Source organism: Nicotiana tabacum, chromosome 17 (assembly GCF_000715075.1).
Source record: "Nicotiana tabacum cultivar K326 chromosome 17, ASM71507v2, whole genome shotgun sequence".
NCBI lineage: Eukaryota > Viridiplantae > Streptophyta > Magnoliopsida > Solanales > Solanaceae > Nicotiana > Nicotiana tabacum.
In genome coordinates, this window is record NC_134096.1 from 93,505,026 (window position 1) to 93,577,114 (window position 72,089).

At 38.7% G+C, this 72,089-nt stretch overlaps 2 protein-coding genes and 1 non-coding gene across 3 annotated transcripts; all 3 read left to right on the forward strand.

The window, feature by feature from the left end:
- Positions 1 to 14,003: 14,003 nt before the first annotated feature.
- Positions 14,004 to 19,858, forward strand: LOC107768281 (monodehydroascorbate reductase 4, peroxisomal-like). The gene is made up of 7 exons (XM_016587396.2): positions 14,004 to 14,262; positions 15,200 to 15,251; positions 15,859 to 15,939; positions 16,901 to 17,019; positions 17,707 to 17,926; positions 18,466 to 18,584; positions 18,944 to 19,858. Exons 1-7 carry the CDS (start codon positions 14,143 to 14,145, stop codon positions 19,679 to 19,681), a joined length of 1,449 nt encoding a protein of 482 aa, XP_016442882.1. The 5' UTR covers positions 14,004 to 14,142; the 3' UTR covers positions 19,682 to 19,858.
- A 423-nt stretch (positions 19,859 to 20,281) lies between these two features.
- TRNAP-UGG (transfer RNA proline (anticodon UGG)) lies at positions 20,282 to 20,353 on the forward strand. Its single transcript has one exon. It is a non-coding gene; the product is annotated as a tRNA-Pro (tRNA).
- Positions 20,354 to 20,959: 606 nt separating this feature from the next.
- Positions 20,960 to 21,732, forward strand: LOC107768292 (50S ribosomal protein L12, chloroplastic). Its single transcript, NM_001425767.1, has one exon. It carries the CDS (start codon positions 21,022 to 21,024, stop codon positions 21,580 to 21,582), a length of 561 nt encoding a protein of 186 aa, NP_001412696.1. The 5' UTR covers positions 20,960 to 21,021; the 3' UTR covers positions 21,583 to 21,732.
- Positions 21,733 to 72,089: the final 50,357 nt, after the last annotated feature.

A 72,089-nucleotide genomic window follows, 5' to 3' on the forward strand; every position in this document is an offset into this window, starting at 1 on the left:
TGAATTTCTCGTTGTCCGGCATGTCCGCAGCAGGCACTGGAGGTTCTTCACCAGTGAATTTCTGCATACCAAGTGTGGTAAGACAGAAGAACACCCTTTGCTGCCATCCTTTGAAGTTGGCTCCGAAAAATTTCCCCGATTTCTCTGCCGGTGGAACAGCAGTCCGGCTTGACGAGGCTATCATCGTTACCGCAATAGTCGCAGAAGAATTTTCGTTATCAATTGCCATTTCTCACTGTAAACAACAGAAGAGTTCAATTAATGACAAAATCAGAACAGTACACAATACTGTTATTAACAAAAAAAAAAGTATGTATAAAAACTGAAGTTTTTATATAGAACGATTTAACTCACCAGTGTATAGGTACCAAAACTCTGATGAACTGCGAACCACTCAATGGTCGTAAAACACACTGGAAAATATTGTGCAGAAGAAGAAGAAGAAGAAGCTCAGAAAATTTCGTAAGGAAAGATTCTGGGATTCAAACTCTATTTATAGAGTTGATGACAATGTTTCTGAAAAGGTTTGCAACCTTTCAGAAACAGCCATGGCTGTTGAAAAGGGGTGTTTGAAATATTGCGGGAAAAATATATAGAAAACGGGCCTGACCGAACCGGGTCGCGGGTCATAGGTTATTCCGGATTGAATTTTTCGTTAATTATTTAATTAATTAATTAATTAATTGAAAGGAATTTTGTCCAAAAAGATTAATCAATAAATCTTTGACCGAATCCGAAGCCGAAGCCGAGCGAGCGACGACGGCGCGAGGCTTGCCTTTTTCTTAACTCTTTAAGAGCTAGAAGAAGAGCAATTATATATATACCCATCAAAAGCCTTTTCTTCCTCCAATATGGGACAATGTCCCTTTCCCAAGGGAAACTCAAATATTTCATTTTTCCTCCATTTCTCATTCACCCTCTTTAAGTTACACAAGCTTAAAATCCCAACAACTGGTTAGTTTCTTAAACGACGCATTACTATCCCTTGACGTGCTAATTGTTTGTTAGAATAGAGTAGTTGTCTTCTTTAGTTTTTGTCTCTCTTTGCTTTCCTTTGCGTTTTGTTCGCATTCGGTTATGCTGAGTGTCGTGCAGCATTCCTTTAAAATGCATATCAAGATAAAATGTCCAGGTACGTCTCTTAATCACCGTATGTGCTGCCATCTCTACCTTTGATTGAGTTCTGTGGTATATTTAAAAAACGACCTTAGAAACTACTACTAATTAAGAACACAGATGTGAGTGTTAGTCTGTATTTGCCTGTATTCTATTTGTGATATTCATCTCCTAAATGATTTTTTAAAGCTCATCTCGTTATCATATTTAGGATTAAAAGATCACATCAATAAGAGTGATACCACCTGATTTGTTAATACTCCACATTTAGTGAATTTGTTCACAAACTTTTCCTAAAGAATCATGAATAATATCGTTATGTTTTCATGATCTCTACTGCTAAGCGTGTGTCACATAGAAGCCATGCTTTTAGGATACATTAATTTATCTTTCATAAGTAAGAGGCTGATACATGCCTATGAACCTTTGTCTATTTGACCATCATGTCTTAAAAGTTTAGGCTACATTTTGTCCCACTCTAAAGCTAATAGAATTCCAAATCAGTTTTCTAATTTCTCACCAATGTGCTGGATCGTGTTTTCTTTGGCTAGTTGGGAGGTTCGTGTGTCTCTTTATTTGTTTCAGATCAGATTGGAGAAATGCTATATATGATTATTTGAGCCATAATAGTGAGTTCCGCGAGAGGGTAAGAACGTGAGAAATGTCACTAGTCGTTCAAGTTGGAGTGAAGCCCATTTGATAGCTTATTTTCTCTTTTGTAATTCATATCTCTGATATGTAATTTGTAAAGATTTTATATACAGTAGAATGGGGCAATTGGAGAAGGGAATTAATTACTAGTATGTTCTAATTATTGGTTTATGCCTGGTTGTGTGCTAAATGTCGTGTGTCAAGGATTTAACTATTAGTATTTTGAGTTTTTGTCGTTTCTGGAAAACTAAGTTTTTTTTAGCTAAATAACTTTTATATGCTATTTCGCACAAATATGAAGTTTATATATCCAAATGTGAGTCTCCATTTTTTACCTATTATTTTGAAACGAAGTCTGCATATGTTCTCTTTGTACTTTGAATTTCTTTCTCATTTTTCGGTCTTTCTATAAAAGGAGAACAATCTTTTAAATAAGCTATTAGTTGATTTAACATAACTATCGTTTCCTGTTTGCCTAATCTTTATGGGTTTAGTGAAATACTTTAGTCCATTTTTCGCTCTCATTTTCTACAACTACCTTTGTACTTTAGCACGTACATTAACAATTACTTAATTAATTCGGAGGCCAACATGAGCCCTTACTTGTCTTATGTGTTATTTGTGTAAGTTCCAATATACTCCTTTTATGTGACGCTAATAAGAATGAAAATAGAAACCTGAGATTTTTCTTAAGTCTAAAACCATCCCTTTAGAATAGTGTCCAAAGCCTCCTGGACTATAAGAAGGGGCGGGTAGTCTTAAATTAAAACGTAATTTAGAATGATTAGTGCGCTCTTAGGCTAACAACTTAAAGATAGTAATGAGGGTAGCGGACATGATACACAAATTGCCCGAATAGCCATTGCACTTTTGGCTATAAAAGTCTTAGCAGATTTTGCACGGGAGTTGATCCATCAGGCTTAAAAATTTAGGTCCCTCTTTTATGTAATTAAGTAGGTTTTTTTACGATTTATAATTCTTACATTTTTCCGTTACTAATTTTAATTAATTGCTTTGACCACTTAGGATTAATTCACAACTCAGCAACCTACACCTTAGTTTATAATCCCACATAGTCTAGAATTCGATCGAAAACCACAATTGTGGACCTCGAAGAGTGCCTAACACCTTCTCTTCGAGGTAATTTAAACTCTTACCCGATCTTTGATGATGTAGACTAGTTAAATCAAATTTATTTGCAAATAGGTGCCCTAATGCACCCTAAATCGTTAGATGGCGACTCTTCTCTTTTAATACCCATTTAAAAGAGTTGTCACATGTCGAAACTCACTTTCGTGAGAAAATGGGGCGCGACAAAATGGCGACTCTGCTGGGGACACTTAGGTTCTTACCATAACGGATTTTATTTCTATGTGGGATTTTTATATGATTTCATTTCTTTTTAGATCAAATTTTTATTTCCTTTTGTTTGATTTACTTTCTTATTTTATTTGTTTACCTTTATATGTGTCTCATAATTTTACTGTTTTATTTGTGGCTTTCTTTGTATACCCCCTTCTTCATTCCCTTGGTTGTTTATTTTTCATAAATGTCTTTATGTAAATTTAGTTATTTTTTTCACTATTTGTTTAATTTATATAATGATTTTATTTTTACTTACTTTCGTATATATCTTTGTTTACTTGGTGATTATATTTACTTTTCATGTACATCCTCTTCTTCTTTCCCTGAATTGTTTATATTTCAATTACTATTTATTTTTTCCTTTCGTACACATCCTCTTTTCCTTAGCTATGTACATCCTCCTTCCATTATTTGTTTACTTTGAAGCATGCTTTGTTTTCATGTACATCCTCTCCCTCCTTCCCTTATTTTTTTTTTTTAAATGCTTTGTTTTGCTGTCCATGCATATCCTACTCCCTTCCCTTTATTTGTTAGATTGCATATCTACTTATTTTCTTTACTTTTATTAGTTAATATGTTTTAACCATCTCTCTTATTTATTTGTTTAATTTTTGTTGATCGCATTTAATATACATTTATCGCTTTCTTTAATTTACGCATTCTTTTATCGTTTTATTTCAAATTGACTCCATGCCTACTATTTTCAACTATATTTGCTATATGTGGTAGCTTTGATAACTGTCATCTCGTTCATATTTTCTCCACTTGGAAATCTTTTACACTAGCACACTTGTAGCGGTTGCGTGTTTTCACGGCCGTGCACTCTCAAAATTTCTTTTAAGGGAAAATTCTGTGGGTAGGTCGGTCAACGGTGCGCCGACGGTCACAGGCTTTCCACTCCCAAGTTGTCCACTTGGGGGAACATTTGGTCTAGACAACTTACTCTTGTTCCATAGAGCCCAACCTGATATGATTTTATTTAGAGAAATCATGTTTTCTATAAACCTAGGTCAACTTAATATCCTTGGTATATTAAGTCCGATAGTATGACGATGCCCGAGTCAAAAGGGGTCTACGACCTTGGAACGACGTCATCATAATTTATTTGTATTTTTGATGAATGGACGTGCCAATATGCTGACTATTGTCTCTCAATTAATTAAATCTAGGAGGGGCAAGACTAACTCATTCAAAATATCTTCGTCTCTTGTACCATCCCCATAACGACTTATTTGTACATTTATATGTGTATTGTTTTCTTTGTTACATGTCTATATTCTCTTAAAATCACTCCACGCTTAACACGATCAATTCTAAGATATTTCTTAGACTTCTATTCTTAGGCTCAAATCATGAGAATCTTGGGTCTGAACAAACTATCTTCCCATCTCAGGGGCATAACCTCCTACTTTGCCCAAAGGGAGTATTTCATCCATTGATTACATAACATGACTGATCTATCATTATTATTGGTCATAGTTAATAGCTTAGTTTCTTCTCAAATGATGTTTCATCTCAACTTTTTTCATATGGGTATAACTTTTTTAAAATAAGATATTTTACCCTTCAATTATCGCTACCCTTATTCAACTCGGTTCAGATCATGCTTAGGGCTATCGTCTAATTAATATCATTTCTTTTCATATCCCCAACTTATAAAATACTCTAGCCTTATAAAGCCTTCTTAACTTTGGTTCTTCCGACTTTTTTCCAAATTTGCATAAATATTCTATTTCAAAAATAGGATACTTCTCTTATTAATGGAATTAATCTCCGCCCTATCAGAGTAATTCAACTCTATCTTCTAGTCAAATGCAACCTAATCTTATTCAGACATTATGGTCTTGTTTCTTGCACATCATGTACCTTATTCTTTTTACATCCAAGACATAACATTTGAAATCCAAGTAGGTTGGACTTTTGCATTTGCTTTCGGCACTTCGTTTGCTAAAACTCTAAGATATTCGCATGAGTCCTAGATCATCGAGATTAATCTCTGCGCATGTGATGAATCATAGAGACCTTTTCGAGAACTGCAGTCTCAATGGTCAATACCACCGAAGCGATACGTATTACTCTACCAATCTCCACCCACCCACCCATGATACTCTTCTAAAATTGTCATGTCTAAGCTTGATCTTGTAGCCACACTCTATCGTTTTGGAGCATTAACTGGAACTTCAATAAAGGTCTATCCGATAATATAAATCTTGCACTCTCAAGCGATTCTATAAGCTTCAAATACAAGTTATATTTTTTATCCGAATTCTGTTTAAATAGTCTATGTAGGTAACCCATTATTGGGTTCAATCTCATTATAACAAAAACTCCATTTCCCTCCAAAGACAAAACTGGGGCAAAAAATTTTGTGTTTCCTCAAAATTTAGGATTGTATCATCAGAGTCTTTGAAAAAAAATGATAGGTACAACAACTTCAAGTATTCTCACCAAACATATGTTGCAAAGCACGAAAATCACCACCTGTAAAGGGATATACACCGAGTCTTCATCTTCATAAGGCTAAGGATTGCTTTCTCTCATTTATGTAAGGCTAACCACTACCTTCCTCTACTTGCATAAGGCTGAACACTGCCTTCTCATCATTTGCATAAGGTTAAGCTCGACCTCCATACTTGCATAAGGCTAAGCACTGCCTTACTATACTTGCATGAGACTAAACACTGCCTTCTCATTATTTGCATGAGGTTAAGCTCTGCCTCCGTCCTTCCATAAGGCTAAACGTTGCCTTCATTTCATCTAACACTGCCTTTATTACTGCATAAGGCTAAACATTATTTTTATTGCTTGCATAAGGCTAACCACTGCCTTCATTTCTTGCATAAGGCCAAACATTGCCTTCATCCTTGCATAAGGTTAAACACTGCCTTCATCCTTGTATAAGTTAAACACTACCTTCTTCCTTGCATAAGGCTAAATATTGTCTTCATCATTGCACAAGGCTCAACATTGCCTCACATCATTTGCATGGTTGAAAGATCACCATATTCTACATATGCATGGCTGAAAGATCGCCTCATACTGCATTTGCATGGCAGAAAAGTTGCCCCATACTGCATCTGCATGGCTGAAAGATCGCCTCATACTGCATTGCATGGCTGAAAGATCGGCTCATACTGCATTGCATGACTGAAAGATCGCCTCAAACTGCATTGCATGGCTGAAAGATCGCCTTATACTGCATCTGCATAGCTAAAATATCGCCCCATACTGCATTGCATGGCTGAAAGATTGCCCCATACTGCATTGCATGGCTGAAACATTACCCTATACTGCATTGCATGGCTGAACAATCGCCCCATACTGCATTGCATGGCTGAAAGATTGCCTCATACTGCATCTGCATGGCTGAAAGATCACCTCATACTGCATTGCATGGCTGAAAGATCGCCTCATACTGCATTGCATGGCTGAAAGATCGCCCCATACTGTATTTCATGGCTGAATGATCGCCACATACTACATCTGTATGGCTGAATGATCGCCACATACTGCATCCACATGGGCTGAAAGATCGCCTCATATTGCATTTCATGGGCTGAAAGATCGCCACATACTGCATCCGTATGGGCTGAAAGATCGCCTCATATTGCATTTCATGGGCTGAAAGATCGCCAAATTATCCAAAGGTGTCATAGTCTAAAGGCACCATTTTCATGGACGAGGACACCATTTCATGGACGAGGGCACCATTTCATGGCCTGAGAATCTCTTACTTTACGCTCCATGGCCCAAGACATCATATTCCAAGGACATCATTTTCATCGTTCGAAGGCACCTTTCCGAATTTGCACATCATTATTCAAAGGCGTCATAGTTAAAAGGCATCATCTTCATGGCCTAAGAACACCATTTCATGGCCTGAGAATCTCTTACTTTACGCTCCATGGCCCAAGACATCATATTCCAAGGACATCATTCTCATCGTTCGAAGGCACCTTTCATGGTCTAAAAGGGAATTTGCACCATGTTTAAATATTTTCAGTAAATTACATTCATCGTATTAATTCTTACATATGCTTACATACTAATTATTTATAGCAATACTTGAAGTTTGCAAGTACAAGGCACGAAGAATCACAACAAGTCCTTGTTATCAAACTGGGGCAATTTTCGCATCCAGTATCTCTGTATTTTCGATTTTTGCTCAATCCAATGTCGTCGCAACTTGAGACTGGAGTAATTTCTAGAATTACCATCTTCTTTAAGTAGTAAGTGCGCCTTTATCCTCTTTATAATATTAGTTTTCACCACTTACTTCTCTTTCCTCAATATTTGCAACCATCTCTACCTTACTTTGAATCACATTAATGCCCAATTTTATTTTCACCTTACACACTCCTATACTTATACGATCATAATATCCAGTATGATCATAATTCAATACCGGGGCAAATTTTTAGGGATTCATATCCTTGCCTAATCTAGACCTACACATGGCCTGATTCTCGTAAAACCCGAGATATGTAGGCAACTCAAAAATCAGAGTTCGGCCACAATATTTTACAAAATTCTTATTCTCTTTTGCTCTTACACAACTATCTCATCAGTCGGACAAAATTGGCTACTACGTCAATTTCTTTGCCCGACAATTCTTTCATCATTCTCGGGCAAAGAGAGGCAACTGTTGACACCCAATTTTGTCCATCCTTACAACATATTATTCTAATGAACTACTATTTTATTTAAGAGTCATAACACTATTTATAACATTTTTGTGTATTATTACAAGCACTACAACTTTATTATTATTATTATTATTATTATTATTATTATTATTATTATTATTATTATTACTTTTACTATTTTTACATTTTATTTAAAAAATATAAAATATTTACGAATTATTTTCTAGCTTGTTCAAATATTTATACAAAATAGTATTTGTTTTCCAACTTCTTGTATCTTATTTTTTATTTACTAATTACCATTCCTAATTACTTTATTACTATGGTATTCTAATTTAATAGTAGCTCAATTATCAACCTTACATCTAACCCAAAATTCCCTAAGCCTACCACACTCTAATAGACTAAATTTCAGCAAATTAATCTTAAAAACCTTTTTCTAAGTTTTCTTTGCCAGAACCTTTTCAAAAATTTCCCAACGAAATCTTCCGTCAAATTCGTCTCCTTCAAATCTCGCCAACGTCTATCTCCCCCATTATTTTTACTTTAATTCTTTACATAATAGTTTCTTTCCTTAAATCTTACTATTATTTATTTCCTTTTCCTATTTTTCTCTTTAGTTCAATTGTCCCTCTTCTGTAAGATTTTTACTCCTTATTTTTCAATTGCCATGGCAGATTCTTATACAAGATTTTCCCAAATCTTGCTCTAATTTATTTTTACCATTTTTAGCTACTCTCATGCACCTTCCCATGGATTCAACTAGATTCATCCCCTTCTTTTAGCAAAATCAATCTCCATTGATTTCTCTGTGGGAATTTCAAATGAAATCATACACCTTGATGCACTATAAATACTTTGCATCTTGAGCTTATGGGGACGGGGGATCACGATTTTCACTACTCCTATAGCAATTTTCCGCTTTTACTAATCCTCTGCTTTGCCGGCTACAAGCCAAGGCAAAGCTTAATTCCTTATATACACTTGACATATTCACTACTCGGAACTCTTGATATTTGTGTGATCTTGAAGTGTCGAGATTCCGATATCGATTTTATTATTGTTGTTGTGCGAGTTTTCGCATATATTGCTGCACACTTTGGAGAATATTTGGGTTATTTATTGCTGTCCACGCTCGAAATTCTGATTTTTCTAATCTTTTATTATCAATTCTGCTCTGCACAACTGGTTAGTTTCTTAAACGATGCATTACCATCCCTTGACGTGCTAATTGTTTGTTAGAATAGAGTAGTTGTCTTCTTTAGTTTTTGTCTCTCTTTGCTTTCCTTTGCGTTTTGTTCGCACTTGGTTATGCTGAATGTCGTGCAGCATTCCTTTAAAATGCATACCAAGATAAAATGTCCAGGTACGTCTCTTAATTACCGTATGTGCTGCCATCTCTACCTTTGATTGAGTTCTGTGGTATATTTAAAAAACGACCTTAGAAACTACTACTAATTAAGAACACAGATGTGAGTGTTAGTCTGTATTTGCCTGTATTCTATTTGTGATATTCATCTCCTAAATGATTTTTTAAAGCTCATCTCGTTATCATATTTAGGATTAAAAGATCACATCAATAAGAGTGATACCACCTGATTTGTTAATACTCCACATTTAGTGAATTTGTTCACAAACTTTTCCTAAAGAATCATGAATAATATCGTTATATTTTCATGATCTCTACTGCTAAGCGTGTGTCACATAGAAACCATGCTTTTAGGATTCATTAATTTATCTTTCATAAGTAAGAGGCTGATACATGCCTATGAACCTTTGTCTAGTTGACCATCATGTCTTAAAAGTTTAGGCTACATTTTGTCCCACTCTAAAGCTAATAGAATTCCAAATCAGTTTTCTAATTTCTCGCCAATGTGCTGGATCGTGTTTTCTTTGGCTAGTTGGGAGGTTCGTGTGTCTCTTTATTTGTTTCAGATCAGATTGGAGAAATGCTATATATGATTATTTGAGCCATAATAGTGAGTTTCGCGAGAGGATAAGAACGTGAGAAATGTCACTAGTCGTTCAAGTTGGAGTGAAGCCCATTTGATAGCTTATTTTCTCTTTTGTAATTCATCCTATCTGATATGTAATTTGTAAAGACTTTATATACAGTAGAATGGGGCAATTGGAGAAGGGAATTAATTACTAGTATGTTCTAATTATTGGTTTATGCCTGGTTTTTGCCGTTTCTGGAAAACTAAGTTTTTTTTAGCTAAATAACTTTTATATGCTATTTCGCACAAATATGAAGTTTATATATCCAAATGCGAGTCTCCATTTTTTACCTATTATTTTGAAACGAAGTCTGCATATGTTCTCTTTGTACTTTGAATTTCTTTCTCATTTTTCGGTCTTTCTATAAAAGGAGAACAATCTTTTAAATAAGCTATTAGTTGATTTAACATAACTATCGTTTCCTGTTTGCCTAATCTTTATGGGTTTAGTGAAATACTTTAGTCCATTTTTCGCTCTCATTTTCTACAACTACCTTTGTACTTTAGCACGTACATTAACAATTACTTAATTAATTCGGAGGCTAACATCAGCTCTTACTTGCCTTATGTGTTGCTTGTGTAAATTTCAATGTGCTCCTTTGATGTGACGCTAATAAGAATGAAAATAGAAACTTGCGATTTTTCTTAAGTCTAAAACCATCCCTTTAGAATAGTGTCCAAAGCCTCCTGGACTATAAGAAGGGGCGGGTAGTCTTAAATTAAGACGTAATTTAGAATTGATTAGTGCGCTCTTAGGCTAACAACTTAAAGATAGTAATGAGGGTAGCGGACATGATACACAAATTGCCCGAATAGCCATTGCACTTTTGGCTATAAAAGTCTTAGCTGACTTTGCACGGGAGTTGATCCATCAGGCTTAAAAATTTAGGTCCCTCTTTTATGTAAGTAGGTTTTTTTACGATTTACAATTCTTACATTTTTCCGTTACTAGTTTTAATTATTTGCTTTGACCACTTAGGATTAATTCATAACTCAGCAACCTACAACTTAGTTTAACCCAATAATCCCACATAGTCTAGAATTCGGCCGGGAACCATAATTATGGACCTCGAAGAGTGCCTAACACCTTCTCTTCGAGGTAATTTGAACCCTTACCCGATCTTTGATGATGTAGACTAGTTAAATCAGATTTATTTGCAAATAGGTGCCCTAACGCACCCTAAATCGTTAGGTGTCGACTCTTCTCTTTTAATACCCATTTAAAAGAGTTGTCATATATCGAAACTCACTTTCGTGAGAAAATGTGGCGCGACAATTGCTACATGTTTATTTGACTTATGTGTCTTAATTGCTACTTGACATTTAACATATTAAATATTAAATTGGCTATCTTTCTCCCTGATTTCCACAATTTATTGCTACTTGTCATTACTTGTTTTCTGAATAAATCATAATAATTGTATGCTTTGTTGCCTAATAATTTTTTTATTAAATGTGGTATTTATTAGAGTATTTTTACATTTAAGAGTTGTTAAGTTTATATTATTGGAGTGAGTTGCATGCCACAACGGATTTTATTTTAAGTTTATATTGTTGGAGCGGGTTACACGCCGCAACGGAATTTATTCGAAAGATTATATTGTTGGACCGGGTTGCACGCCGCAACGGATTTTATGTTAAGTTTATATTGTTGCAGCGGGTTGCACGCCGCAACAAAAATAAATTGAAGGATTATGACTGTTGAATTGACTTCAATTATTGATATGATTTACCTGTCTTAACTTTATTCCTGTTATTATTATTATTATTATTATTATTATTATTATTATTATTATTATTATTATTATTATTATTATTATTATTATTATTATTATTATTATTGTTGTTGTTGTTGTTGTTGTTGTTGTTGTTGTTGTTGTTGTTGTTGTTGTTTCACTACTTCGTCGAGGTTAGGCTCGACACTTACAAAGTACATGGGGTCGGTTGTACTCATACTATACTCTGCACTTCTTGTGCAGATACCGGAGTTGGTCCCAGTGACGTACTGTAGATTTGCTCGGATTCAACTATCAGATGAGACTTGAGGTATAGTTGCACAACGTTCGCAACTCTGAAGTCCCATTCCACTTTATTTTACCTGTGTGCTTTCTCTCAGATAGCTTTATTTTTATTCAGACCCTTGTTTGTATTACTCTAGAAGCTCGTGCACTTGTGACTTCAGTTCTGGGATGGCATTTAGACATCGTTATCATTTTGGTTTGCTTACTTTAATTCAGACATTATTCCAGTTGTTTGGTTTCTTTACTATTTAATTAAGATGAATTGTTAAAAATGGTTAAAATTTATTCTAACGTTGGTTTGCCTAACAAGTGAAATGTTAGGTACCATCGCGGTCCCGAAGGTGGAAATTTCGGGTCGTGACACTAATTTTAAAGCTACCACTTGGCTTAAGTAGATGACATATATATAGTATTGCATAAAATGAAATAACTAGTTGTTGAGGTCCAATAAATCCGGGACCTAGCTAGTATTTTTAAAAACAATTTACATGTATAGTCACCTTTAAAAATAATAACCGAAAAGTATATAATTTTTATATATTACTAATATATATAATGTATATAAAATATATTTTTTATACATAATTAATATATTTTTTTTGTATATTTAACTAATAATTATAATTATTTTCGATCGACCGGCCAAATATGTTAAAAGCCTTTTTTTAAATTTCCTGTAGGGGAATATCAGCTGGATCGAATCGAAAATTTTCGCTCAACAGCAAACGGGTAACGCGATCTTTGCAAAACCGCCACCTCAGAGTCAACTTAATCCATCAACCTTCCTTCACGCACCCCTATGCAAAAAGATCATATCTTACTCAACGTGTATTACTATTACTGCTTTTTGTCTCCTTCAGTGGGTCCCGCTACATAGCTTCTCTACAAGTAATGTCCTAAAAATCACCTATCAAACCAGAAGAAGAAAACTTTAAAATCTGAATAATAATAAAGGAATAATTGCATTTTTATCCTTCAATTTATTAGTAACTTTTTATTTTGGTCCTTATAATATTTTACGAAGCATATTTAATCTTGGTTTAATTAAAATGTGTGTTTTTAGTCTCATACCTAACATATTACAATAACAACCCAGTAAAATCCCATAAGTGAGTTCTGGGGAGGGTAGTGTGTACGCAGATCTTACCCCTATCCGATGGATAGAGAGGTTGTTTCCGAAAGACCCTCGGCTCAAGACGACGAAAACAAACATTATATCAATACCATCAACAGAAAAATCAAGAAATAATTACAGCAACATAAAAATCAGAAAATAAATAAAAAGCAATAACAATAACTAGTAAATAAAGCCCATTACAATGAAAACGGAGAATAGTGTGAACACAACATTAACCACTAGCAGTCGGAGACACAACCCTATCAGACTAGCCTCAACCACCTCCTAACTTGCATCCCTAATGCGCGACCTCCACACCTTCCTATCAAGGGCCGTGTCGTCGAAAATCTGAAGCCACGCCATGTCCTGTCTAATCACCTCTCCCCAATACTTCTTAGACCGCCCTTTACCTCTTCTCGTACCCGCCCAAACCAACCGCTCTTACTTCTTAACTAGGGCATCCAGACTTGTCCTCCGTACGTGCCCGAACCATTTAAACCTCGCTTCCTGCATCTTTGCATCCATATGAGCCACACCTACTTGCTAATACCTAACATATTGTATTAGATTATTTTAGATCTATATTACCCTAAAATATAAAGTAACAATACAAACTCAAAATAATACACATATAGTTAAATAATTTAACAATTAATAGTATGTTAATTTTGTCAAGATTCACAAGAAGAAGGTTAAAAGTACACCTACCAATTAAATTTAGGGAATATGACATTGTGTACACTTATATATATATATATATATATATATATATATATATATATATATATATATATATATATATATATATATATATATATATATACATTTTGTATGTTATATACAAAAATTATATAAATTTTATACACTTTTTCAACTATCCATAATTTCTGGCGCGGGCTAAAAGTGAAAAAATCTCATTAATTTAAGGTTGATGTGATTTTACTTAATATGATAAGGATCAAATCAAAACTTGTTATTATGTCAGGGTATAAAAGTGCATACTATCCAAATTTGAAGGGCCTTTGATGTGGTACAAACTACAAAGGAAGGATTTAAGACATTACTTATCAAAAAGGGTAAAATGGTAAAAGGAGCAATAGAATTGGCACAGCGCCACAGCCCCACGTTAATTGAATTATCCTGTAATCTCTTTTTTTAAGGCTAAGGAAAATAGGAAATAGGCCTTTGGGTTGTGTTTGGTCCTTAGAATTCGTACGAAAAATTGGGAAATGGGAAGGGCGTTTGTGTATGTAATATTGGGTGGTGGAGTTGCAGCTGGTTACGCAGCTCATGAATTTGTTAAACGAGGTGTCTCTCATGGTGAACTCTGCATCATCTCTGAAGAACCTGTAATTTCTACTTTTTTCACTTTCTTCATTCATTTTCTTCAGTTCTATTTTATTATTATTATTATCTTGTTTTGACTGTTAAATGTTAAAATTGGCTACTTTTTCTTATTCAAGCTCAGTTTTAGTTCCAATTTATTTGCAGTATTTTAAAAAATTTAACTTTTTTTTGTCTTCTTCTTCTGAATTGTGACCAATTTGTGTTATTTTCCATATCTGAGCTGAATAATGTTGATGGAAATTATATGTTTGCAGTAGCTAATATTTTGGTCTAGAATAACTGATGACATAGAATATACCTGAGGATACTTAAAAATAGTATCTTTGGTTAGAATTTTCATTAATTCTAACTTTTGGGTTATAAGGAGATGTGAATAACAAGTATTTTTCCCAAGCCTCTGTTTATTAGCTTTTAGAAAATTTTAGGAGGAAGGGGGTGGCTATTTGATTTGCTAGGGGGAATAGCGAAAAGCTGTTCTGATTCCAATAACAATGTCACATGATAAAAATGCTAACAATGTGTGGATCTGCTATTGACTTTTTTAGTACACGGTGCATACTGCCTACTTGAAGCTATGCCGGAATGATTATCTCTTTATTCTGTTCCTCCCTCTCCTCGTTCCCCTTTTTTCAAGGATTCATTCTGTAGGAGCAAAACATGCATATAAATAAGCTATTTATTGTTCTAATTCCATATTCTGTTGTCCCCATCCAATTTAATGTCATTAGACAAAACGAAGACCATTGCTTCGAGTGATCTGCCCCTTTCATTTATCATGAAATCTTACCTTCCGTGATTAAACAAAATAAGACCAAAATTGATCAGATGCTTCCTTATGGAGACAATCATTCAATGGATGGTAACACATTATGGCTCTCTCTTGTTGGAGCTTCCATATTTTTCCTACGTCATCTTCTAAACTTCTGCTGCTTTTTTCAGGTTGCTCCTTATGAACGACCTGCATTAAGCAAGGGTTATTTACTACCAGAAGGTACATCTTAGTCACCTCATCTCTGTTCAGATTTTATCTTAAATTTCTTCCAAGCTGATGATCATGCTTTCTCTAGATTCAAAGAAAAGTTTGCTTGTGCATTCTGTCTTTGATTTTGGCAACATCCTCCAATCATTAGTAGTGGGAATCCTCCCTGGATCTAGCTACTGTTAAGCTAGACATGATACCACGGGAAATTGGTGTATTCAAGAGTTTGTGGTGGGGAGGATGGTAAGAGTTGGGAGGATTTCCTGAAGGAAACATGAAATGCACATTTATTACGGCAAATAGCACGGTTCACATTTAATACAGTTAATAGCATGTAGCCATCTTTTCCAATATTTTGAAGCTCCTTGTTTGCAATTTTCATTTAGCAGTTTTATGTTTCTTTGACTCCTATCTTGCTGGGTGTTATCATGGACATCTTGTTATATTGGAAGCATGTAAGATTAATTGTAGTGTCCTGATTACACTAGTTACAAACGAACTGGTGCTATCTTTACAGTCACTTAACCTGTTATTTGGATGAGTTGTTTCTGCAGTTTCTTTTTTTCTCTTCTCTCCTATATGCTTTTGTTTATACTTGTTGAGATTTTATTCTATGCAGATCCTGCACGTCTGCCTGCTTTTCATTGTTGTGTCGGTACGAATGAGGAAAGGTTGACCCCGAAGTGGTACAAGGAACATGGTAATTTTTTAAGATCTTTTGCTGCCTTAACTTTTAATATTAATGTTTTAGTAGGCATCTATACATCATCAATTTGAATTTATGGTGTCATAGATATGTGTAAAAGTGTCCAAAGTGATCACATCCCATTGCAGCTACTGACTGCCTTGAGCTTATAAAGGGCTATTGAATTACTTGCATAGAGCTATAGAATCACACTACGTGTTATTCTATTGTAGTTAATGTAGCAGCATAACTTTGTTATTGGTGTTTGGTTAAGGGTCGAAATCCCCAGAAGCGTTCACATAACTTTGATTACTTGCCCATGCAACTCATCTAAAAAAATGTGATAAGGATCACAAACTAAGAGCTTAAGCAGACTGTACCAACTAGTTTAACTCATCAGATGTGGATGTCTTCAGAGCTACGTTTGATGTTTTTTAGGACTTCCTATTTAGAGGATTTCCGTTTCGTACAGATGATGTGATTAGTGATTTGTCTTTGCATTCAGAAGTTCATCTTTGCATGGCGTAGTGGAAACCTTGTTATATAAGAAGAACATGAACTATTTCCTGATAAACTGGAATAAATGGTGGAACCAAGAGAGTTGAAATATCTCAATATATTTTATCTTTACCACACGCTTTGAAAGATTAGAATCAGGGCAGAAGATTTTGGGAGTGACATTCTTGCTTTTCTAGAGCTGAAATTAGTCTGCTTTTACAGCAGCAATACTGATTTTGAGGCACTAAAAAAAAGCTTCAATAACTGTAAACATCACGAGGCTGTAAATCTGTTTTCATGGAATGCTCTAGCTTCGGATGGCAATGAGGAAAAAACTGCTGGCAACTGGTGTCAGTGATTAGAATATGTAATTATTTTAAGCTATTACTTTTAGTTCTAATGATAATTTTCAGTGCGAAGGAATGGGGATATCTTCCTTAGGATATTGATAACTCGTTCATTGTGCTATTCCCTTTAGGCATTGAATTGGTCCTTGGAACTCGTGTAAAATCAGCTGACGTGAGACGGAAGACACTGTTGACTGCAACTGGTGAGACCATAACCTACAAGATTCTCATAGTGGCAACTGGTGCTCGGGTATCTAATTTATCCTTGGTCTTTTCTATTGTAGCACCATATTTTGTTGTATATTATCATGCATTAAAGTATTGGAGCAGTGTGATCTTCTGATGGAGTGAACAAGGACTAGTAGCTTGTTTTAAGTGATTTGTAGAGAGGTCAGTGAATTTGACCAAACGTGACAGACAATTATGCTGCACTTATATCAAAAGAATAATGAAAATTCTGCTTTATAGCAATACCTTGCTTCTGCATTATCTTGTGCATGTGATTTTAAAAGTAAACATATACAAGCAAACATATTATTTGGTACATCAGCCTCTGGAGGTACATTCTTTTTCTTCGCGTCTTGAGAAGAATGTCAAGAATCAGTAGCATGAAATTTGAATACAACATTTTGATATGTGTCCTGTGCCTCCACTCTGTTGCAGAAACTAGGTGTCAGGCTTCTTAGCATAGATGTTAGGCTTCATGGACATTCAGATGTGTAGATTTCTTTTAGTTCAGCATTGAGAGTTTGAAACAGAATTGGATTAATGAGTGAGCTTTGGAGGTTCATGCCAAAGGCTTTCTTTGGTATGGACAAAGTTCAACCTCGAAGACCAAGTCCCTAGCGGACAATGAAGGAAGAAATATATAAAGGCTCTGACTTTTCTTATCAAAAAAAAAAAAAGGCTCTGACTTTTTGTTGGCATGTACTGTTAGGCTTTGAAGCTTGAAGAGTTTGGAGTGAGTGGATCAGATGCTGATGGTGTATGTTATTTACGAGATTTGGCTGATGCAAACAGGCTGGTTAATGTGATGCAATCCAGCAGTGGTGGGAATGCTGTTGTAATTGGTGGTGGCTACATAGGAATGGAATGTGCTGCTTCTTTGGTGATCAGCAACATAAATGTTACCATGGTCTTTCCAGAAGCACATTGTAGTAAGTATTCTTTTGTGAAGATGGAAAACTTTCTTCTCTGTTTCTTACTCGAGTTTCTTTATGTTGCTTGTAAATGATATCAGACGTCAAAACTGCTTTTTCCCTCTCCTAAGAATAATTCATTAGTATAACTTTATTTTTGATAAGGAACATTAGTATAATTTTATTAGTTGCATTTCATCCAGAAAGTAGAAATGGCTATTTTAAATCTATCACGCGTCGTACTCTCCAAACCATGCTATTAGTAGATAAAGAAACAGTGATCCCAGTAATCAATAAATGATTTAAAGATGTGAAAATTGTACAAAATGTGGGACTTCCACCCACATATTTCCTCAAAACATGAAATCAGATATTGAGAGCTTATGTTTTCTTTCTCGTAATTCTTAAATCCTAAGGTCCACCAGTAAGTTATAGTTATAAACCACAAATGTGCATCCATTTTGCTATTCTATCTTAAGTTCATCAGCAGCAAACTGGTGTTTTTTCTATTATTTATGTAAAGCGTTTGATTTTCGTTCCTTTTCTTTTATTGCTAGTGGCCCGCCTATTTACTCCTAAGATTGCAAGTTACTACGAAGAATTTTACAAGTCAAAAGGAGTTCAGTTTGTCAAGGGAACGGTCTTGACATCATTTGATTTTGACTCTGATCAGAAGGTAAAGCCTGTTGCTTGCTTTACTTAGTCGGTGTTTGTTTGAAAAGCTTTCCGAGTAAGTGTTTGTTGGACCTGCTTTGGCATTTACTTATTTTTGAAGATTTCCAACCTCAATTTGACTAGTTACTTTGTTAATGCAAACTCAGTTTATTAGTTCTTGAAAAAAGTTTTTGTTTGATCCTCTTTTGCAAAATATAAGGTTAAACTTCTACTGAAGATTTCCAAACTCAGTCTGACTAGTCACTTTGTTAAGCTGGAACAAACATTCATCAACGTTGACCAGCTGTTGCATTTCCCAATTATATATATCACTGAAGTTATACTGAGCATGATGCTTAAATGCGTGAACTTGTTATGCAGGTCACTGCAGTGAATCTGAGAGATGGAACCAAGCTACCTGCTGACATGGTCATAGTTGGCATCGGAATCCGACCAAATACCAGCCTTTTTGAAGGGCAACTTACTCTCGAGAAAGGAGGGATAAAAGTCAATGGCCGAATGCAATCAAGCAACAGCTCAGTCTATGCTGTTGGGGATGTTGCTACTTTTCCTGTCAAAATTTTCAGTGAAACACGGAGACTTGAGCATGTTGATTCTGCAAGGAAGGCGGCAAGGCATGCAGTAGCTGCTATCATAGAACCAGAGAAAACAACCGAGTTTGACTACTTGCCATTCTTTTACTCCAGAGTGTTTACACTCTCTTGGCAGTTCTATGGAGACAATACTGGTGATGTAGTCCATTTTGGAGATTTCTCTGGAAATCGCTTCGGGGCATACTGGGTGAACAAGGGTCAAGTTGTTGGGTCTTTTCTAGAGGGTGGAACGAAAGAGGAGTATGAGGCTATTGCAAAGATCACAAGGCTCAAACCAGCAATTGAGGACTTGGCTGATCTTGAAAAACAAGGGTTAGGATTTGCTTTGACATTGAGTCGTATACCAGAGCCATCGGAGGAGGCTGTTGTTGTCAGCAGTGGTTCGGGTTCCACTCTTGTAATGGAGAAACCTTTACATGCTTGGCATGCAACAGCTGGAGTCATATTGGCTGCATCAATTGCTGCATTTGCATACTGGTATGGTCGGAGGCGTAGAAGGTGGTAAATGTCTTGTTCAAGAAGCATTTCCAGCGTGGAAGATTTTTACACGATGATTCCAGCTTTGTTGTATCATTTTAGCTTAGAGAATTCGAAATACTTAGCCTGAGAATGGCTTCAATACCGATCTTACAAACATGTATTCTGTCTTTACAGTATATATTAATACACATTTTCTCCTCAATTTCTCATCATGCTCTGTTGTGTTCATATTGCTTATGTTTAACAGTGGTACAGATAATAGGAGAAAAAGACTGTTAATGGTAGATGCTGTTGGAGAATTGGAACTTCCATTAGAAACTTACTCCATGAATTCATGCATCTTTTTTGAAGGCTACATATCAGGCATTTTGAATGCTAAATATCATGCTTAAAAGGTACATTCAAGTTTGAAGACAAAAATACTTAAACGTGTAATTCTCATCATGTTGTAACCTCGTTTTGAATACAATGCTATTCGCAAAATGGCAGATGTTTCCATCTAAAATAATGGACGAATTTTGGTAAAAGTAATATAGTGAGGTTACTAAAAATGAGAATTTAATCTAATGAACAATTTGTACTTCATTTACTCTTTATATTAACTTAGTACACGAATCCCAAAGCAGGGCATTTGGTCTAGTGGTATGATTCTCGCTTTGGGTGCGAGAGGTCCCGAGTTCGATTCTCGGAATGCCCCTTATTTTATATTATTTTTCTTTACAGAACCTCCATGTGAATCAGAAAAGTTAAAAGATAATTTGTGTAAGAGAAAAGAAACATTGTAACAAGATTGCATTAATCAAACATAATCATTTTAACAAGCATCCAAATGGCCAAGGATCATCAATTAGTTAACAAACGATTGATGTTTAAGTGAAAAGAAGGCTAATGAACTAGGAGTTTACTTGTACACTTGGGTTCTTGCGACATACTTCTCATTTAATAGGTGCATTCCGTCATAAATTTTATATATGAGAGTTTTTAATTAGTAAACTCTTAATTTAGGATTTAACTAGCGTCCAACTTTAGAAGTAATTCACCACAAAGCTTGTTATACTCCCCTCTTGTTCAAGATTAGAAAAAGATAATCTTTTCAGCATATTCATTTAAATCTTCATCTAAATTGTCTCTCTATATGAAAAAAAATATTGGCCCAAAATATATGTATTTAATTTCTTTTTGAAAATTTCTTTATAAATTTATTTGAATAATAATTGGGACCCAAAAAAAAAAAAAAAAGAACCATGAGAGGAGCTATAAATAACCTTATCAACACAATTTTCAATCCCCTTATCCCGTTTTCTCTCATTTGCTGTATCACACTCTCTTCTCCTCTCCTCTCATTCTCTTCAACTCTCTGCTACAATGGCTTCCACTTTATCCACAATTACTCTTCGCTCTCCTTCTCCTTCTACCGCTTCCTCAACACACGCCTCAATTCCATTCCCCAAAAAAGCCCTAGAATTCCCCATTCGCACTCCCAAACTCCACCACCGCCGAGCCACTTTCCTCCGCCCTCTCGCCGCCGTTGAAGCACCTGAGAAGGTAGTCCAGCTCGGAGATGAAATCTCCAATTTAACTCTCGCTGACGCTCAGAAACTCGTCGAGTACCTTCAGGATAAGCTTGGTGTTACCGCCGCATCCTTCGCTCCGGCCGCCGTCGCCGCCGCTCCTGGCGCCGCCGCCGAAGCTCCTGCTGTGGTGGAGGAGAAGACTGAATTTGACGTTGTTATTGACGAAGTTCCGAGTAATGCGAGAATTGCTACGATTAAGGCTGTTAGGGCTTTAACTAGTTTGGCTTTGAAAGAGGCAAAGGAATTGATTGAAGGATTGCCTAAGAAATTTAAGGAAGGTGTGTCTAAGGATGAGGCTGAAGATGCTAAGAAACAGCTTGAAGAAGCTGGTGCTAAAGTTTCTATTGCTTAACTTGAATTTGTGGTAAATGTTTAATTCTTATTTTGTTTTTGATTATCTTGGGAAAATTGTTGTACTTTTTTGTGTTTTTGTAAGAGAATTCAGTTGTTAGATATAGTTTCTTCCCAATTTTCTAAAATCAAGATTTTTTACTCGTATTTGCTTATGGTTCTGCTAACAGTGGCCTATGGAGCTTTGGTGTTGTGGGTTCAATTGAACTCAATGTTTTCAATAAGAAGCATAGATATATATGTGAAAAGTCACAATATTTCAACAAATATTAGATTCTGAACCATAGTTTCAAAGTACAATGAGTTATGACAGATTAAACTAATTAAGTTTAAATTCAGAATCCGTTTCTGATATCGTTAGTGTCTATTTTTGCTTTCTTTCTTTTCATTTCATGCAGAACTAGTATCTATGTACAATTGCTTCACATAAATCCATGTCTGTAAGTTCATTAGATGTTCCCTGTTTAGCTTCTGCTTATTTCTTTTTCCAAATTTAGAAGGGGAAAAGATTGCTAGATAATGTTAGTCAGTAATATAACCAATTGAGCTCACTCTATGCTTGAATTTTGTTCCAAGAAAAATTGGTTCTTTATGTTGGCCAATCTCAAGAAGATGCAACTCCATTGTATTCCTTCCCTTCGTTTAAGCTGTTTAACTGAGTTTAATTATGTGAGTTAGGTTCTCTCATTTTGGTTTCTGGCTGTCAAAATAAGTTGATTGTATGAAATGCATTAACTGTTGAATGGTTTTAGGCCAAATACATAGACAACCCATTCAAACTTGGTACCATTTTCCCTTCTGGCACTCTATCTCAACCTTGTTCCATTTTGGCACTTCAACTCTATTTCTTATGTGTTCTTTTAACACAAAAGCTGAACCCAGTGCAAAAAATATAGTGCGTGTGTATACACAAATCTGAGGTGTAATAAATATCCAATTAAATGTTGTCACCTATTTTTTTCATCCATGTCAAATGAGTCAATACTAAAATACCCGAAACCGTCTGTATTTGGGTAAAATTAAGGTCCCGCTTCTTATTTTCTCACTTATCTTGTCCAAAGCGAGCGGTCATGTAAACCCTTTGTCTATTCGGCTCTTTCCTTTAATAAGAACAATCTAAATGTGACACTTTCACGACGAAATACCGAGAATTTTTGATACGTCAGTCCCCCAGGAAATTAAGCCAATGATCGACTGTCCCTGCCCATTCTAACGGGGCATTCTATTCCTTCAAGTCCCACAGCTCTAAATGTGCCTATTCCTTCGACACCTTTCCATGTAAACAAGGGAAAAATGGCTTATTCCGCATCAACCTAAGTGTCGTAATAATACCCTAAGCTCCTTCCCAAATACCTAATCGCACATGGTGAAGACGAGAATCCCATATTCATCAACTATTTCTTATATTCATCAACATTCGAGACTGATTTGAAGAGTAGTTTTGATTGTTGTCGGCCTTAGAAGTAACTACTGTTTATTAACGTGGTTCTTGTACTGATAAGTTTCGATTTGTCCATAATTCTCTTTGAGACATGGATTCACTTCAATCTTAGATGAAATAAACCCACAAAAAAAGTTAATCGGAACAACAAAATTGCAAAAGCTTGAAGCTTGGAACTTTGAGAATGAAGATGAGGCAACAGTAAATGGGGAAGGAAATAATAAAGATGAAAGGCAGAATAGCGTAATAGACACTCATACTTGCATCGTTTTGACATCCCGGTCCTCATACTTTACGAGTTTTCTTCTAGACACCTCCACGTGATCAAAACTAATTTTTTAAACCCCTCTGACCGTTGACCGAACTTGTGTGGCTTTGATATGTCTGAGATGGACAAATTGCGTGTAATTCACGAGTGCAAAGAGAGTGATACTACAAATTTTGATTATTATAAAAGGATTAAAATTTAAAAAATTGAAAAGAAATACAGTTATAAAATTAATCAAAAATAAATTTTGAAAACCCAATCTCCTCCCCCTCCCCCATTTTCTGCTCTTCCTCAGTTTCTCCCCTCCTCCATGTCGTTCCAAACACCTTGTCCCCCTCCCTCTTTTTTCCTCGACACCACCGAAAACAATGGCTAAGGCTTCAAAATTTCAAAATCAGATAGAAATATATTAACTTTCTATGTTTTTAATAAAATAACCTTTTATTTATTCTTTCATTTTCTATATGATTTGGGGTTTTCCTTTTTCATTTTAACAAGGGATGAAGATGAGATGGGGTATTTTATGGTGATTCCCACTGGTGAATTTTAGAGGAAGGTGGTGGCTACCAATTATTTAGTTACAACAACAACAACATACCCAGTATTATCCCACATCATGGGGTGTGGGGAGGGTAGTGTGTACGCAGACCTTACCCCTACCTTGTGAGGATAGGGATGTTGTTTCCAATAGACCTCGACTCAAGAAAGCATAAGCACCACATTAATAAAAATATAGACAAGAAAGGACAGTACCAAAAAGTCATATATAACCAGAATAAAAACAACAAGATAGTAAGGTGATCAACAATAAAAGAAAACAACAAAAATCTACTACTAACAGAAAGCGAGACTGCGTGCCAATACTACTGTTATGAACACTCTAGACTACCTACTCTACTACCCTAATCCTCGACCTCCATACTTTTCTATCAAGGGTCATGTCCTCGGTCAGCTGAAGTTGCGCCATGTCTTGCCTAATCACCTCTCCCCACCTCTTCTTTGGCCTACCTCTACCTCTCCGTAGGCCCTCCAATGTCAACCTCTGACACCTCCTCACCGGGGCGTCTGTGCTCCTCCTCCTCACATGACCAAACCACCTAAGCCGCGCTTCCCGCATCTTGTCCTCAATAGGGGCCACGCCCACCTTGTCACGAATAACCTCATTTCTGATCCTATCTAACCTGGTGTGACCGCACATCCATCTAAATATCCTCATCTCTGCTACCTTCATCTTCTGGACATGAGCGATCTTGACTGGCCAACACTTAGCCCCATACAACATCGTTGGTCTGACCACCACTCTATAGAACTTAACCTTATATTTCGGTGACACCTTCTTGTCACACAAAACACCGAAAGTGAGTCTCCATTTCATCTCTCCCCCTCCAATACGATGTGTGACATCTTCATCAATCTCCCTATCCCCTTGAATAATCGACCCAAGGTACATAAAACTCCCTCTCCTAGGGATGACCTGTGAGTCCAGCCTCACCTCCCCTTCCCCCTCTTGAGTCTCGCAACTGAACTTACACTCCAAGTATTCTGTCTTGGTCCTTCTCAACTTGAAACCTTTAGATTCCAAGGTCTGTCTCCATACCTCTAATTGCGCATTTACACAGTCTCGCGTCTCGTCAATCAATATAATATCATATGCAAATAGCATGCACCACGACACCTCTCCTTGGATGTGGTGCGTCAGTACGTCCATCACTAGAGCAAACAAAAAAGAGCTGAGTGCCGACCCCTTATGTGTAATGACCCAACAAGTCATTTTGACTTTTAGAATCCCATTTCTCTATTTACTGCTTAATTTATGCTTTATAATTATTATGTGACTGACCGGGGTGGTTAGTTTGGGTCTGGTGAGTTTTTTTTTTTTTAGAATGGATTGGAACACTTAGTTCCAAAGTTTAAAACTTAAGTTGAAAGGTTGGCTGGATGTCGACCTATGCGTAAACGACCCCAGATTAAAATTTTGATGATTCCAACAGCTCCGTATGGTAATTTTGGACTTAGGAGCGTGTTCGAAATTTTATTTGGAAGTCCGTAGTGAAATTAGGCTGGAAATGGCTAAAACAGAAATTTAAGTTTGAAAGTTTAACCGAGGAGTTGACTTTTTGATATCGAGGTCGGAATCCAGTTCCGAAAATTCTCATAGCTTCGTTATGTCATTTATGACTTGTGTGCAAAATTTAAGGTCAATCGGACTTGATTTGATAGGTTTCGGCATCGAATGTACAAGTTGGGAATTTTAAGTTTCATTAAGCTTGAATTGGAGTATGATTCGTGGTTTTAGCGTTGTTTGATGTGATTTGAGGTTTCGACTAAGTTCCTTAAAAAGCTACAAGCTGAATTTCCCTTATTTTGAAAAGAATCAAGAAAGAGATATGATTTTAATAATAAATTTATAATTGACCGCGTCGCAAGTATGATCCGCGAGCGGGGCGATTTATTAAATTTATGTTTGACTGCGTCGCATGTATGATTCGTGAGCGCGGTATTTCCTACTACTCTTATGGGATCGGTCCGTTCGCCTCGGCAGGATTTATGTACCACACTCTCATGGGAGCGGGCCGTTCGCCTCGGCAGGTTAATAGATGCATCTATGGTTCGCACCGTTCGACCCTCGGCAGTGCACAATTTACTTTTATGTTGGATTGGGCCGTACGCCTCGACATTTCCTATATATATTATCCTCATGGAATCGTGCGTAATATTTGGCAAGAGGCCAGTGGTTCTGAGGTTTTTCCCTGATTTGAATTATGACAACCTGTTTTGATGAGATCCACTATCTCTATATATATGCTCCGAATACGGAGGGAACTTGCTAGTTGAGAGCTTGAGTAAATTTGTAAAGAGGGGAATTATACCACGTATTTTATACATGTTTATTTCATACATTTACTCGGTTTCATATTTATTCACTTCTTTACTGTACCTGATATTATTGGACCACTAGTAAGTGTCCGAGTCGACCTCTCGTCACTACTTCTTCGAGGTTAGGTGGGATACTTACTGGGTACCCGTTGATTTACGTACTCATACTATACTTGCTGCACATTTTGTTGTGTAGGCACATATATATTATTGGCCTTGTGGGCTCAACGACGTGGTTGATACGAGGACTTAGGTGAGCAGCATTTTGTGAGACGATTCGCAGCCAGCAGAGTCTCCTTCAGAGTATTGTATTTTCTTTTCTGTCCAAATTTGTATTCCGGACAATTATTGTATTTTATTTTATCCCCTAGTAATTGTGACACCAGGTTTTGGGATTGATTATGGGCATTCAGTATTGAAATTGATAAAAATATTATTATTTATTCTGAAAAATCTCATCCTTTACTATTTATTTTGAAGGAAAATATGATTTCAAAAATATTAAAGATGATGACCAAATTTAGTATTTATTGTTGGCTTGCCTGACAGTGGTGTCCGGCGCCATCACGACCTTAATAGATTTTGGTTCGTGACAACATGGTGTCGGAGCACTAGGTTCACATAGGTCTCACGAGTCATGAGCGAGTCTAGTAGAGTCTTGCGGATCGGTATGGAGACGTATGTGCTTATCTTCGAGAGGCTACAAGACTGTTAGGAGCACTTCCCTTCTTGATTCCTCATCGTGCGGTTCGATTCCTTTGAGGCCTATGCCTTTATTCCCTTCCTATCCAGTCTTATGCGACGTGAAACACTTGTTATAAATTGGAAATCGAGGAATTTTAATGGTACTACAAATGTGGTGCAGGATGTTTCTCCCTGCGTATTTGATTGGGCTATTGTCATCGCCTTGCGGAAGGTCGTTCTGTCGTTGCAGCTCAGTATCAGTATTACCTAAGGTTTTTGAGGTTTGACACTGATTGTTGTGACGATTCATGCGTTGCTATCGCACCATATTCGTGTAATGGTAGGATGCTTGTCTACGCGTCGAGGCAGTGAATGACTGGGAAGGAGGTTTACTCAGTGCATGATTCAGAGATCCAGTATTTTATTTCCGGCGAAGGAAAGGCAATTCGACTATGAATGTTCAGGTTTGGGTTGACGGAGTAACGAGACTTGGAATATTCGAGTGTGGTGGAATTTTCATCTGTCGTGTGGTGTCGTCGCCCTTGATTGAATCTGTTAAGTTCGCCGGTGTTATGGTCTTTTTCAATTCGCCTTTGGGGACAGAGTATTATGAACTAGTGCCAGGGAAGCGGCTGTCAGAGGTCGCAGTGTGCAGTGGTTCAGGATCGAATCGGTATTCCTGGTATTGATGGCTCGAGAAAGATGATTTCTGGAAAGGTTTAAAGTTGGTAGCGATCTATCGGTTCAAGTGCTACAGAGTTAGATTTTTTATATAAGGCAACAACTAGGCAGCGAAGGATGAGGAAGGACATGTGGGAGGTGTCTTGCAGTGGTTAAAATTCTAGAAGGCCAGGTGTGAGAAACAAAAGTCGAGTAGTTTCTTAAAGAAGAGAGGGTTTGACCAAAGTGGGAGAGTGGCAGGGTATCATATAGGTTTTGCGGTAGGATGACTACACACCCTGAGAAAAGTTTAGAGTGATTTGGGGTTTAGGGTGGACAGTGACGGGGTCTACAGACTCAATTTGGAATATTGGCTATTAGACGGCGGGAGATTTGATGCAACAGAGATGAGTTGCTTGTTATGAAGAAGGATACAACATGACTCTGGGTTGAAATGTATTATCGCATCTTTAGTTGATGTCCATGAGGTGTGAACGGACTTGTTCAGCTGATGAATGAGCACGGGCTCAGGGTGGGTTACTGATTTTGTAGTAGTTTTACCCAGTACAACGACGTTAGGAGATGTCGGCATGTAATTTCCACAGGTGGGTTATCTCCTGTGAGCATGTTAGCGGTCGCGTGGTTGACGAATCTCTGCGAAGAATTCTACTGGTTATCCGGCAAGAGGTCAAATATGTGAATGTGGTTAGTGATTCAGAGTGTTCATGAAAGGTCAAATGGAAGGATTTCGAGGAATTTGGCAAGTTGGTTGTGCAAGATCGGTTCAACGGTGAAGAAAGAATCTTGGCGGGTTCTAGAGTTATGCAATGGTAGCTTCAAGCTAAGTGGGAGAGTTCCACCGCCTACAGTTGGATTGCATGGTCGTATATTTGTGAGATTTCTGGCTATCGGTATATTGGTGGATATTACGACTAAGAAAGAGGGTCATCAATGGTGATTTGGGAAAAGAATTTGAGGAATGTGTGCTATAATTGGCCTTATCGCTTCGTGTTCAGGCTTTGGAAAGACTCAGGATTTATGCTTCGTGTAGAGGCGAGTTACAAAGAAGATAATTTGACCGAGTGCTTCTTGAGAGGGTGTTCATGTGCTAGTGGAGCCTGGGAATTTGATTATATTCGGGACCAAGTCAGAGTGGGTGACTCTCAACAACGGTCCTAGTGGATTCAAAAGTTAAAGTGTTGTGCCTAAGAATTTCGAGTCCGTAGTATGGTTAAGTATTGAGCAGTTGCAGCGGATTATAAAAGTGGCTTGGAGTGTTCTATGTTATCTTCGGTATGCGGTATAACAATGGTAGAACGGGAGAAAATAACTTCGGAATCGTAAAGGAAATATCATAATGGGTGTACCAGTTAAAAATGCGGATGTGCGCACAAGGAGGGTGTGAGATGGTTCGTGGGTTTTGGGGACAATGTGGTCTCATAAGATGGGGTCACTCAGGATGAGTGCGGATTGAGTTCGTTATATTGATAAAAGAGCTACTGTTATTTCTAAGGAAGATCCAGAGTAAATTAGGAGAAGTTGGGTTTGGTTAGCAATGGTTGAATCGGCATAGTGATGGCATGATCAGCCCCTTCAGTGTGTTGGGGTATTCATGTGATTTGTGACGGTACGTGCGAGGTTTGACGATCGCCATAACTGATCTTATTTGGAGGCTTTCGAGTCTTATGGCCTGTTATGTACAGATGGATCCCGAAAGGATTATGGTGGTTTAAACCACTACTTGAGGTTTGTATTTTCTGTGGTCATGGGAATTTGGCTGCGTGTTGCAATGGTTCTCTTGAAATGAGCTAAGTAAAATGTTTCTATATGATGAAGTGTTTACCCTATTAGTGGTTCCGGAGTTATGATGAAATTCTTGTACTCTTGCGCATTGGCATGACTAAGTGCAGTGATCGGCATGGGATTCGGAAATTGAGGATCAAGGTTACAGTTTGGTGTCGACAAGAATGTCAAGAGCTCGGATGAGCGGGAAAGGATTCAAATGGTTAGAGTAAGCAGGTATTGTTTTTAGCGTCACCTGAGATCGGTGTCTTGTGTAAGAGGCTTTGAGTAGTGATTTCGGATTTTTGATTTGCTTTACAGCATTTGTGCAGCCGGTGGTATGGATGTGCAAACTTGTTATCTGGTGCGGAAGGTCGTGGGAGCACGTCCCACAGGAAGATTGTATAAGTGCGACATGTAGTCACTTGATTGATCGAAGATTGGAACCAAGTATGGAGATTGCGGTACTATTGTTCATGTGAGAATTTATGCCTGGAGGGCGCTCGGTTCATTTGGTTGTGGACTATGGAGGTTTGTTCCGGATATGATGGTTGTTCTTGTGTGTTTTGGGGAAAAGGGTTATTATGAACCCTTGAAAGGTTATTAGACTAGTACGGTGCGATCCGAATTGGCTTGAGGTCAGTGGGTGGATCTAGATATGAATGTGGGCTCTATGTCGGGCCGGAGGTGTTCATTTTAGCATAGCTCTCCTTGTGGAGGAGTATTCAGACATTGGATGTTATTTCGTCGTCGGCTACTTCATGTAATACTATATTGTGCTGTGTGAGTTATGAAATGGCTTGTTAATTTCCTATGTGTTGAGGTTCCGTGTAGCGATGGTGTTATGTGAGCGGGATGGCTCTCGAGATTCAGATAATATATCGCACCTTAGTTGTGCTTGGGTTTTGTAGCGTATGATGCTGTCTGTCCTCCCAGGGATGGTATTATGCACTTAGCATGCTTGTGGCCGATATTCGGGTATTTTGTGGTAATGAGCATTCTAGCTCAGTAGGTATTTCCTTATGGATTTTATTTGTGGATTGTGTGGCACGCCACCACTGGTATGTTGTTTGGATCGGGTTGCACGCTGCAACAGTGTGATGTTGAGTACAGTCCCCTATAGCTATTTTTGTGTGTGTTTTGTTTTCCATTTTATGAGGAAGGTTCATGACACCTTTTCGGTTGTCTAAATTAGTTACGCGGGTTGAGTAGTCCCTTCCAGAGTTCGTTTTCCTTATGTATCACGTTCGAGTTTGTAGCTTATTGGCACATTGTGGCATCATATGCGACTTTTGGCAGTGCCTGAGGTGGCTTATTGCCTGGGCAACTTATACTGGGTGAGACGCAATTTTTGGATCTGGGATCAATGAGATCGAATTATATGAAGCATATTAAAGAGCAAACACCATTATTCGGTTCATAATGGGGTGATGATTCTAGTCAAGAGGAGATTCAATGATTTGTTGACTTGGCAGTTGGTTATGAATTTCTACACGTCTCTTCCGTCGTGGAGGTATTGCAAGAGTTGGAACCAGACTTATATATGTCATGAGGTACATGGTGAACATCAGATTCGAGGAATTTTGGCTATTGTTATCAGAGGATGTTATTATGGTCATGTGAATTATGCGGTGCATGGTGTGAATTCAGCAAAGATATGCAGTCATGTTTTGGTACATCGTGTGGTGATTGATACAGTGATCGTATGTTGGAAACAGGCCTAGCAGAAGATTCCGGATGTTGGAATTTGGTTCTAAGGCTAGTTTGACTAAACACAAGGGGAATCTTCAGATTTGCTCGAGCCAGTGTGCTCAACTGAGTTGTGGTAGCACGGGTAGGTGCACGAGGTGTTAAGCAGTTATTTCAGACAACTCCAGAGCAGTTCTTAGCACGTTCGAGGACGAACGTATGTTTAAGTGGGAGAGAATGTAATGACCCGACCGGTCGTTTTGAGTTCTAGCGCATCGTTCAGCGGTTTGGGACCATGAGCAGCTTCACTTCAGGTATTATGACTTGTACGCGTGGTTGGAATTGAAATTTCGGAAGTTCAGAGTTGATTTGGAAAGAAGATTCTCATTTCGAAAGCTTTAAATTGGAAGAAATGACTAAAATTGGATTTTAGAGTAAACGGCCTCGGAATCGGGATTTGAAGGTTCCAGCAGGTTCGTATGATGATTTCGGACTTGGGCGTATGCCAGGATCGGGTTTTGGATGACCTGGGAGCGTTTCGGCGCCTATCGTGGAAGTTGGCATTTTAGAAGAACTTCATAAATTGGGTTGAAGTGCATTTCAATGTTATCAATGTCCATTTGGGATTTTCGAGTCTGGGAATAGCTCCATATAGTGATTCTAGTATTGGGACCGCGTCCGAAAGTGAATTCGGAGGTCCGTAGGTCATTTTGGGGCCATTTGGCGAAAGTTAGAAATTTGAAGGTTTTTGAGAAGTTTGACCGGAAGTGGACTTTTTGATATCGGGGTCGGAATCCGATTCCAAAAGTTGGAGTAGGTCCGTAATGTCAAATGTGACTTATGTGCAAAATTTGATGTCAATCGGACGTGATTTGATAGGTTTCGGCATCGATTGTAGAAGTTAAAATTTCAAAGTTCATTAAGTTTGAATTGGGGTGCGATTCATTATTTTGATGTCATTTGATGTGATTTGAAGGCTCGACTAAGTTCGTAATGTGTTTTGGAACGTGTTGGCATAATTGGTTGAGGTCCCGAGGGCCTCGGGTGTGTTTCGGGTTGGTTTCGGGTCAATTTTCCCATGTTTTTCTGCTGATGATGCTTGTTCTGGTATCCTTCATCGCCAACGCGGGGAGGAGATCGCGTTCGCGAATAAGGATTTGGGGGCTGGAGGAATTACGCATCGCGAACGCGAGGTGTAGGCTACAAACATGGTGAGGTTGACTGAGTAAACTACGCGAATACGAAGGGGCAATCGCAAACGCGTAGAAGAAATGATGAGCTGGGCCTAAGGCCATTTGGCCTACGCGAACGCGAACACGAACGCGAACGCGAACGCGAACGCGAGGGGTATGGGCAGCTGGCCTTCGCGAACGCGACCGGTATGACGCGAACGCGAAGAGGAAATTTTGGTCAGGAACCTTTGGCCTTCGCGAACGCGATCCTTTGGTCACGAAAGCGAAGAAGAGCGGACATGGGCTGGGCAGAATATTTTTAAGCGGGGTTTGAGTTCATTTCACCCATTTTTCACACGACCTGGGGCGATATTTGGAGCTTTTGAAGAGGGGATTTCATCATCAAGCATGAGGTACGTGATTTCTACTAGTTGTGAGTTACATACAAGGATTATACACAGATTTAGATATGAAATATTTGTAGAAAGTTGGGATTTTGAAGAAAAATCTAGAAATTGATATTCTTGTATTTTGATCACGAAATTGGGTATGGAATTGGAAATAAATTATATATTTGAGTTCGTGGGGTTATGGGTAAAGTTTATCTTCGAAAAGTTTCGGAATCCAGACACGTGGGCCCGAGGGTGATCTTATCAACTTTTCGAACGGAGTTGGAAATTGTTATAAAATGATTAATTATGAGTATTAGAGTATATTGTGATTCGGTTGCGTCATATTTGACTAGTTTTGGAGCAACAGACTTCAATTTGAGTTGTTGGAGCGGCTTTGGAGCCGGTTATGGAATTTCGAAGCGAGGTAAGTCTCCTTTCTAACCTCGTAAGAGAGAATTAACCCCCTAGGTGAACTAAATTATTGTGTGCTTCTATGTGTGGGGGCTACGTACACATGAGATGACGTGAGTCCGTACATAGCTACTAGCTATGCCTACGTCCGGATAGTTTTAGGCTCATATCATGCCTTATTGATATTGTTATCGATTTATGTTTATTGTTTGCCTTGAGAGGGAGCAAGATTGAGTCTGCTTATTAAATGTTTCAAAAGGAGTCAAAATTGAAGAACTTAGGATTTAAAAGGTTTCATTTGAACTTCGAGATTTCGAAAAGAATTGAGGAGTATTATAATAGCTGAAGAAATCTATGTGTAACCGCGTCGCATGTATGTTTTGCGAGCGGGGTAATTTTCTTAAAAATCTACAAGCTGAATTTCCCTTATTTTGAAAAAAATCAAGAAAGAAATATGATTTTAATAATAAATTTATATTTGACCGCGTCTCAAGTATGATCCACGAGCGGGGTGATTCCTTAAATTTATGTTTGACCGCGCCGCATGTATGATTCGCGAGCAGAGTATTACCTACTACTCTTATGGGATCGGGCCGTTCGCCTTGGCAGGATTTATGTATCACACTCTCATAGGAGCGGGCCGTTCGCCTCGGCAGGTTAATAGATGCATCTATGGTTCGTGCCGTTCGACCCTTGGCAGTGCACAATTTACTTTTATGTTGGATCGGGCCGTACGCCTCGACATTTCTTATATGTATTATCCTCATGGAATCGTGCGTAATATTTGGCAAGAGGCCAGTGTATCTGAGCTTTTTTCCTGATTTGAATTATGACAACCTCTTTGATGAGATCCACTATCTCTCTCTCTATATATATATGCTCCGGTTACGGAGGGAACTTGCTAGTTGAGAGCTTGAGTAAATTTGTAAAGAGGGGAATTATACCACGTATTTTATACATGTTTATTTCATACATTTACTCGGTTTCATATTTATTCACTTCTTTACTGTACCTGATATTATTGGACCACTAGTAAGTATCCGAGTCGACCCCTCGTCACTACTTCTTCGAGGTTAGGCGGGATACTTACTGAGTATACGTTAATTTACTTACTCATACTATACTTGCTGCACATTTTGTTGTGCAGGCACATATATATTATTGGCCTTGTGGGCGCAGTGGCGTGGTTGATACAGGGACTTAGGTGAGCTGCATTTTGTGAGACGATTCGCAGCCAGCAGAGTCTCCCTCAAAGTATTGTATTTTCTTTTCTGTCCAAATTTGTATTCCGGACAGTTATTATATTTTACTTTATCCCCTAGTAAATGCTCATGCACTTGTGAAACCGGATTTTGGGATTGATTATGGGCATTCAATATTGAAATTGATAAAAATATTATTATTTATTCTAAAAAATCTCATCCTTTACTATTTAATTTGAAGGAAAATATGATTTCAAAAATATTAAAGATGATGACCAAATCTAGTATTTATTGTTGGCTTGCCTGACAGTGGAGTCCAGCGCCATCACGACCTTAATGGATTTTGGGTCGTGACAGATTCAGTGCATGTAGTTCGGGAGTTCTCCGATGTATTTCCTTCAGATCTTCCAGGTATGCCACCAGATCATGATATTGATTTCTGTATTGACTTGGTTCCAGATACCCAGCATATATCTATCCCACCGTATCGCATGGCTCCGAAAGAATTGAAAGAATTGAAAGAACAACTTGAAGAGTTACTAGCCAAAGGGTTCGTTAGACCGAGTGTATCGCCTTGGGGTGCACCGGTATTATTTGTGAAGAAGAAGGATGGTATTTTGCGGATATGTATCGATTATCGACAATTGAACAAAGTCACTATTAAGAACAAGTACCCGTTGTCACGTATTGATGATCTATTTGACCAGTTGCAGGGTGCTAGGGTGTTCTCTAAGATCGACTTGAGGTCGGGGTACCATCAGTTGAAGATTCGGGATTCGGATGTTCCGAAGACTACTTTCCGGACTAGATATGGTCATTATGCGTTTCTGGTGATATCCTTCGGTTTGACTAATGCCCAGATAGCATTTATGGATATGATAAACAGGGTATTCAAGCCATATATTGACTCATTTGTCATTGTCTTCATTGATGTCATTTTGATCTACTCACGCAGTAAGGAGGAGCACGAGCATCATATGAAAGTAATGCTTCAGACGCTGCGGGAACAAAAGCTATATGCTAAGTTCTCTAAATGTGAGTTTTGGCTAGATTATGTAGCATTTTAGGGGCATATTGTATCGGGCGAGGGTATTAAAGTTGATCCCAAAAAGGTCAAGGTAGTTCAGAATTGGCATCGTCCCACTTCGGCGACTGAGATCGAGAGTTTTCTAGGTTTAGCAGGTTATTATCGTCGATTCGTGGAGAGATTTTCATCTATTGCAGCACCTTTGACCAAATTAACCCAGAAGGGTGCTCCGATTCGATGGTCCGATGATTGTGAGGTGAGCTTTCAGAAGCTCAAGACAGCATTGACTACAACACCAATGTTAGTGTTGCCTTTCGGTTCGGGGATGTATACAGTGTATTGTGACGCTTCACACGTTGGCTTGGGTTGTGTATTGATGCAGGAAGGGCGAGTTATTGCATATTCTTCACGTCACCTGAAGTCTCACGAGAAGAATTATCCAGTGCATGATTTGGAGTTAGCTGCGATTGTTCACGCTCTTAAGATTTGGAGGCATTATCTTTATGGGGTGTCTTTTGAGATTTACACTGATCATCACAGCTTGCAGCATTTGTTCAAGCAGAGGGACCTAAATTTGAGGCAACACAGATGGCTTGAGTTACTAAAAGATTATGATGTTACTATCCTGTATCATCCGAGAAAAGCAAATGTAGTTGCAGACGCCTTGAGTAGAAAGGCGGAGAGTATGGGTAGTTTGGTTTTCATTTCAGCAGAGGAGAGGCCATTAGCTTTGGATATTCAATCCTTGGCTAACTGACTTGTGAGATTGGACATTTCAGAGCCCAGTCGAGTTCTTGCATGTGTTGTAGCTCAGTCTTCACTATTTGAGCAGATCAAGGCTCGCCAGTTTGATGACCCGCACTTATTAGTTCTTCGAGAAACGGTACTACGAGGTAGTGCCAAAGAGGTTACTATAGGCGGAGATGGAGTTCTGCGACTCCAGGATCGTCTATGTATTCCTAATATGGATGGACTGAGGGAAAAGATCTTGGAGGAGTCACACAGTTCTCGGTATTCTATTCATCCAGGTGCTACGAAGATGCATCGTGATCTGAGGCAGCATTATTGGTGGCGACGAATGAAAAAGGACATAGTTGAGTATGTAGCTAGGTGTCTAAATTTCCAGCAAGTTAAATATGAGCTCCAAAGGCCAGGTGGCCTACTTCAGCTGATGACTGTACCAGAGTGGAAATGGGAATGCATTACTATGGAATTTGTAGTTGGGTTGCCGCAGACCTTGCGGAAGTTTGATACAGTTTGGGTCATTATCGATAGGTTGACCAAGTCGGCACGCTTTATTCCGATTGTGACTACGTATACTTCAGAAACGTTGGCCCAGATTTATATTCAGGAGATAGTTCGGTTGCACGGTGTGCCAATTTCCATCATATCAGATAGAGGCCCTAAGTTTACTTCACATTTCTAGAAAGCAGTACAGAGTGAATTGGGGACCCGTGTAAGGCTCAGCACAGCCTTTCATCCGCAAACCGAAGGGCAGTCAGAGCGGACAGTCCAGATTCTAGAGGACATGCTCAGGGCGTGTGTGATTGATTTTGGAGGTCGGTGGGATCATTTCTTGCCTTTGGCCGAGTTTGCTTATAACAAAAGTTACCAATCCAGCATCGAGATGGCTCCATTTGAGGTTTTATATGGTCGGCGATGTCGTTCGCCCATCGGATGGTTTGAGCCCGGTGAGGCTAAGTTATATGGTACTGATTTGGTGAAAGATGCCTTGGAAAAGGTAAAGTTAATTCAGGAGCGACTTCGTACAGCATAGTCCAGACAGAAGAGTTATGCGGATCAGAAAGCACGTGATTTAACGTTTATGGTGGGTGAGAAAGTTCTCTTGAAGATTTCGCCGATGAAGGGAATCATAAGATTCGGGAAGAAGGGCAAGTTGAGCCCAAGGTATATAGGCCCATTTGAGGTGTTGAGATGAGTTGGGAAGGTTTCTTACGAGCTTGCTTTGCCTCCCATCTATCGGGAGTTCATCCGGTTTTCCATGTATCTATGCTCCGGAAGTATCATGACGAACTCTCACATGTGTTAGACTTCAGTACAGTTCAGCTAGATAAAAGCTTGGGTTATGAAGAGGAGCCAGTTGCCATTATTGATAGACAGGTTCGCCAGTTGAGGTCCAAGAAGATATCTACAGTAAAAGTCCAGTGGAGGGGCCAACCAGTTGAGGAAGCGACTTGGGAGGCCGAGGAAGACATGCAGAGCAGATATCCACGCTTATTTAGCACCCCAGGTACAATTCTAAACCCGTTCGAGGACGAACGTTTGTTTAAGAGGTGGAGAATGTAATGACCCAACATGTCATTTTGACTTTTAGAATCCCGTTCTCCCATTTACTGCTCAATTTATACTTTATAATTATTATGTGACTGACCGGGGTGGTTAGTTCGGGTCCGGTGAATTTTTTTTAGAATGGATTGGAACACTTAGTTCCAAAGTTTAAAACTTTAGTTGAAAGGTTGGTTGGATGTCCAACTATACGTAAATGACCCTGGATTAGAATTTTGATGATTCCAACAGCTCCGTATGGTGATTTTGGACTTACGAGAGTGTTCGGAATTTTATTTAGAAGTCCGTAGTGAAATTAGGTTGGAAATGGCTAAAACAAGAATTTAAGTTTGGAAGATTGACCGGGGAGTTGACTTTTTGATATCGGGGTCGGAATCCAGTTTCGAAAATTCTCATAGCTCCGTTATGTCATTTATGACTTGTGTGCAAAATTTGAGGTCAATCATACTTGATTTGATAGGTTTCGGTATCGAATGTAGAAGTTGGAAATTTTAAGTTTCATTAAGCTTGAATTGGAGTATGATTCGTGGTTTTAGCATTGTTTGATGTGTTTTGAGGTTTCGACTAAGTTCGTATGATGTTATAGGACTTGTTGGTATATTTGATTGAGGTCCCGAGGGACTCAGGTGAGTTTCAGAGGGCTAACAGATCATTTTTGGCCTTTGGGAGATAGCTGATAGCTGCTGGTGTTTTTCTTCTAGTTTCCTTATACGCGATCGCATAAGTTCATTCGCGATCGCGTAAGCTAATTTGGGGCAGAGGTGACTTTGTTCTATGCGATCGCGTGAGATGGTTTGCGATCGTGTAGGCTTGTTAGAGGCAGTGATGATTTTGTTCTTCGCGATCGCGTGAAGAGAGTCGCGATCGCGTAGCTATGGGAGTTTGTTATTTGCGAACATGTGAAGAAGGTCGCGTTCGCGTAGAGGTAGTGGAGCAGAAGTGGAGGCCACGCGTTTGTGCTTCGCGATCGCATGGATGAGTTCGCGATCACGTAGGCCTGTGAGTTTGAGCTTCGCAATCGCGTGGACAAGTCCGCGATCGCGTAGGGCAAATTTAGGCAGTGGGAGAATATTTCATCGCGATCGCGTGGACAAGTCCGCGATCGCGTAGAGCAAATGACTGGGCAGATAGTTTAAGTTCTAAAATGGGACGAATTTACATTTTTACCGATTTGGAGCTCGGATTGAGGCGAGTTTTGGGAGATTTTTAGAGAAAATAACGGGGTAAGTGTTCTTAACTCAATATTGGTTAAATTACCCGAATCCATCACTGTTTTTATCATTTAATTGGTGAATTAAGTTGGAAAAGTTTGAAAACTCTCTTGGATAAATTTGATGATTTGAGGGCCGAATTGTTATCGGAATTTAGTAATTTTGGTATGGGTAGACTCGTGGTTGAGCGTGCGTTCATATTTTGTAACTTTTACCGAATTCCGAGCCGTGGGCCCCACGGTTAATTTTTGAGTTAATTTGGGATTTTTATTGAAAAATATAGTATTTTCTTATGAAATTGATTCCTATAATTTTGGTGACTGTATCGAATTATTCTGGCTAGATTCGAGCCATTCAGAGTTGGATAATCAAGAAAAAGGCCTACTAGTGGATTAAATTGGAGCAAGTCGAGGTAAGTCTCATTTTTAACCTTGTAAGGGGGAATTTATCTCATAGGTGATTTAAATTAATAATTGTTGCTAATTGTGGGGTCTACGTATGCACGAGGTGACGAGAGTCCGTGCGTAGCTACTATTTGTGCTAAAGTCCGGGTAGTTTAGGACTCAAATCATGAATTATGTGTGTTAATTGTATTCTTTATTTAATTAATGTATTTGAACTATATTGTGAATTGCTAGGGAAGATAGTAAAAGATTGAAATCTCATATACTTGAATTTTTTTATAAATTAATTAATTGTTAAAAGAAATTATACATCGTCTTGTATTAATCTTATTATATATATATATATATATATATATATATATATATATATATATATATATCCTCATTCCGGAGGTACATAAGAAAATGTCCTCCTTTCTTGTGGAGCAGGCCGAACGCCTCGGCAGTATAAATGCATCTATGGATCGCGCCGCACGTCCCTCAGCAGTGTACACGACACTCTGGATCGGGCCGTACGACCTCGACAGAAATCGTGCCTAATAATAATAATTATACGATACCTTGATATTTTAATTGCAGCTTGTGAAGTTAAATAAATTGGAAATTGTCGCATTTGAAGGAATTTAATTATTTCTGCTGGTTAAAGAAGATTATTGTTAATTCTATAAATCATGTTGCTTTAAATATTTCTATTTTTTTATATTTATTATTATTGACCCTTAGTAAGTGTCAAAGTCGACCTCTCGTCACTACCTCTTCGAGATTAGGCTTAATACTTACTGGGTACATGTTGTTTACGTACTCATACTACACTTGCTGTACTCTTTGTGCAGGAACTGAGATAGGTGCTATAGTTGGACCTATCGGCGCGCACCCATGTTATCCAGAGGTTTAGTGGTGAGCTGCCTTTCTGAGTCGTTCTGCAGCAACTAGTGCCTCTTCTTGAAATTTTATCCTATCTATTTTATTTCAGACAATATTTAGAATTTTTGTATAATCTACTAGATGCTCATACACTTGTGACACCAGGTCTTGACACATACTAGTAGAATTTTTTGGGATATAATTATTTTTTTGGTTATTTTAATTTACTAGATCTTTTCATATTATCTTAATTCTTGCATGTAAAGAGAGTTTAATTACTCGGTAATTTTTCAAAGAGTAGAATATATGTTTAAATCACTAGTTGGCTTACCTAGCTGTAATGTTGGGCACCATCATGACCTATAGGTGAAATTGGATCGTGACATTATGTAACCCCATCATAATCGGAAAATGGTCCGAGTCCCCACCCACTGTCCTCACTCAGGTCTTTACTCCATCATACATGTCCTTAATCAACCTAATGTAAGCAATATGTACACCTCTAGCCTCCAAACATCTCCACAAAACCTCCCTCGGAACATTATCGTACGACTTTTCTAAGTCGATGAATACCATATGCAAGTCCTTCTTTCTCTCCCTATACTACTCCATCAATCTCCTAACAAGGTGGATGGCTTCTGTAGTCGAACTCCCTGGCGTAAACCCAAACTGGTTCTCATAAATAGACACACTCCTCTTCAACCTTAGCTCTACCACTCGCTCCCAGACTTTCATAGTATGGCTAAGCAACTTGATACCCCGATAGTTATTGCAATTTTGGATATCACCCTTGTTCTTGTATACAGGAACCATCGTGCTCCTCCTCTACTCTTCGGGCATCTTCTTCATTCTAAAAATGACATTAAATATCCTAGTGAGTCACTCCAAGCCTACCTTGCCCGCACTCTTCCAAAGCTCCACCGGAATTTCATCCGGCCCGGTCGCTTTGCCCCTGCTCATCTTACGCATAGCCCCCTCAACTTCATCAACTCTAATCTGCCTACAATACCCAAAGTCACAACGACTCGGGGAGAGTTCCAAATCACCCTGTACAATGCTCTTGTCCCCCTCCTCATTCAAGAGACTATGGAAGTAGGTCTGCCATCTCCGACAAATAAGCCCCTCATCCAACAAAACTCTACCTTCTTCGTCCTTGATGCACTTCACTTGGTTCAAGTCACGAGCCTTCATTTCTTGCGCCTTGGCTAACCTGAACAACCTCTTATCCCCATCTCGGCTCTCGAGTTCCTAATACCAATGACTAAAAGCTGCAGTCTTGGCCGCCGTACAGTGAAGTAAAAGTTTTTCGGCGGCTAATATTTTTTTATGTGGTTACCAGCGGTAACATTGGGGAGAAGTTAATGGGTGAGGGTGTACTTATGGATGAAGAAGGGTTCTGCCTGATGAGATATGGAAGGGTGATCTTTAGTGGGGGTTATGGAGTGGTTCACGGTAGTGAGATAAGGATTGAGCTATGGAATGGTTCTTGTTGGTAAAGGAGTCATTTGGGATTTTTCTTCTTTTCTCTACAAGAAAATACTTGCTGAGAAAATAAATGATGTGGCATAGTCTTTTTCTGAGGTGGCTGCTGATGTGTTATCCACTCAGCGCGATTGAGGTACACACTCGGTTAGAGGTGTTTAAAGGATTGACTTTGATCAAGTGGAGGTGCCTAGATGAAAACTCGTAAAGTATGAGGACCAGAATGTCAAAACGGTCCAAGTATGAGTGTCTATTAGGGTATTCTGTCAAGATGAAATAATGGGGAAGGAAGTTGGGGGATTAAATATGTGGCCAACAATAATTTTATTGACGTTGGAGAAGGAGTTTTTGCCAAAACAAAGCTGCCTCACGCGCCTACCAGGTGAGGCAACTCACACTATGTGACTAGTCAGCTTTTGTGTTAAAGTGACACATAAGAAATAGGATTGGAGTGTCAAAATGGAACAAGGTTGAGATAGAATACCAAAATAGAAAATAGTGCCAAGTTAAATGGGCTGTCTATGTATTTGGCCAAGATTTTATCCATGTTTACTTCTGTAACGGATGGAATGACTAAGCATAGTGACTAGTAAGACTACTAACAAAGAAGTAATAAAATTAGAGTATGGTTCACAAAACATTTGACTTTCACTTCTTAGAGCTAAATTATCATTATTGGTACAACACTAGGTGTAAGTACATTTTTCTATGTTGCTTTCACATCGCATCTTAGCTTTCCTTTCCTTGATGTTTCTGGACTTGCTTTCTCTTGTGAAACCAAGTTAGCATTTGGACATGAATTTGGAAGAAAAATAATAATATTTGAAGTTAAGTTGAAAGGGTAATTAAAAGTTGTCCATATTGTGTTTGGATATGAAATACACAATTAAAGTTTTGTGAGTGAAAACTTGCAAAACTCCTAAAATTTGTTTTTCAAACATTTTATTAAGTCGAAAAATGGGATCAATTTGATAAACAACCACTTATTTGAAATAATCTCCAAGTATTTTTCCAATATTTTGAAAAAATTATGTATGTCCGAGTGGGTAAAGGTTATAAGGTACTCATTCAAAGATCACAAGATCAAAAATCAGAATTTATCCATATTTTATGAAACTAGTATCTATAAACGTGCGCTGCATGTTAATTGTAACGACCCGGCCGATCGTTTTGAGAGTTAGAGCCCCGAACCCCTATTAACTGCTTTTCCCATATCTATTTCTGCTATTGTGACTTGCCGGGATGATTGGTTTTGAGTTTCGGAGTGTTTTGGGATTCTTAGTCTCTAAATGAGAGCTTAAGCCTTAGGATTTGGATCATAGTCGAAACTATATGAAGACAACTCTGGAATAGAATTCTATCGGTTCCATTAGCTCAGTTAGGTGATTTTGGGTTTAGGGGCGTGCCCAGATTGTCTTTTGGAGGTCCGTAGCTCATTTAGGCTTGAAATAGCGAAAGTTACACTTTTGGAGTTTTGGGCCGATAGTGGAATTTTTGATATCGGGGTCATTTTCTGATTCCGGAAGTTGGAGTAGGTCCGTAATGTTGATTATGACTTGTGCGCAAAATTTGAGGTCAATCGGACGTGATTTGATAGGTTTCGGCATTGGTTGTAGAATTTTGAAGTTTCAAGTTCTTTAAGTTTGAATTGGAGGGTGATTCATGATTTTAGCGTTGTTTGATGTGATTTGAGAGCTCGACTAAGTTCGTATGGTATTTTAGGATTTGGTATGTTTGGTCGAGGTTCCAGAGGCCTCGGATGTGTTTCGGATAGTCAATGGGTCATTTTTTGGACTTAGAGAAGTAGCAGATTTCTGGTGTTTTATTGCAGAAAAATCCTTCATCGCGTTCGTGAGAGGTGCCTCGTGCTCGCGTAGAGAATCTGGGAAAGGAAGCTAAGTTGTTCTTCGCATTCACGATGTTGTTCCTGTGTTTGCAAAGGTGTGGGACCTTAAGCCTACGCGTTCGCGATATGGTCCTCGTGTTCGCGAAGAGGAACGAGGCATAGGAAGCTTCGGGCATTAAGCCTACGCATTCGCGAAGAGGTTCCCGCGTTCGTGAAGGGTCCGTCAGTGGAAGGTACACGTTCGCGAGAGTCCCCTTGCATTCGCGAATGAGGAATTTTGGGCCAGTGGAAGATTGTTCATCGCATTCACGATCGTGATGTTGCATTCGCGAAGAAGAACGCACCTGGGCAGAATTTAAGGTTCAAAAATGAGGGTTGAGTTCATAACATAAAAATTTGATTGAGAGCTCGGTAGAAGGCAAAATTTGGAGAGATTTTCGAAGGAAGTTTTTGGGTAATGATTCCTAACTCCTTTATGGTTATATTCCACTAATCTATGGTTGATTTCATCATTTAATTTCGGATTTTGGGGTTGAAATTGAGCAAAGATTTGAAGAACTTCTTCAACAAATATTTCAAGTTTTGAAAGGGGATTTGTGGTCGGATTTGAGAAATTTTTATATGGTTAGACTCGTCAGTGAATAGGTGTTCGTATTTTGTGACTGTTACCCGATTCTGAGATGTGGGCCCTACAAGCGATTTTTGAGTTATTTTCAGAATTTTTGTTAATGTATTGATTTCATTAATTAGATGAGTCTATCATGGTTGTATTTATGATATGTTATTGCTTTTGGCTAGATTTGGGCCATTCGGATCCGGATATTCGTGGGAAAGGCATTGTGACCGATTGATTCAACTTCGTTCGAGGTAAGTGGCTTGCCTAACCTTGTGTTGGGGACTTTTCCCTTAGGATGTTTGATATAAATTGATGTGTGGGCGCCGTGTGCGTGAGGTGACGAGTATATACACAGGCTATTATTGTAAAAACCCCGTCTTTCCTTTCTAAATCATAAACCGTTTTCCCTTATTAAATTGTACTAATACGTTTAATAGTTTAGCTTAGATTAGAGAAGCATGCTTACATGTTTTAACTGCCTATTTGTCATTCTGCGTGCCATGCTTAGTTAAGTCCCTACTTTCCTTATCTGTGTTCTGTATAAATGTATAACTCGATGCCTTACCTGCCATTTCATCTTGCGTTGCATATTTAAATTGGGACTACAGACGTATTCCGGGAGATCCCCCTGTCTTGCATATTTATTTTGGGACTACGGACATATTCTGGGAGATCCCCCAACACTGCATATTTACTTTGGGACTACAGACGTATTCCGGGAGATCCCCCAGCACTGTATATTTACTTTGTGACTACAGACGTATTCCGAGAGATCCTTCTGTACTGCATATTCATTTGGAACTACGGGACTGTATCCCGGGAGAGTTCCCATTGTGTTTACCTTGTTCTGAGCCGAGGGCTCCTTTAACTGTTAAATTTTCGAGAATTTCTTTAACTGTGTTACTGTAAATTTTATTTATGTCTTTTATTGTTTAATTTATTATATTTACTCCGGTAGGGCCTTGACTGACCTCGTCACTATTCGACCGAGATTAGGCTTGGCACTTACTGTGTACCGTTGTGGTGTACTCATGCTACTCTCTGCACATGTTTTTTTTCGTGTGCAGATCCATGTGCATCTTATCAGCCGTTTATCAGCCGCACTATCAGTGAGCCGGGACAGTTTTGGAGACTTCAAGGTATATCTGCCGCGTCCGCAGACCTCGGAGTCCTCTTCTACTCTTTTCCATGTCCATTACCTTCTGTATTTTTCCTTGTTAGACTCCGATGTATAGAGACACTAGATCTTTCCTTCTATAGTTTGTGATTCACGATGTTTCGGGTTTTTGGGATTTGTTGTGTATTTTTGAAAGTTGGTTAAATTTATATTTTTATTTCATTATTCCGCAAAATGTTAGGCTTACCTAGTTGTAGAGACTAGGTGCCGCCACAACGTCACACAGAGGGGAAATTGGGTCGTGACAAGTTGGTATCAGAGCTCTAGGTTCATAGGTGTCGTGATTCACAAATCGGTTTATTAGAGTCTCGCCGATCGGTGCGAAGACATCCGTACTTATATTCGGGAGGCTATGTAACTGTTAAGAAGAATCATATTTCTTTGATCTCCTTGTCGTGCGAGTTATTGATATAAAAAAATTCTAAAATTCTATTATATTCTTTCTCACAGATGGTGAGGACCCGTACCGGGAAGACCGACGATCAGGCAACCGAGCCCCCTGTCAGAGCTGTCAGAGGCCGGGGTCGGGGTAGAGGATGACCACGCGGTGCAGCCTGAGCACCTGCGAGAGCTGTCACAGATGGTGAGGACCAGTACCGGGAAGACCGACGATCAGGCAACCGAGCCCCCTGTCAGAGCTGTCAGAGGCCGGGGTCGGGGTAGAGGATGACCACGCGGTGCAGCCCGAGCACCTGCGAGAGCTGCGTCAGAGGAGCCCCCAACAGCTCTAGCTGGAGGGCCAGCACCGGAGATCCCTATTGCTACTCCAGCCCTCCAGGAGACTTTAGCTCAGTTCATGAACATGTTCTGCACTCTGGCTCAGGCTGGACTATTTCCGATAGCTCCCGCTACATCTCAGGCCGGGGGAGGGGCACAGACTCCCGCAGCCCGCACTCCTGAGCAGAGGGTCCAGGTTGATCAGGCCCCAGAGTATATTCCTATGCCTCCAGTGGCTTCGGTTCAGCATAAGACCAGGGTAGTTGCTTCTGAGGCAGAGCAGCTCAAACTTGAGAGGTACAAGAAGTACTACCACCCACCTACTTTCAACGGACTAGCTTCAGATGATGCTATGGGTTTTCTTGAGGAGTGTCATCGTATTCTTCGCACTATGGGCATTGTGGAGACGAGTGCGGTTTCTTTCACTGCTTTCCAGCTGAGGGGGGCGACATATCAGTGGCGGTATGCCTATGAGCTAAGTAGTCTGGACGAGGCAGCCTCACTCACTTGGACTTAGTTTTCTGTGATGTTGTTGCGTGAGTATGTTCCTCAGAGCCTCAGGGATGCTTGGCGCACAGAGTTTGAGCAGCTGCGTCAGGGTGCTATGACTATGTCGGAGTATGCAGTCTGTTTCAGTGAGTTAGCTCGCCATGCACCGGCTCTGGTTGCTACAGTTAGAGAGAGGGTTCATCGCTTCATTGAGGGACTCCACCCCAGTATTTGGACCAGTATGGCCAGGGAGTTGGAGATGGACATCACTTATCAACAGGCAATGTGCATTGCCAGGAGAGTGGAGAGCATATTCGCTCGGGACAGAGAGGAGAGAAAGGCCAAGAGGTCTCGAGAGATTGGTCATTATTCAGGAGCTCGTGCACTAGCAGCATGCTATGGTAGGGGTTTTATGAGTCGCCCTATTCATTCAGCTCTTTTAGCAGCCAGCAGTGTTCCAGCTCCTCCTAGACCTCAGGAGCCCTATCATGCACCGCCAGTATCCAGTATGCCTCCTACTCGAGGTGCTATTACCGGCCAGTCCAGCAAGCCAGGTCCGAGTCAGTCTCAGCCGCCGCGTCCTCCAAGGGGTTGTTTTGAGTGTGGTGACACTCGTCACATGGTTGGAGATTGCCCCAGAGCCCGAGGGGGGGGTGCACCTCCATAGGCTTTTCAGCATCCACGTGCTCCACTAGGTCCTCCGGCCATTCTTCCAGCCTCAGCTGCTACCCCACCTCCTCATCCAGCTCAAGGTGGAGGTCGGGGAGGTCGAGGTCGCCCTAGAGGGGGAGGCCAGGCCAGATACTATGCCCTTCCAGCCCGTTCAGAGGCCGTTGCTTCAGATTCAGTCATCACAGGTATCGTCCCTGTCTGTCATAGGGATGCATCAGTATTATTTGACCCAGGTTCTACGTATTCATATGTGTCTTCTTATTTTGCTCCATATTTGGGGATATCTCGGGATTCTTTGAGTTTCCCTGTTTATGTATCTACTCCCGTGGGAGATTCTCTCATTGTGGACCAAATATATCAGTCGTGTTTGATTGCTCTTAGTGGTTTTGAGACCAGAGCCGATTTGTTATTACTCAGTATGGTATATGCCAGGCTTGCTAAGATTAGAGTGGAGAGGTACCTTAGAGTATACTCCCCGCAGTGTCATTCCATTTCTTAAGGCTCAACGAATGGTTGAGAAGGGGTGTGATGCGTATTTGGCTTATGTAAGATATGTCAGTATTGATACCCCTACAGTTGAGTCAGTTCCAGTAGTGAGGGATTTCCCTGATATGTTTCCCGCTGATCTTCCGGGTATGCCGCCCGATAGAGATATTGATTTCGGTATTAATTTATTGCCGGGCACTCAGCCCATATCTATTCCTCCTTACCGTATGGCTCCTCCTAAGTTGAAGGAATTGAAGGAGCAGTTGCAGGAGTTTCTTGATAAGGGTTTCATCAGGCCCAGTGTATCACCTTGGGGTGCTCCAGTCTTATTTGTGAAGAAGAATGATGGTTCTATGTGTATGTGTATTGATTATCGGCAGTTGAACAAGGTTACAGTGAAGAGCAGGTATCCTTTGCCTCGCATCGATGATTTATTTGATCCGTTACAGGGTGCCAGGGTGTTTTCCAAGATTGACTTGCGTTCAGGTTATCATCAGTTGAAGATTAGGGAGCCGGATATCCCGAAGACTACTTTCAGGACCAGATATGGTCACTATGAGTATCTTGTCATGTCATTTGGGCTGACCAATGCCCCAGCAGCCTTTATGCAATTGATGCACAGTGTGTTCCGACCTTATCTTGATTCCTTCGTCATTGTATTTATTGATGACATCCTGGTATATTCCCGGTTTCGGGAAGATCATGAGCAGCACCTAAGGACCGTGCTTCGGACTTTGAGGGAGAAGAGGTTGTATGCAAAATGTTCTAAGTGTGAATTCTGGCTTGATTCAGTGGCATTATTGGGCCACATAGTGTTTTGTGATGGGATCAAGGTAGATCCGAAGAAGGTGGAGGCAGTGCAGAGTTGTCCTAGATCGTCATCAGCTACGGAGATCCGTAGTTTCCTTGGTTTGGCGGGGTATTACCATCGCTTTGTGGAGGGATTTTTATCTATTGCAGCACCTATGACCAGGCTGACCCAGAAGGGTGCTCCATTCAGGTGGACCGAGGAGTGTGAGGAGAGCTTTCAGAAGCTCAAGACAGCTTTGACTACAGCCCCAGTATTAGTATTGCCAATAGGTTCGGGGTCCTCCACTGTCTATTGTAATGTATCACGGATTGGTTTCGGCGCGGTGTTAATGCAGGATGGTAGGGTGATTGCCTACGCGTCCAGACTACTGAAGGTGCACAAAAAGAACTATCCTGTCCACGACCTTGAGTTAGCAGCTATTGTTCATACCTTGAAGATATGGTGACATTATTTGTACGGTGTTCCTTATGAGATTTACACCGATCATCGGAGTTTGCAGCATCTGTTTAAGCAGAAATATCTTAACTTACGTCAGAGGAGGTGGTTGGAGCTGCTTAAGGATTATGATATCACTATTTTGTTCCACCCTGGGAAAGATAATGTGGTGGCCGATGCTTTGATTCGCCGGGCAGAGAGTTTGGGGAGTTTGGCATATATTCCGGTAGCTGAGAGGCCCTTAGCCTTGGATGTTCAAGACTTAGCCATCCAGTTCGTGAGATTGGATATTTCAGAGCCTAGCCGGGTATTAGCTTGTGTGGTTTCTCGGTCTTCTCTTTATGACCATATCAGGGAACGCCAGTATGATGATCCCCATCTTCTAATTCTTCAGGACAGGGTTCGGCGAGGTGATGCCAAAGATGTGACTATTGGTGATGATGGTGTGATGAGGATGCAGGGCAGGATCTGTGTGCCCAATATAGATGGGCTTCGGGAGTTGATTATCGAGGAGGCCCATAGCTCGCGGTACTCCATTCATCCCGGTGCCGCGAAGATGTACCAGGATTTGAGACAACACTACTGGTGGAGGAGGATGAAGAAGAATATAGTTGGGTTTGTGGCCAAGTGTCTTAACTGTCAGCAAGTCAAATATGAGCACTAGAGGCCGGGTGGATTACTTCAGAGGTTAGAGATCCCAGAGTGAAAGTGGGAGCGGATCACCATGGACTTTGTAGTTGGACTTCCACAGACTTTGAGAAAGTTCGATGTTATTTGGGTGATCATGGATCGGCTGACCAAGTCAGCTAATTTTATTCCAGTGTTAACCACTTATTCTTCTGAGAGGTCGGCTGAGATTTATATTAGAGAGATTGTCCACCTTCATGGTATTCCAGTATCCATCATTTCAGACAGAGGTACACAGTTCACATCACGGGTTTGGAGAGTTGTACAGCAGGAGTTGGGTACTAGGGTGGAGCTGAGCACAACCTTTCACCCTCAGACGGACGGGTAGTCCGAGCGCACGATTCAGATTCTTGAGGATATGCTCCGTGCCTGTGTGATGGAGTTCAGAGGGTCATGGGCCGCACTATCAGTGAACCGGGACAGTTTTTCAGACTTCAAGGTATATCTGCCGCGTCCGCAGACCTCGGAGTCTCCTTCTACTCTTTCCCATGTCCATTACCTTCTGTATTTTTCCTTGTTAGACTCCGATGTATAGAGACACTAGATCTTTCCTTCTGTAGTTTGTGATTCACGATGTTCCGGGTTTTTGGATTTGTTGTGTATTTTTGAATAGTTGGTTAAATTTATATTTTTATTTCATTATTCCGCAAAATGTTAGGCTTACCTAGTTGTATAGACTAGGTGCTGTCACGACGTCACACGAATGGGAAATTGGGTCGTGACATTAATAATGACACATGATGGTTTAAATATTTAATTTATATGAAAGAATAATAAATTTAATTATTGAGAGAAATTTTATATATGATACTACAACAATCATCTAAATGCCGATAAATATTGTTACATTAGCATACTACGTGAATTCAAAATGAAAGGATATCATCAAAACTTACATAAATGATCAATTTTAGTCATATTAAGTAGATAATTATATATTTTAGTTTAAAGGTATCTAATGCGATGGTATCTTACCGAATACTTCTTTATAGACGGTATTATTTTGTATATGTTTCTTTCTAATGCTTTGGTTACTCTGCCATAACCAGAGTTCTTGTTGTCAATAGTGATATCTCTCTTGAAGTGCAACATATAGTTATTCTTGTAAGAAAATATTGTGGTAAATATAGTTCAATATTTAGGATGTTTGTCCTTGTGCTTTATTTATTATAACTACAAAATATAAACATATTAAAAATTATTTTCACACACATTTAAAAGGATATTCTTTAATTTCGAAAGACGAAAGTTGAATTCAGGGATAAACACATACTTAAAAGCATATTGACCAGTATCATAAGTTCTGCATGTATGACGTTATTGTCAAAACTTCTATATACCATATGTGTACTATTACATAAGCTATTCAGCGGATCTAAGTTTTCAGTAGCATGACATACATATTTTTCTTCAAAATCAACCTATATGCAATGGAAGATCAATTTTAACTTAGTCTATTATATATATGGTGACACTAACATACGTAAGAAATAATGAACTTGACAACAAACATGTACGATAGAAGACCATTTGGTATTAAAGTATTTAAGTTTATGCTGAGTCAAAACTAAAAAATATTTTGTTTTTATCATGAAACTTAGCAATAAACCTTTTATTTAGTTGATCAACATATTCATTTCTGCTAGCTAAGATAGCTCTTTAATTTCTATCATGTAATTTACACAAATTGCGTTTTAATCTAATGATGAATATATATATTTTTCTTATTAAGTGCACTACTATTACCATTAGGGTTGATAACCAAGTGTTCTAGAAGAACCGAACCATCTTTTATTGGATGCTCTTCTTCGTTTCCGACACGAAGCAAGAAGTCACTGAATGTTGGATCTGTTATTACTTTTATATTTCTTGTCATTTGAATATTTTTCATTTGAGGCCATAAGTATAATTTTGGCAAGCTAGCTTTTACAGTTTTTGCTTTGGTCAATTTGGGAACTACTGATCGTACTTGACAGAAATCACCTCCCAAACTGTTACCTTTCCCCCAAACTGTTCATCGATATCCAATATATTTCTAAAACTCTAGGCGATTGTTTCGATCGTTTGATGCTTAGCCAAACGCGCTTCATCCCATATTATCACTTTTGGTTTCCTTATAAATTTAGCACTATTGCTCTGATTTGATATATTTGTGATGGTCATCTCAGTTATTTGAAGAGGTATATCAAATCTAAAGTGAGTTGTACGACCTCATAATAAAATCGCTGCTGGTACACCACTTGTTCTTATTGCTAACAATATCATGCCTCTTGATCTGACATTTGCAAGTAATGCATGATCTAGGAATACTATTTCGATTCCGCCGGAGGCATCTACAAAGGATAATCCCGCTATACCAGAGTCAATTTTTATAATATATTCTTGAAAGCTTATTCTTATTCAGGATTTAGCTTTAATTGTGCTTCCTCAAATACTTGTATGGCCTTCTTAATATTATACTAATATTTTTTACTTTTTGATCTATTTTTTTAAATCTCTAACACTCTTTTATGGAATAAATTTATGTACATTAAGATTTTTTTTAACTTGAATTTTGGTTTTACTCATATGATGAATTTAAAAAATAATAATTGGATTCTCTTGCTAAATATAATTGAAAGATTTATTTGGTTTTAACATAAAATATAATTTATTTTATATTGATTTAGATTCTTAATATTAGTTCTATCTCATATTTGAATATTTAACCGTGATTATAATTTTATCCACTATAAATTTTATTTTTAAAGAGTAAAAAGATCAATGATATTCCAAATTTAGATCTTTAGGTTTGCAAAATCACTAATGATATTGACTCTTACCAACCTTTTTCTTTTTTTTCCTCACACATTTATATTCTTAAAAAAAAATTTAGTTGTTCTTTAATAACTGGGTATATTTTTCTATATTACACGAAAAATTAATAATTAAAAAATATTATTTGAGTAGGAAAGCAGTTCAAATATAATATACTAAAAATATATTATCGTGGGAATTATTTTTTCAATTTCAACGCTTTATGCAGTCCGTTTATTTTATTTTGGTATTGAATATTATAGAGAGGTAATGTACTACCAATATGGTGGATTCTTATGAAATTGATTTTTTTAAACCTCCCTACATATTTTTAATAATAATTCAATATACAATACTGTATTAATTTTAAAATATTAAATATTAAAAGAATTAACATAGAAGTTATTATAGTCCAAAAAAAAAATTATTACAGCTATGTCCTTTCCCCATGAGTTCTTCTGTTTAATATTTTAGAGCTATTTTGGTTGTAACGACCCGACTTGTCGTTTTAAGAATTAACGCCCCGTTCAGCGACTTAAGGTCTCGAGCAATTTTGTAATAAGTATTATGACCCGCGGGTGTGGTCGAGTTTGATTTTTCAGAAGATTCGGAATTAATTAAAAGAAACAATCCTTAATTAGAAGCTTAAATGGAAAGAGTTGACCAGAGAGTTGACTTTTGAGCAAACGACTCCAGAATAAAATTTTGATGATGTCAATAACTCCGTATGGTAATTTTGTACTTAGGAGCATGTCCGAAAAATTATTTGGAGGTCCGTAGTGGAATTAGGCTTGAAATGCCGAAAGTTAAATTTTTGGGAAGTTTGAAAGGGGGTTGACTTTTTGATATCGAGGTCGGAATCCAATTTTGCAAATTGGAATAGGTCCGTTATATCATTTATGACTTGTGTGTAAAATGTGAAGTCATTCTGAATTGATTTGATATGTTTCGGTACAAGATATAGAATTTAAAAGTTCAAAGTTCATAGATTTTGATTTGAGGTGCGATTCTTGGTTTTGATGTTTTTGATGTGGTTTGAAGCCTCGACTAAGTTCGTATTGTATTTTGGGACATGTTGGTATAATTGGTTAAGGTCCCGAGGGCCTCGGGTGGATTTCGGAAGGTAAATGGAATGGATTTCGGACAAAGAGGATTGCTGGAAATATCTGTTGCTGAGCTCTTCTGTTCGCCAGAAATTTCTGGTACGTGGAGCCAACTTCGGAAGCTTATATCTCGCAATTTATAAGGAATCTGAAAATATTTAAAACGTCAAAGTTGTAGCCCTTTGATTCTAATTTCCATAAAGTTAAACCATTAAATATTTGGATATTTGTACAGAAAGTTATGATGGATTGAATGAAGGCTAGTAGAGCAGTTTCGCCAGAAAGTTTGCCAGAAATTTCTAATGCATGGAGCCGACTGTGGAAGCTTATATCTCGCAATTCATAAGTAATCGGAAAATTATCAAAACATGAAAGTTGTATTCTTTTAATTCTAGTTTCCAGAAAATTAAATCATTTATTATTTGGATATTTGTACAGAAAGTTATGATGGATTGAATGAAGGCTAGTAGAGCCGTTTCGCCAGAAATTTCTGATGCGTGGAGCTGACTTTGAAAGCTATATCTCGCAATTCATAAGGAATCAGAATATTATCAAAACATAAAAGTTATAGTCTTTTGATTCTAGTTTCCAGAAAGTTAAACCATTCATCATTTGGACATTTTTACATAAAGTTATGATTGATTGAATGAAGGCTGGTGCAAGCAAGTTATGGTGTGGACTTTTAGTGACGGAAAATGGACTTTTAGGGACGGATGGGCAGAAACTTAAGGACCAAAAATGGTCATTTCCTTTATTTCGTTTTGGATTTTTGGAGCACGATTCTTGGGCGATTTTTGGGCGATTTTCAGGGGAAAATATTGGGGTAAGTGTTCCTTATCCTATATTGATTATATTTCATGATTCCATACTCATTTACATCATGAATCCGTGAATTTATGAAAACAAAATCAAGATTTTTGCAAAATCTTCCAAAAATAAAAATTTAAGATTTGGAGGTTGAGTTGTTATCGGAATTTGATAAAATCGGTATGGTTGAATTCGTATCGGAATGGGTGTTCAGATTTCGTAAAAGTTATGTCGGGTTCCGAGAGACGGACCCCGCGTTGACTTTTGTTGACTTTTTAGAATAAATTTTCAAGTCGACGTTTTATTATCCGAAATTATTTTCTATGAATTTTAATGAAGTTATACAATTAATTTGGATAGATTTGAGCTTTCCGGAGGTCAATTCAAGTAAGAAGGCTATTTTGGAATATCGGCCTAACTTCAAAAAGGTAAGTGTCTTGCCTAACCTCGAGTGGTTAATTACTCCTTAGGCATCGAGTCTTATGTTCCATTTATGAAATGTGAAAAGCCGTGTATGCGAGGTGACAAGTACGTACTTGGGCTTATATGTGCAAATTGTATTGAGTTAAAGTCTTAAGGCATTATTGTGTAGTAAATTAAAAAATTATTGGTATGTATTTAATCATCTAATTCCCATGCCTCGAATCACATTTATTAAACTTGTTTTTATACGACAATTCGATGTAATTATTATTTGTATATTTATATGAAGTCCGTGAGTTCGATGGTTTGATATTTCTTGGAATTTAATTTATTATGAATTTTTCCTATGCAAATAATTAATTAAGCAAGCTTAAGAAGATGGGTTAATATAATTATCTAAATTTAGATTAATGAAGGCTTTGCTTTATGCTGAATAATTTCTATCTCTGTTGATTTTTTTGTGGTATTATACACATTGTGTGGATCCTTCGGCTATTTGTTGTGAAATTAATTGATTTGGTTGTGGCCATTGGGCAAATTGTGATATGAATTGATTTTGTTATGTTGCCGTGATTATTTTCCGTGTAAATTGTTGAGTTGTGTGAGTTGTTATTTGAGGATATAAGGGTGTCATTCCACTTTTGATATTATGTGGGTATAAGGGTGGCATTTCACTGTTGTGTTTGTTGAAATATTGTCTGGGCGGAGAGATAAGGGTGGCTATAGGAGAGATAAGGGTGACAATATGAGCGATAAGGGTGGCTATTAATATTGTCAGTGTCACGACTCCAAACCGATGGGCCGCGACGGGAGCCCGAATCCTACCTGTCGAACACCCTTAAACATGCGTCTAAGATATAAACATGTATAACATATGCTAGGGAAACCTGTCTGAAAGACATATGTACATATACATGCGGAATACAGTGGGCGAGCCGGCAAGGATGCTATAGACAACTATATACCCAAAACTGGAAGCCGACAAGGCCACATACTACCCCAACTATACATAACTGTCTACAGACCTCTAATAGAAATACAACTATACAAAGACGGGACGGAGCCACATCATACCCATATATGTATACAAGCATATCGTACCAAAATCAAAAGCAACTACGGATCAAGTGGAGCACGCCAACTCTCGCTGATCAAGGATCCTAAGAAGGGGGACCGTCAACTTGCCTACCTGCACCTGCGGGCATGAAACGCAGGCCCCGGGAAATAGGGCGTCAGTACGAATAATGTACTGAGTATGTAAGGCATGAAAATCAGTACATAAAAGACATAGATGTAACATGGAATAAAGAAATCAACCTGTAAGTCTGGATAACATTGTAAATTTTGAAATATTTATAGTGCCATGCATGTGCATATAAATATCGTGTCATGCATAAGTATAGGTGTATATATATTATTATCAAGCCTCTGAGGCATCCCATCATATCGTCTCGGCCACTGTGGGCAACATCATCAATATATACCAACTGATCAGGTGATGGTGCGTATATAACGCCATAACCTTTTTCCATATCCCATATACATATAATATACGCGTATATAAAGCCATCTGGTCATGGGTCAATATACATGTATAAATGCATGATATGCATAAGAATTACGTTAATAAGATTTCTCGGAATGTCATAAAAATCAATATGCCTTTCGGATACTTTATCAAATACGTATTTTTCTGAGACCCATGAACAGAAGATATAATAATAATTCACACGGGGAATATAGACACCCCTAGTATTTCTATGAATAGAGTCATTTATGAAAGTTGCGTATTTTGCTTGTTTCATTTGTATTATTTGGATCACGCCAAAAGGAAAGAAGGGATAGCCTTAACATACATGGAGTAGGGAAAAATCCGTATGATATTCTTGGAAAAGGTTGCACCGTACTCCCTTCGAATCACAAAATCTCACGTTGCTACTGTGCTAAGAAATCTCGTTGGTTGAAGAAATCTCGTTGTAGTGTTAGAAATGAATCATGTAAAATCACGTTGTAGTGTTAGAAATGAAGAAATCACGTCTGATTGTTAGAAATGAAAAGGTTAGAAATGAAATGTCTTGTATTCTTAACTATGAAAAGAGTTAGGAAAGTCTTGGTGAAGTTTGAAGAGATTATGACTATGCTTAACAGAAACGTTAAGAGAAGTGAGTTATTGAAGTTATGGAAAGTTTTTGTTAAAAGACTTAGAATTAAAGTGTTGTTAGAAAATGAAAACATTAGGCATGAGATGTCTTGTAACTAACATACTAGGTTGCCACATAATCCAAAGTGACTACGAGTCATTTATTTGGAAAGTGGCTTGCTGCCACGTTTTTTGTTTTTTTTTTTGGGGGGGGGGGGGGGGTAATCTTATCTTATAATTTATTAACTAATTGGGTAATATTTCGTTATCCGGTAATTAATTAATTACCCGCATAATTAAGAATTGTCTCGAATTACTTAAAATTCTACTCATTTTTAATACACCTTATACATCATACTATCATGGTCATATGGTACCTTGTATGGTACTAGTCCATAACTATCGGGTATTATAGCTCGGACCGTATTTTATCCCAAATCCACAACCTTCAACGAAACTCATTTTCTTTAATTCGTGTACCCTTTATCCTTCATGGAACTTACTTATCATTTGTTATAAATAGCATAAATACGTTAACCTCAGAATAATCTCATCCCTGCATATATGTTGATTCACTTAAGACAAAACTTTAACGTATGAAAACGCGAGATGTAACATCCTTCCCCCCTTAGAAACATTCGTCCTCGAATGTTTAACTCCCTGGGATCTATATAAATTTGGTAGAATCGCCTTTGTAACAATACTACTACTAACTCTTCCTGTAGAAACTCAATAATTCAACGCCATATAGGACCACAATCATCAATAACGACAATGGCCACACACGACCAATGACAATAACCAACACAAGAATCCATACACGTACCTTAAGGTTGTGATGTCTCAGTCGGACCCTTCTCTGGAGGAGGAAATTAGTGAGGATATTTAGACTTCATATCTTCCTCGGCCTCCCAGGTTATTTCTTCCACATTGTTGTTTCTCCAAAGTACTTTCACTGAAGCTATGTCTTTAGTTCTCAATCTCCGAACCTATCTGTCTAGTATAGCAATGGGGTTTCTTCATATGATAGCTGCTCTGTGACCTGAATGTCATCAACTGACACGATTCTAGAATGATCTCTGATACATTTACGGAGCATAGACACATGAAAGACTGGATGTACAGATTCCAAGTCCGAAGGCAAGTCCAACTCATATGCTACATGGCCTACCTTGCGTATGACCCTATATGGTCCAATGTACCGAGGGCTAAGTTTTCCCTTACTATCAAACCTCATGACACTTTTCATCGGTGATACCTTTAGGAATACCCAGTGGTCAACCTGAAACTCCAAGTCTCGCCGTCGATTATCCGCATAAGACTTCTGACGGCTTTGAGCTGCTAATAGCCTTTCCTGTATAAGTTTAATTTTCTCGATTGCCTGTTGTACCAATTCTGGTCCTACTAACGTAGTTTCCCCAACATCAAACCACCCTATAGGCGACCTACACTTCTGTCCGTAAAGAGCTTCGTATGGAGCCATCTGAATACTGGAATGGTAGCTATTATTATATGCGAACTCAATAAGCGGCAAATGATCATCCCAGCTACCTTTGAAGTCTATCACACAAGCTCGTAACATATCCTCAAGTGTCTGAATAGTACGCTCAGCCTATCCGTCTGTCTGGGGATGAAATACCGTACTAAGATTTACTTGAGTCCCTAATCCTTTTTGGAAGGACCTCCAGAAGTTAGCTATAAATTGAGCTCCTCTATCCGAGATAATAGATACAGGGACACCATGCAGTCATACTATTTCCTTAATATAAAGCCTTGCATAATCCTCTGCGGAATATGTAGTCCTAACGTGCAGAAAATGGGCTGACGTTGTAAGCCTATCAACAATCACCCATATCGAATCAAACTTATGCTGGGTATGAGATAAGCCTACGATGAAATCCATATTGATTACTTCCCACTTCCAAGTCGGAATCTCTATAGCCTGCAATAATCCACCGGGTTTTTGATGCTCAATCTTGACCTGCTGACAGTTAGGGCACTGAGAAACAAACTCCGCTATATCCTTTTTTATTCTATCCCACCAATATACCCTGATATCATGATACATCTTTGTTGCTCCTGGATGGATAGAATAATGAGAATAGTGAGTTTCTCCCATAACCTGCCGACGCAGCCCTGTGACATTAGGGACACATACTTTTCCTCAATATCTGAGTCTGGCGTTCCTTTACTTCAGTTACTAAAGAGGATGTTGCCGTATCCTGAATAGTAGTTCCAATATCACCTGAGTCCAGTAACCGAACTCCAAGACTAGCTAGTTGATGAATCTCATGGGCTATTCCCCTCTTTTCTAGCTGTAAATATGACAGGCTACCCATAGATCTATGGCTGAGGGCATCAGCTACTACGTTCGCCTTCCCCGAATGGTATAAAATATCAACGTCATAGTCTTTAAGTAGCTCCAACCATCTCCTTTGACGTAAATTCAATTCCTTTTGCTTGAAGATATACTGGATGCTCTTATTATCCGTATAGATATCAACATGAATGCCATACAAGTAGTGCCTCCACATCTTTAGTGCATGAATTACTGCGGCTAACTCTAAATCATGGGTCGGGTAATTCTTCTCGTGCTTTCTTAGTTGTCTAGAAGCATAAGCTACAACCTTAACATGCTGCATCAACACGTAACCCAATCCAATGCCTGAAGCATCACAATAGATAACATAACAATCGGTCCCTTCTGGGAGCGTTAGAACCGGTGCTGAAGTTAATCTGTCCTTCAATGTCTGGAAACTCCGTTCGCAAGCATCAGTCCACGGAAACTTAGCTCCCTTTTGAGTCAACTTACATGGGTATTCTAATATTTTACAATTCATGAAATTCCTCCTTTTAAAGGACCAAACGTCATCCTTTATCTATCACAATTACGCCCTTATTCCACTACCAGTGCAGCATTCCATCTCTTCTAAATGCTACTGGTCTTAGACTCCTTTGAGTTCACTCAGGCTATACTTAGCTTTCTATGACCTAGAGAAATCATCAGCTCTCTTATTTTCATGGGCTTAATCCCAAGAACTTATCCATTCTCGTCACCTTCTCACTCACCTTTTGTTATCCTTATTCATGTCTTCCTAAAACCTTGTCGCTCTACCATACTTTAGCTTGCGATACACATATCTATTTATAATTATTCGCAACCTTCCTTCAACTTGTTTGCACCATAGATTTCCTTATGTTATTCTGGAACATCAAGCGAGACATCACGTCATCACACTACTTTTGTCAAAGGTGCTGAAAGAGAAGAAAATCCCTTTACAAGTTTCCTGTAATAATCTGCCAAACCGAGAAACGACCCAAATTGACAAAGCTACGAACCTCCATCGGTGTCGTGGGTCTAGGTCAAGTCTTTACTTCCTCAATATTTTGTGTATTAACCGGAATACCTTTACTTGAAATAGTATGCCCAAGAAAAGCTACAAAATTCACATTTAGAGAATTTTGTATACAACTTCCCTTTTTGTAGAACTTTGAGCACAATATGTAAATGATCTGTGTGCTCAGTCTCTTAATGAGAGTACACCAATATGTCATCAAATAATACAACCACGAATAGATCTAGAAAGGGTCTGAACACTCGGTTTATCAAATCCATGAATACTGCTGGGGCATAATGAATGACATGATACGAAACTCAAGTGCCCATATCTGGTCCTGAATGCTATCTGCGGAATATCTTTCTCCTTATCCCTTACCTGAGGGTAACCGGACCTCACGTCTATCTTCGAGAAATACTTGGCACTTTGCAACTGACTAAATAAATCATCAATCCTCGGGAGAGGGTACTTATTCTTGATTTTCACCTTATTCAACTGTCTATAATCAATACGCATCCGCAAGGAACCATCTTTGATCTACACTTGATGTTAGCATAACAAAAAGGCAACCAATCCATACCCATTATAATATCAAATTTTACCCAACCGAACACCACGGACCTTATCTTTGTTTATTATCAAATCTATCACGGGACATTACGGGCGACATCCATATATATAAGTAACAATATTAAGACTTAACTCGTATAACTAATTTAGAAAAAGGTTTATATACATAGGGGTCGACAAGGCCGTAGACATATCATACCCAAAACTATATAGAGGATACTGTCTGCAAAACCTCTAAGTAAACATAACTATAATATATACAAGTCGGGACAGGACTCCCTACGTCCTAAAATAACAACCTAACATATTCAGAACCCTGAATTGGTAATACTCCAAAAAGAAGTGGAGCTCACCAACCAAAAGCTGACATTTGGAGGAAGTCTACAGTAGAGGGTCCTTGCCTCGTCCTATATGAGAGTCTCGATCAAATACACTTTGAAGCGGAATCTTCATATCCTTATCAGTTACCTTCCTCCTCTTGGCCTGGCTACTATTCTCTTCCTATCCCATAACATACACTGACGAACCTTGATTGACGTATTCCCAAGAGTGTGGACTATCTGAAACCTCAGAAGAGCTGGTGTCCGCAAATACCTTGACATAGTTTTGAGCCTGAGGGGAACCCGGTTGTGCCAATCCATGCACCACTCCCCTTATACACTGATCAATGGGCCCTGATAATGAAACTAAGGGCCTTGGTGAGGTCGCAACTCCCCTCACCTCATCTGCTGCCGGCGAAATCGAAACTACTCGAACGGATGACTCATATGGATCCTCGTATAGATCCTCCTCGATAGAACCCATGATCTCTGATGGATCTGACTCCATAGTGTAACTTATATTTCCTTCTAACACCTTCGTAGCCTTATGACCCGCGCTAGCGGCTGTAGTCTTCGGAGGCATCGCTGAAAACGTAACATATCGTTAGGAACATGAATTCTTATATCGCACGATCTAAGATAAAAAGAGAGAATAACATCCTATATGTCCTGTAGCCTCCTGTCTATAAGTGTGGTGCACAATACACCCATAAATAAGACTCTACTAGACACGGTCTGTAGACAACCCTAGGACAGAACTGCTCTGATACAAACTTTTGTCACGACCCCAAACCAATGGGCCGCGTCGGGTGCCCGAGTCCTACTAGTCGAACACACTTAAACATGCGTCTAAGATATAAACATGTATAACATATGCGAGGGAAACTTGTCAGAAAAACATATGTACGTATACATGCAGAATACAGTGGGCGAGCCGGTAAGGCTGCTATAGACAGTTATATACCCAAAACTGAAAGCCGACAAGGCCACATACTACCCTAACTATACATAACTGCCTATAGACCTCTAATAGAAATACAATTGTACAAAGACGGGACTGAGCCATGTCATACCCATATATGTAAACAAGAATATCGTACCAAAATCAAAAGCAGCTCCGGATCAAGTAGAGCACGCCAACTCTCGCTGATCAAGGATCCTAAGAAGGGGGACCGTCAGCTTGCCTACCTGCACCTGTGGGCTTGAAATGCAGGCCTCGGGAAATAGGACGTCAGTACGAATAATGTACTGAGTATGTAAGGCATGAAAATCAGTACATATAAGACATAGATGAAACATGGAATAAAGAAATCCACCTGTAAGTCTGGATAACTTTGTAAATTTTGAAACATTTATAGTGCCATGCACGTGCATATAAATACCGTGTCATGCATAGGTATAGGTGTATATATATCATCATCAAGCCTCTGAGGGCATCCCATCATATCGTCTCGGCAACTGTGGGCAACATCATCAACATATACCAACTGATCAGGTGGTGGTGCGTATATAACACCATAACATTTTTCCATATCCCATATACATATAATATATGCGTATATGACGCCATCTGGTCATGGGTCAATGTACATGTATAAATGCATGAAATGCATAAGAATTACGTTAATAAGATTTCTCGGAATGTCATAAAAATCAATATGCCTTTCGGATACTTTATCAAATACGTATTTTTTGAGACCCATGAACAGAAGATATAATAATAATTCACATGGGGAATATAGACACCCCTAGTATTTCTATGAATAGAGTCATTTATGATAGTTGAGTATTTTGCTCGTTTCATTTGTATTATTTGGATCACGCCAAAAGGAAAGAAGGGATAGCCTTAACATACCTGGAGTAGGGAAAAATCGTATGATATTCTTGGAAAAGGTTACACCGTACTCCCTTAGAATCACAAAATCTCACATTGCTACTGTACTAAGAAATCTCGTTGGTTGAAGAAATCACGTTGTAGTGTTAGAAATGAATCATGTAAAATCACGTTGTAGTGTTAGAAATGAAGAAATCACGTCTGATTGTTAGAAATGAAAAGGTTAGAAATGAAATGTCTTGTATTCTTAACTATTAAAAGAGTTAGGAAAGTCTTGGTGAAGTTTGAAGATATTATGACTATGCTTAACAGAAACGTTAAGAGAAGTGAGTTACTGAAGTTATGGAAAGTTTTTGTTAAAAGTCTTAGAATTAAAGTGTTGTTAGATAATGAAAACATTAGGCATGAGATGTCTTGTAACTAACATACTAGGTTGTCACATAATCCAAAGTGACTATGAGTCATTTATTTGGAAAGTGGCTTGCTGCCACGTTTGGGGGGGGGGGTTCTTATAATTTATAAACTAATTAGGTAATATTTCGTTACCCGGTAATTAACCAATTACCCGCATAATTAAGAATTATCTCGAATTACTTAAAATTCTACTCATTTTTAATACACCTTATACATCATACTATCATGGTCATATGGTACCTTGTATGGTACTAGCCCATAAATATCGGGTATTATAGCTCGGATCGTATTTTATCCCAAATCGACAACCTTCAACGAAACTCATTTTTTTAATTCGTGTACCCTTTATCCTTCATGGCACTTACTTATCGTTTGTTATAAATTGCATAAATACGTTAACCTCAAAATAATCTCATCCCCGCGTCTACGTCGATTATCTGAAGACGAAACTTTAACGTATGAAAATGCAAGATGTAACAGTCAGGGCGGAGGGATAAATGAGGCTATTATAGGAGTGATAAAGGTGGTTATAGGAGAGATAAGGGTGGCTATTGTCAGGGATGATATGTGATGATGTGGAGTGGTCGCATTGGTGATTTTATGTGATGTTGTGACATTCCTTGTATTTATTTTTATACCTTGTGCAATTTGCCTTGTTGTTGGTAAATTGATAACAACCTGATTTATGTTGAAATTGGGAGCCTGTGGCTATTGCCAGGCGGATTATGAAATGAAATGTGGGTACGAGGTGCCGGGAATAAAATAAAATGATAATATTGGCACGCGAATTGTCCGTGCAGTTGTGATATGAAATGTGGGCACGAGGTGCCATGGTTAAATGATGATGATATTGGCACGTGAGTTTTCCGTACGGTTGTGATAAAGAAATTGGCACGAGGTGCCATGAAAATATGAAATTGGGCTGAGACGCGTACTTTATAATTTTGAAATGAGGAGTCACATGGTGACTTTTATTCGAAAGATACTTATTTGAAGGAAAATTATATTTGAAAAAGATATATTTGAAAGAATTATAATTGAAAGATATTTATTGAAGGAATTATATTCGAAAAAGATTTATTTGAAAGAACTATGTTTGAAAGATATTTATTTGAAGGGAGTATATTCAAAATATATTTATTGAAAAGTATTATATCCCGAAGAGTATTATTTGAGAAGCATATAGGCGAAAGATTTATATTTGAAGGACTTGATTTAATTGGGTGTACTTGTATTTATCATTTGTTGAGCAATATTAATGGTTGATTTGTGTTGCCCTTATTGTTATTTATTTCCTATTATTTTTATATATCTTATTTTTATAACTAGTGAGTGTCTTGACTGTACCTCGTCTCTACTCCACTGAAGTTAGTCTTGATACTTACTGGGTACCGACTGTGGTGTACTCATACTACACTTCTGCACATTTTTGTGGAGAGCCAAGTATTGGAGATATCGGACTCGGACAGAGTTAGAGTGGGACCGCAAGGATTCAAGGTTGAGCTGCTTGGTCATCGCAGTTCCTTGGAGTCTTTCCATTTTATTGTACTGTTATTTATTATTCAAACAATATTGAGTATTCGATCCTTGAGATCATTTCATGTATTCAGTTAGAGTTCGTGACTCAGTACTACCAGTATTGGGAGGTTGTTATATTCATATTTGTTCTGCTGTTGATTTTGATTACCTATTCAATTTATATTCAAAGCATAAATGGCTTCGAAATGTAATGGAAATCGGCTTACCTAGTCTTAGAGACTAGGTGCCATCACGACGCCTATGGTGGGATTTTGGGTCGTGACAAGTTGGTATCAGAGCTTTAGGTTCATAGGTTCTACGAGTCACGAACGAGTCTTGCGGATCGGTACGGAGACGTCTGTACTTATCTTCGAGAGGCTACAGATATGTTAAGAAATTTCCACTTCTTTCATTCCTGTCATGCGGAATTTGTTGAATTTGGAATTTGAGCCTTTGTATATCTATTCTCTCATAGATGGTGAGGATACGTGCAACCGGGTTAGCAGAGCAGGCATCCGCACATACTGCTAGGGCTGCAAGAGGTTGGGGTAGAGGTCGAGGAAGGGCACGTGCCGCGACTAGAGCACCTGTCAGAACAGTAGTTGAGGAGCCTCCAGTAGCTCCAGTCGGGGGACAAGTATAAGAAGCACATATTGTTACCCTCGGACTTCAGGGGACTTTAGCACAGTTCCTGAGTATATTTGGTACATTAACTCAGGCGGGATTGATCTCTATTGCACCAAATATTTCGCAGATTGGGGGAGTAGCTCAGACTCCTACCACGACGCCAAAGGAGCAGGTTTACGTTGGTCAGGTTCCGGGTGTAATACCGGTACAACCTGTTATTCCAGTTTGGCCTGAGGTTAGGTCAGAGGCATCGGAAGAAGAACAAAAGAGACTTGAGAGGTTTAAGAGGTACAGTCCACCTACTTTCAGTGGCACAACTACAGAGGATGCCCAAGGATTTCTAGAAAATTTGTCACCGTATTCTCCGCACCATGGGTATTGTGGAAGTGAGCGGAGTTGTCTTTACTACATTTCAACTTTCAGGCGCAGCGTATCAGTGGTGGCAAATCTATGAAGAAGGTAGACCAGCCGATGCAATACCACCTACTTGGGCACATTTTTCAGAGATATTTTTGAAGGAATTTGTTCCCCATACCCTCCGAGATGCGTGGCGCACAGAGTTTGAACGGTTGCATCAGGGCACCATGATAGTATCAGAATATGCAATCAGGTTCAGTGAGTTAGCTCATCGTGCACCTACTTTGGTTCCTATCGTCCGAGAGCGGGTCCACAGATTCATTGAGGGGCTTGATTATGATCTTAAAATGTGCATGGCTTCAGAGTTGCAAACTGATACTCCATTTCAGCAAGTAGTGGAGATTGCGAGAAGTATTGAGGGTGTTTTAGGTGAGTAAAGAGAGCCTAAGGAGGCCAAAAGGTCTCGGAGCTCTAGAGGGTTCAGTGGATTTTATCAGAACACTCAAACTATGGGCCCTAGTGCAGCTACTACCCCACGTGCACAGCCAGTTAGGGGTGGAGGACAGACGGGTAGAGGGCACCTAAGAGGTGGAGGCCCGGCCCGTTGATATAATAGCTATGATTTGGCTGAGGCCGATACACCAGATGGTGTTTTTTTACAGGTATGATCCTGATTTGTTATAAAAGGATATTTTTCCTTAATTTGATTCGGTTATGAATATTGAGGCGAGTCTTCCTATTATGCTCCGGTTATGGGTGAGCATCGTAATTTTGTGAACCACTTATATGTTTATCCCTGTTGGGAGGTTTGATGATGTTAGCCCGTGTCTATCATTTTATTTTTGGGCACCATTGAGGGCTATAAGTCCAAAAGTAATTTTTATTATTCATTACATTGGGTTTGATGTATTTTGGAATAATTGATTCCAATTTTATGAATTATATGCCCTACCGATATGAGGGTTCATTATGTGTTATGAAAAATGTTTAAGAAATTTATTGAAAAGAATAAAGAAAGGAAATTGAAATTTCAGTTGGCACAATGTGCAAAATACTTGTGATTCAGAGTTGAGGACGAGATCCTCGCATTTTTATATGATGTGAAATATTTAAACCGGGCTACAAGCCGCAGTGGAAGTTATATAAGGACGAGGTCCTTGTGGTGAAATATTTATGAGTTTAAATTCTCCCTTTGTGAAGTTTAATTTGTACTAAAGTACTAATAGGGAGTTATGCCTGATAGGCTTATGTGATAAATCTTTTATGTGTTTCTGTACCATAATTGTGCCATAGTTATTGAGTTTTACCCTACGAGGTGAGTGCCCAGGTGGCGTTAAATGTGACTCATTAAGTTGGGTAAATAGTTATGAGGTCTTCATGCTTCACATTTTGCTGTCAGTGTTGTGAAAAATTTGAAACGAGGTTTTGGTTAATTCAGATTAATCGGCGATGTTGTAATCAATTATGAACAACTATTAAGACCAGAGATGTGGTGATGGGCATACATATGATGTGCTTCATGTCTTGAAATCATTATGATAATGCGGTGCATGTAATGCTGAGATTAGTGTTATTGATATATACATTGTGGTGCTTTGTTGGGTTGTGGATGTGTTGTTAAGAGTTGTTTTGGTGTTACTCTGGCAGGTGGATAGACCCATTTACAGGGGAGACTCTGCCGAAATTTCTGAAACATTTGGAAGTTAGTAAAAATTTGGGGGATTGAGACGTGCAAAAGAAGAGATAAGTTGTGTTATGTCTTTGAGGGCGAATGGTCCTAAGCGGGGGAGAATGTATCACCCCAGAATAATTTCGAAGTACTTCAAAACTATCAAGAAAATTGATGTGTGTGTAGACACGAGTGGCTATAGCCAGTTGAGACTAATACCGTGCGTTGATGTGAAAATCAGGGCTTTTGAAAATGTGTGGAGTGTAAGAAATTGGTTTTAAGGCTTATAAGTGTAAATCAAAGAAATAATCTCAACTGAGACGGTGTGGTCGGGCTTATCTCAAATACGGTAACGTGGGATCCACTGTAAGTATATGTGTAAAAGTAAAATCATCAATTTGGTAACCTCAGAATAATTCTTAGCACGTTCGAGGACGAACATTTGTTTAAGAGGTGGAGAATGTAATGACCCGACTTGTCATTTTAAGAATTAATGCCCCGTTCAGCGACTTAAGGTCTCGAGCAACTTCGTAATAAGTATTATGATCCGCGGGTGTGGTCGAGTTTGATTTTTCGAAAGATTCGGAATTAATTAAAAGAAACAATCCTTAATTAGAAGCTTAAATGGAAAGAGTTGACCGGAGAGTTGACTTTTGAGAAAACGACTCCGGAATGGAATTTTGATGATGTCAATAGCTCTGTATGGTAATTTTGGACTTAGGAGCATCTCCGGAAAAGTATTTGGAGGTCCGGAGTGGAATTAAGCTTGAAATGCCGAAAGTTGAATATTTGGAAAGTTTGACCGAGGGGTTGACTTTTTGATATCGAGGTTGGAATCCGATTCTGGAAACTGAAATAGGTCCGTTATGTCATTTATGAATTGTGTGCAAAATTTGAAGTCATTCCGAATTGATTTGATGAGTTTCGGCACAAGATATAGAATTTGAAAGTTCAAATTTCATAGATTTTGATTTGAGGTGCGATTCGTCGTTTTGATGTGGTTTGAAGCCTCGACTAAGTTTTTATTGTATTTTGGGACATGTTGGTATAATTAGTTAAGGTCCCGAAGGCCTCGGGTGGATTTCGAAAGGTAAACGGAATGGATTTCGGACAAAGAAGGTTGCTGGAAATTTCTGTTGCAGAGCTGTTCTGTTCGCCAGAAATTTCTGGTGCGTGGAGCCAACTTTGGAAGCTTATATCTCGCAATCTATAAAAAAAAATCTGAAAATATTTAAAACATCAAAGTTGTAGCCCTTTGATTATAATTTCCAGAAAGTTAAACCATTCATTATTTGGACATTTGTACAGAAAGTTATGATAGATTGAATGAAGGCTGGTAGAGCAGTTTCGCCAGAAATTTCTGATGCATGGAGCCGAATTTGAAAGCTTATATCTCGCAATTCATAAGGATCAGAAAATTATAAAAACATGAAAGTTGTAGTATTCTGATTCTAGTTTCCAGAAAGTTAAACCATTTATTATTTGGATATTTGTACAGAAAGTTATGATGGATTGAATGTAGAGCAGTTTCGCCAGAAATTTTTGGTGCGTGGAGCCGATTTTTGGAAGATTATATCTCGCAATTCATAAAGAATCGGAAAATTATCAAAACATGAAAGTTATAGTCTTTTGATTCTAGTTTCGAGAAAGTTAAACCATTCATCATTTGGACATTTTTACATGAAGTTATGATCGATTGAATGAAGGATAGTGAAAGCAAGTTATGGTGTGGACTTTTAGTGACGGAAAATGGACTTTTAGTGACGGATGGGCAGAAACTTAAGGACCCAAATTGGTCATTTCCTTCATTTCATTTTGGATTTTTGGAGCACGGTTCTTGGGCGATTTTCACGGGAAAACATTGGGGTAAGTATTCCTTATCCTATATTGGTTATATTTCATGATTCCATACTCATTTACATCATGAATCCGTGAATTTATGAAAGAAAAATCAAGATCTTTGTAAAATCTTCCAAAAATGAAAATTTAAGATTTGGAGGTCGAGTTATTATCGGAATTTGATAAAATCGGTATGGTTTAACTCGTATCGGAATGGGTGTTCGGATTTCGTGAAATTATATCGGGTTCCGAGAGGCGAGCCCCACGTTGACTTTTGTTGAATTTTTAGAATAAATTTTCAAGTCGACGTTTTATTATCCGAAATTGTTTCCGATGAATTTTAATGAAGTATACAATTAATTTGGATAGATTTGAGCTGTCCGGAGGTCAATTCAAGCAAGAAGGCTCTTTTGGAATGTCGACCTAACTTCAAAAAGGTAAGTGTCTTGCCTAACCTCGAGTGGAAAAATTACCCCTTAGGCATCGAGTCTTATGTGCTATTTATGAAATGTGAAAAACCGTGTACGCGAGGTGACGAGTACGTACTTGGACTTATATGTGCAAATTTTATTGGGTTAAAGTCTTAAGGAATTATTGTCACGACCCAAAATCCGTTAAAGGCCGTGATGGCGCCGGACTCCACTGTCAGGCAAGCCAACACTAAATAATTAATTAAATTCTCATTTTAATATTTTTGAAATCGTAAATTTTACTTCAATTTATCTAGTAATGTTTTCCAATTCCAATACTAAACATCCCATAATCATCCTAGAAACCGTTGTCACAAGTGCATGAGCATTTTCTAGGAATTTAAAATAAAATACAATAACTGTCCACAAATTTGGACAGGAAAGAAAATACAATACTCCGAAGGAGACTCTGCTGGCTGCGGGTCGTACATAAGATGCAACTCACCTAATTCCCCGTAATAATCGCGCCTCCGCGCCCACAAGGTCACTAGCCATATATGTACTTGCACAAAACGTGCAGCAAGTGTAGTATGAGTATGTAAATCAACGCGTACCCAGTAAGTGTCCCACCTAACCTCGAAGAAGTAGTGACGAGAGGTCGACTCCGACACTTACTGTGGCAATCAATAATATAAGGTACAGTAAAGAAGTGAATGAATATGAGATAGAGTAAATATATGAAACAAACAAGTATAAAATATGTGGTACAATTTCCCTCTTTACAATTTACTCAAGCTCTCAACTAGCGAGTTCCCTCCGTAACCAGAGCATACATATATAGATGTAGTGGATCTCATCAAAGAGGTGGTTGTCATAATTCAAATCAGGGAAAAACCCTCAGATACACTGGCTTCTTGCCAAATGTTACGCACCATTTCCACGAGGATAATATATATAGGAAGTGCCGAGGCATACGACCCGATCCAACATAAAAGTAAATGGTGCACTGCCGAGGGTCGAACGACGCGAACCATAGATGCATCTATTAACTTGCCGAGGCGAATGGCCCGCTACCATGAGAGTGTGGTACATAAATCCTGCCGAGGTGAACAACCCGATCCCATAAGAGTGGTAGAAGGAAATACCCCGCTCGCGAATCATAAGTGCGACGCGGTCAAATATAAATTTAAGGAATTTCCCCGCTCGTGGATCATACTTGCAACACGGTCAAATATAAATTTAACATTAAAATCATATCTCTTTCTTGATTCTTTTCAAAATAAGGGAAATTCAGCTTGTAGCTTTTTAAGGAAATTGCCCCGCTCGCGAAATATACATACGACGCGGTTACACTTAGATTTCTTAAGTTATTATGGTGTTCCTCAATTCTTTTCAAAAATACGAAGTTCAAATGAAAACCTTTAAGTTCATAACTTTTCCTCAATTTCAACTCCTTTAGAAACATTTAATAAGCCAACTCAATCTCGCTTCCTTTCAAGGCAAGCAATAAACATAAATTCAACAACAGTAGCAACAAGGCATGATGTAAGCCTAAAATTACCTGTACATAGGCATAGTTAGTAGCTACGTACGGACTCTCGTCACCCCGTACGTATGTAGCCCCCACAAATAGAATCACATAATAATTTAGTTCACCTATGGGGTTAATTTCCTCTTACAAGGTTAGAAAGGAGACTTACCTTGCTCCGTAATTCCATAACCGGCTCCAAGGCCGCTCCGACAATTCAAACTGATGCCCATCGCTCCAAAACTAGTCAAATATGATGCAACCGAATCAAAATATAATCTAATACTCATAATTAATCATTTTATAACAATTTCCAACTCCATTCGAAAAGTTGATAAAATCACCCTCGGGCCCATGTGGCCGGATTCCAAAAATTTTCGAAGATAAACTTTTCCCATAACCCCACGAACTCAAATATATAATTTACTCTCCATTTCATGCCCAAATTCGTGATCAAAATCCAAGAATACCAATTTCTAGGTTTCCTACCAAAACCCCACAATTTCTACAAATTTCCATGTCTAAATCCATATATAAACCATGTATTTAACTCAGAATGTGCGGGAATTACTTACCTCATAATAGATGATGAAATCTCCTCTTCAAAATCTCCAAAAATCGCCCAACCAAAATGAAATGTGGAGGAAAATGGCCAAATCCCGTATATAAAACTTCACTGCCCAGGTCCGCCCTTCTTCAAGATCGCGGAAAGACCATCGCGATTGCGAAGGCCAAAGACACACTGCCCCCAAATTTCCTCTTTGCGTTCGCGTCATCCTGGTCACATTTACGAAGGCCAGCTGCCCAGAGCCCTCGCGTTCGCGTTCCTCACAACACATTCGCGAAGCTTTCCGCCCTCACTGCTTCACATTCACATACCCAGCTTCGCGTTCGCGTAGGCCAAACATCCTCAGGCCCAGTCCTCATTTCCTTCTATGCGTTCGCGACTCCCCACTCGCGTTTGCGTAGGTTCCTCAAGTTCTTCACCGCGTTCACATCTTAACCT

Excerpts from the sequence above, each read along its gene's own strand:
- LOC107768281 (XM_016587396.2), top strand. The coding sequence starts at position 14,143 with ATGGGAAGGGCGTTTGTGTATGTAATATTGGGTGGTGGAGTTGCAGCT. Across the intron at positions 15,252-15,858 it reads GGGTTATTTACTACCAGAAG|ATCCTGCACGTCTGCCTGCT; the intron begins GTACATCTTAGT and ends TATTCTATGCAG. Across the intron at positions 17,927-18,465 it reads CTTTCCAGAAGCACATTGTA|TGGCCCGCCTATTTACTCCT; the intron begins GTAAGTATTCTT and ends TTTTATTGCTAG.
- LOC107768292 (NM_001425767.1), top strand. The coding sequence starts at position 21,022 with ATGGCTTCCACTTTATCCACAATTACTCTTCGCTCTCCTTCTCCTTCT.